Source organism: Brachypodium distachyon, chromosome 5, assembly GCF_000005505.3.
Source record: "Brachypodium distachyon strain Bd21 chromosome 5, Brachypodium_distachyon_v3.0, whole genome shotgun sequence".
NCBI lineage: Eukaryota > Viridiplantae > Streptophyta > Magnoliopsida > Poales > Poaceae > Brachypodium > Brachypodium distachyon.
Genome location: NC_016135.3, coordinates 2,449,976 through 2,513,575, shown reverse-complemented (window position 1 = coordinate 2,513,575; position 63,600 = coordinate 2,449,976). Strand labels below are relative to the sequence as shown.

At 42.5% G+C, this 63,600-nt stretch overlaps 6 protein-coding genes and 1 long non-coding RNA gene across 8 annotated transcripts; 2 read left to right on the top strand and 5 right to left on the bottom strand.

Moving 5' to 3' along the window:
* Positions 1-4,282: 4,282 nt before the first annotated feature.
* On the bottom strand, positions 4,283-10,596 carry LOC100839479 (putative disease resistance protein RGA3). 2 transcript variants are annotated; one of them, XM_003580951.4, is made up of 3 exons: positions 10,186-10,596; positions 9,957-10,013; positions 4,283-8,715 (listed from the first exon to the last, which is right to left on the bottom strand). In XM_003580951.4, the coding sequence occupies exons 1-3, from the start codon at positions 10,471-10,473 to the stop codon at positions 4,582-4,584; spliced, it is 4,479 nt and encodes a 1,492-aa protein (XP_003580999.1). In that variant the 5' UTR covers positions 10,474-10,596; the 3' UTR covers positions 4,283-4,581. The 2 variants fall into 2 exon arrangements, with proteins under 2 accessions (XP_003580999.1, XP_014758889.1); XM_014903403.2 differs by having other exon boundaries at positions 9,957-10,042; positions 10,186-10,322.
* Positions 10,597-16,905: 6,309 nt separating this feature from the next.
* Positions 16,906-22,876, top strand: LOC100843323 (putative disease resistance protein RGA3). The gene is made up of 3 exons (XM_010241366.3): positions 16,906-17,310; positions 19,023-21,593; positions 22,518-22,876. Exons 1-2 carry the CDS (start codon positions 16,999-17,001, stop codon positions 21,543-21,545), a joined length of 2,835 nt encoding a protein of 944 aa, XP_010239668.1. The 5' UTR covers positions 16,906-16,998; the 3' UTR covers positions 21,546-21,593; positions 22,518-22,876.
* A 9,039-nt stretch (positions 22,877-31,915) lies between these two features.
* On the top strand, positions 31,916-35,147 carry LOC100841498 (probable glucuronosyltransferase Os04g0103100). Its single transcript, XM_003580833.4, has 4 exons — positions 31,916-33,068; positions 33,542-33,791; positions 34,109-34,321; positions 34,872-35,147. The coding sequence occupies exons 1-3, from the start codon at positions 32,299-32,301 to the stop codon at positions 34,277-34,279; spliced, it is 1,191 nt and encodes a 396-aa protein (XP_003580881.1). The 5' UTR covers positions 31,916-32,298; the 3' UTR covers positions 34,280-34,321; positions 34,872-35,147.
* Positions 35,148-35,477: 330 nt separating this feature from the next.
* On the bottom strand, positions 35,478-38,708 carry LOC100840385 (eukaryotic translation initiation factor 3 subunit M). The gene is made up of 9 exons (XM_003580829.4): positions 38,372-38,708; positions 38,104-38,242; positions 37,795-38,007; positions 37,547-37,691; positions 36,854-37,004; positions 36,630-36,739; positions 36,458-36,555; positions 36,265-36,334; positions 35,478-35,829 (listed from the first exon to the last, which is right to left on the bottom strand). The coding sequence occupies exons 1-9, from the start codon at positions 38,598-38,600 to the stop codon at positions 35,740-35,742; spliced, it is 1,245 nt and encodes a 414-aa protein (XP_003580877.1). The 5' UTR covers positions 38,601-38,708; the 3' UTR covers positions 35,478-35,739.
* Positions 38,709-39,717: 1,009 nt separating this feature from the next.
* On the bottom strand, positions 39,718-42,619 carry LOC100836417 (rhomboid-like protein 19). The gene is made up of 8 exons (XM_003580816.4): positions 42,344-42,619; positions 41,878-41,996; positions 41,735-41,795; positions 41,237-41,403; positions 40,778-40,892; positions 40,451-40,653; positions 40,249-40,359; positions 39,718-40,108 (listed from the first exon to the last, which is right to left on the bottom strand). Exons 1-8 carry the CDS (start codon positions 42,434-42,436, stop codon positions 40,021-40,023), a joined length of 957 nt encoding a protein of 318 aa, XP_003580864.1. The 5' UTR covers positions 42,437-42,619; the 3' UTR covers positions 39,718-40,020.
* Positions 42,620-45,771: 3,152 nt separating this feature from the next.
* Positions 45,772-50,760, bottom strand: LOC100839167. Its single transcript, XM_024455510.1, has 5 exons — positions 50,318-50,760; positions 49,973-50,188; positions 49,765-49,890; positions 46,411-46,497; positions 45,772-46,218 (listed from the first exon to the last, which is right to left on the bottom strand). Exons 2-5 carry the CDS (start codon positions 50,063-50,065, stop codon positions 46,123-46,125), a joined length of 402 nt encoding a protein of 133 aa, XP_024311278.1. The 5' UTR covers positions 50,066-50,188; positions 50,318-50,760; the 3' UTR covers positions 45,772-46,122.
* Positions 50,761-52,849: 2,089 nt separating this feature from the next.
* Positions 52,850-61,064, bottom strand: LOC112269262. The gene is made up of 3 exons (XR_002960805.1): positions 60,599-61,064; positions 57,383-57,526; positions 52,850-53,229 (listed from the first exon to the last, which is right to left on the bottom strand). It is a non-coding gene; the product is annotated as an uncharacterized LOC112269262 (long non-coding RNA).
* Positions 61,065-63,600: the final 2,536 nt, after the last annotated feature.

Here is a 63,600-nt window from a genome sequence, read left to right as displayed (position 1 = left end):
GATAAAAACTAAAACTCAACCAAACAAAGATACTGCCTCCATCCCAAAATAAATGAGGTGGATTTGTATAAGAACGGAGGGAGTAGTAGATTTGAATGTAACAAGAATTTACGGTGCATACGTAAATGTACCGGCGATTCAATGAAGTTGAGGACCAGATAATAAATTTGTCGCATTGACATAAGCATTAAGAACAAAAAAGACACTTTCAAATCATAAATTATTGTCCAAAGTTCACATTTTCACTTTGTACTCTTCCATTCTTCCTGGAACCGTTTAGTCCTACGATCCAGCTTTCGCCCGTGTGGTGATCTTTGATCATTTTGGACTGAATTCAACATCCTTTTTTGTTCGTGTGGCTAGAAGTTGGCTGCCTTTTCTTTCTCCTATTTTTTGTAATCTCGCTCGCTAGCATTCTGTTCTTTTCATTAATCTTGTTAAAATTGTACTCCCTCCGTCTCACAATAAGTGACGAAATATTACATGTATCTAGACGCTTGTTAGATATAGATACATTCATATTCGGACAAATTTGAGTTACTTAATATGAGACTGAGGGGGTATTATTTTTCCTAGGGAATGTTTTTTTTTTTACATTTCTTAGCGAACGATTGGTAAAAATACCAGGGCACGAAAACATGTTACCACTGGATCGTCCAGGAAAGGGTCCAAAAAAAGCGGACGATATTATTATCAAAACAAGTCCATATCAATCAGATCTCAATAAAAAAAATGGTCTTTGACTAATTGACTCGGTTCATGCCCGCCGGCTCCGGTGACTAATCAAGAAATGCACGCTATATATTTATAGCTATCAAACAGGTATAGAATATGGCCCATGGTTCAGAATATTTGCCCAGAATCTTGGTTACGTGTTCTAGAGGGATTATGATGATGCACAGGGACGTACTGCCGTGTACCGTAGCGTTGGTTGCATCGATGGGGTTTCAGTGAGATGGGAAACGAAAGCGAAAACAGAGGAGTCCCCGGCCGACCGTCGGAGAATGCAAGGCTAGCAGAGACCTTAATACTAACTGTTTAGCCGATTAATTGGACCCTCGTTGATCAGTGGTCTCTACTCCTATTGGTTCATTTCTTTGGGGTCGAGGGATTACAGGGAGTACTGACTGCAATCTTATTTGGCACCTCGGAGTAAAAAAAAAGGTTGCTGACTTGTTGTATGTACGTGCTACGCTCATCGCTTGACAACGTTGCAAAATCCACGGTAGATTGACATTGAAATGGACTGGCTGTGTATGCATTTGCAGCATTGGCCGAGAATGCTTTGTGAATTGATTTTTCTTTTAGAACTGTACACGTGTCTATTGATCAACTGTGGCAAGCTACCCCAAAAAAAGTTTTTATTTTTACCATCTCTGGTAACATCACTTCTGACAAGGCTCCTAATAAGTAGGGGCATGTATATGGTCAATGAAACCGTAATCTCTCATGTGTTCCACGTCATTTAGAAAAGACGACAAAACATATTGTACAATAAGTTATTTTTCATATCTTACAACTAGTGTTTGGATCAATAAAATTAAATAAATAAATATTACTAAAAGTGAAATCTAATACAATGCGAACATTGCCTTATCATTGTCTTATTCTTTTTTTGAAAAGACCATCTCTTAACAAAACATATTTCTTTCTCTTTCACCTCAGCAAATTACCTATGTAGCATCGTCAAGAAAAGTTTGACATCACCTCATTGTGCTCGCCCTAAGAACATATGGCATGTCACAAGTGAACAAAAAGATGAGCTACCTCTGAACACAATACTCATGCACCGTTTCTAGTATAAAAAAACAATGGTAAAATATGGAAACCAACCAAACACCTTAAATTTTCAAAGATTAATAGATCGCAAAGTCATGACTTAGCATATTTTGCTAGTTTTAGTCGACAAACTACTTTTTGGTTGCGCTGTAACCCACTTGCTACGGGCGACACCACTGATGCAACCATTATTTTGATCAATACTAGCTAAATGCATGTGCAACGGAATTATAAGTATATATTACATGCATGAGTTGTTTTAAATACCTATGTGCTCATATTTTTCAATTTTATGCCAAATAAGAATTGTCTCCAAATATTCATTTGAGAAAACAATTATCTCAAAAGTATACATCAAACCAGATCAAGTACAATAAAAGATCTTGATACATATGTACATCACATTGAATGGGTGATAATCAACTGATTATATAACAAACTAGTGTGCAGTCTCCATAGATGAATTGACGACCACCAAATCGAATATGTATAAGTATAAAGGTAATTTTCCTTACTCGCAAAAAAAAAACCCTAAGCACCTTCTTAAGAACTTCCATAAGACCCCATAAGACCCCATAGTCTGTCAACAAATAATAAAACATCAAGATTGTTTCAAGAAGCTTACACTCCTTCAAAACAAAACTTACACATCTATAAATATTCAATTCTTCCTATACTTGTTAATTTTCATAAAACGGGAACCTAGCTACCAAACGACGGATAAAGTTTTGGTTCCCTAAAACGATAAAATTTCGCACTAATCTTGGTTTTTTTACACGGTGCAAGAACCTGTTTTTTCTACGAGGTTTGATATTCTCCCATCCAACAGTAAGAATTACGGCGTTAGATTGTTTAGGCCTTGTTTGTGGCTAGTGTAGTTTTTAGTCATTGGTGTTTGGGTGTTCACTCAAAACTCTTAAAAAAAATCCATCTCAAGACACTTTTAAAAACACTAGTATGAGAAGTTTTTTTAATTGGTACAAAAATGAGGTGTTTTCTGGAAGAACCTAGGGATAATCCCCTCTAATCTTTCTTTACCAAACAATCATTTGAGATTTCTATTGTTTTAGTAGATAATACACTATAAAACATTAAAAAAAAACCAGTGCCGAGAACAAGGTTCTTTGACCGCCAGCTCTCTTCCAACATGCCCGTTTACTCTTTTGCAACTGGAACTTCTCTTCTTCCAAGGCCTTCAAGTTAAGCACTGCTGTAATGAGACGAACATCTCTATCAAAAACAATAATGCCAAGTCAGTTGCCATTAATTCAAGCAACAACAGCTAGTAGACAACTCCGTCAGTCATCTCAAGTCCCAATAGCCTAATCCCTATCCGCGTTTGCTCCTTTTCGTCTGATCCTGGATTCATCTGTCCTTCTAGAACGAGGCACGCACATCAACGTTGAAGCTGACACTTGACAGCATCATCACGTTATTGAGTACATATGGGCGGCCTTACACGACAAACGAGCTTTGCACGTTCTTTGTAACATCCGTGGATGGAAGCTAGCTAGGTAACGTGATAAATTTTCCGGTCTACCTTGACTATCCATTTCGATCCCTTCTAGAAGAGCGGATATTATTTTTTTCGGCCACGATTGGACCATGCTATACTATGCATGCATGATAACACTAACTAGCTAGTACTAGCAGTACCATTTTTTTCCAGAAAAGAATATTAACAAAGGCGGCCGTTGCCATTTTTGGTTCTAGAAGGAGTAGTACGGAGTCACGGTTTTTTTTAGAGGTTCAGTCACGGTTGTGCCATCTACCATGACCATAGCGTCCATACGATTTCTTGTGGAAGCAGCATATGAATTCCTGCAAGGCCGTGCATGACATTGCTGGCCCAGGTTCCCAACTTTTTGTTTAGGTTACCGGCCCAGGTTTCAAAAGAATTGAGGCCCAATTTTCCAGGCCCAGTAAAGACTGCCATTCTTGGATTTGGGAGTACCGGCCCGTTATGTCTCATCTAACGATTGCTGTAGGATGGATGATGGTGCAGCAGCAGAAACTTGCAAATAACTTAGATCAACCGGATTGATGACAGTAGACATGCATGGATAAATGAACAACAAAGATAGGCGTCGGACAGAAATTAAGACTCATCTTAATTCAAGCCGGATTAATTTCAAGAGCCAATTCAAGCTGTGAGAGCATCACCAGTTCACCATTCACCAACCAGCACCACTTCGTCGTCATCAGAGCCAGCAAACTGTCGGATTCGATGCCTGGGGCGGCGGCGGATTCGGTCCCGGGGCGGTACTCCGCCAGGAACCTGTCGGCCGCCCAATCCAGCTCCGATCGCGCCTTCTCCTCTTTTTTTAATTACATACTCACTCCGATGCATAACAAGTATCAGGGTTTTATGTACAAATCTATCTACTCCGTGTATTATATGGTTATATAGATTCCTTTTAGCTATTGGCAGATGAGGAGGAGATCACTATGAAAGCACAAACGTCACAAATATAGTTACAATTATATATAAAACAAACTTTTCTTTGACGAGAAACCGCATGCGTCTGCCAATTTCATTAAGATACAGAAAAGGAAAAACAAAGTACACCGATATTTACATCTTGACTAGGAGCGAAAGGGAAAGAAAAAAGAAACAAACAACCTACAAACTAGAGTTGCGAGCCAACCGACTTTTGGGCAATATCTTCCTTCGCAAGATAGGCAACCTCAAGGTCAAGGATCATGGAGGAAAGGGTAGCTGACACTCAATGTCTGAAGCTCTCAAACCCGAAAATCAGAATCAGGAACTAAGGCACACAGAAGCACGCGTGGCAAGCAACTTCATTCCACATCAGTCCCATCAATTCTTACATGTATCTTCCGAAATCGGCGCATCTTTCTGCATGACGCATTTAGCTGGTGGCTGCAATGATTAACATCCATGTCCTTGAGCGAAGCTGGGAGACCCCCCACCGGTAGGGAAGAGATACGTCCACATTTATCAAGAGTCAGTCTTTTCAGTGAGGTAAGGGATTGAAATTCTGCTGGCAGAGATTTGAGATGCTCAAACTTGTCAAATTCAAGATGTCTCAGTGAGTTGAGTCGTACCAGTGCTTTCTCATGGTCATCTGTCAATACCTTCAGATGACCAAGTGGTGACTCAAGATTTCCATGAACAATCAGTGTCTTAAGAGAAGATAACTGACTGCATATGGGCATACATAGGAAACCAATGTCATCAGTATCAAGCACCTGCAGTGTTTGTGGGAAGTAGTTATGTTGGCTGCATCCTTCTGCCGCTGCTGATAACCATGACATTGTGAAGCCTGGAGAATTTACAACTTTCAAGTCCTCGAGACCAACAAGGGATTTAAGACCTTCGCACGATGCCATTTTAGTGCAGTTTTCGATGCATAGTTTCTGCAGTGCCGTACAGGAATGCAGGTTCAGATCTTCCAAATTTGGATTCCTCTCTATGCTCAGTTCTGTGAGAGTGTTGAGCGATACATTGAGTGAACAGAGAACAGTACAACCTTGTATGCTCAACTTGCTCAATGCTTTACATAACTGCAAACCTTCAAGTGACGATAACAATTCACATCCTACAATCTGTAGCTCTTGTAATGAAGTGCAAAAATCAAGGTTGACACACGTCAAAGCTGGGCAATTAGAGATGAGTAATTCAACAAGTGAAGAGATTTCTGAGAGTTGCAGAAAGCTGTCTTTGATTCCCTGCACATGCAGTTTTATTAGAGAAGACCGATGTATGTCAGATGTACCTCCTGAAACCATTGTGGACAGGAGAATCGGGCAATTTTCAATGACAACTTTCTTAAGAGATACAAATCTTCCAAGACCTTTCTTGCTCGAAAAATGCATCGTTGGACCTTCAATCCCAAAAGAGATATGCAAGCTTTCCAAAGTGGTAACACAGTTGGGAGGGATGAGCCAAGAGCCTTCTGCCAATTGGTTCTGTTCATCTGTAAACAACTCTACAGGCAAGGATGTCACTTCTTCACAATTAATTAGTTTGAGGTTCTTTAGTGACTTAAGATTCACCAGGAATTGTGATACTTGTGTCCCCGTAATGTTGCAGAAACTGAACTCGAGTTCTTCGACTGATGGTGGCAGAGACAGCTCAACACTTCCCAAAAAAAGTTTAGAGCATCTGATCATCTTCAACTTCTTCAGTGATGCCAACTGTTGAAAGCCTTCCCATGGTAAGGACGTCAGAAGTGGATAATTGCTGATCTCAAGCTCCACTAGACTCCTGAGTTTGCCAAAAGGGAACAATCTTCCCTCTATTCTCAAAGCGTCTCGACTTCCATTCATTTTCATGCACAACCTATTTGGCAGGCCTACTTGTTGAAGCCGAAATTCCCCAAGATTAGAATGCAAGGACAAGTGTATATCCGTCAAAGAATCTATGAGCAAAAGGTGGCAAATGTTAGTGTGATCGAAGCTCTTCTCATTCTTATATGCCTGAAGCCTGCGAAGACGAGTGAACTGACATTCACTTTGCAGATCATTCGAGATGAATAGCTCCTCAGGGAACTCACCCAATCTATCGCAGTACTCTACTTCAAGAACCCTCAGATTCACAGCTAACTGCTCCTTGTCCACAAATCTGCACTGCGTCAATCTTTGCAAATTGCGCAATTCAAGTATCTCCAGACAGCCAATCTCAATTTTCAGAAGACAAACCATGTTAATCAAATGCAACTCCCGAAGTAGAGGCAGCTGATGGGGTTTTGGAATTGTGCGCCACCTGGAGCAGTTATTCAGATGAAGTGACCGCAGTGAGGTGAGATGAACATTGGTGCTGAGCCATGACGGAACAGAATTTCTACATGCCTCGATTCTCAGATTCACAAGGCCAGCATGTGGTCTAAGATCCTCAAGGATTGGAAGTTCACTTGAAAAACCAGCTCTCTGCCCAGACACAGGATACCATGATAACTGCAAAGTAGTGAGGTGGACCTTGTCACAGATGCTTGCTTCAATGGCCTCCTGTTGGCTTCCTACATGACCAAGATTGTAAATGCTAATTGATCCTCTGAGATGATTCAACCTTTTCAGCTGTGATATGCTGAACTCACCCACCCTTCTGACACCAAATGCCTTGAGCTCTTGAAGGGAAACCATCTTCCCTATCCCAGGTACTTTTGCAACTAACTCTTCAATAGCAATAAAATGGCGCAAGTTAACAAGCTTGTTCATGCCTCTCGGAATAACTGTGCTAGATCCCCAGTTCTTCTTTATATCCAGGACTTGCAGATGATACAGCTTACATATAAACTCTGGCAATTCCAGCCTGGGTCCCTTATAAATGCATCCCAACTCCAGATAACGAAGATTGACAAATTCTGAGATGTTACCTATTAGTGAATCCAAATCAAAGACTGCCATCTCCAATTTCAACACGCGGATTGACTTCACTTCAGTCAGTTCTTGACAAAATGTGTGTGCAAAGTCCAAGTCATGTGGCCCAAATAACATCACTGTGCTTAGCTTCTTTTGTTGCAACTCGCCGAAGAAACTGGAAAAACCTTGCAGAAAATCCTCATTAGGACCCACGCTGCCATCTGTTTGTGTCATGTACTGCCATTCTGTGACTATACTGACATGACGAATAAGCTGTGGTGCTTCTCCAGACTCATTGTCCACTATAGTGAAGTTCTCATGAGATGAGACCTTCTGTGCCAAATCATGAATGAGATCATGCATGATAAGTAAGCTTCCAAATTCAAATTCTTTTTGGAGAAATCCCCATTCGACTAAGTCATTGAAAAATTCACTTCCAATGTCCTCCAATCGTTTATGCATGTCGGTGGAACATATCAAACCGAGGGCTATCCACATATTGACCAAACATTCTTTATCATACCTATGATACTTTGGGAACACAGCACAGTACGAGAAACAGGGCTTGAGGTCATCAGGCAGATATTTGTAGCTGATCATCAAGGCCGGCATTATATCATAGTCATCTTCCCCGTGCTTCCATTCATTATGAGTTAGAACTGTTGTCCAGAAATCAACGTCAAGTTTATTTCTCAATACTGTGCCCACACTTTTTGCTGCTAAAGGATTTCCTTTTAACTGAACAACTATCTTCTTCCCAACTTCCTGCAATATCCTCTCTCCTGTGAAGTTCTCATTTCCGAAGACCCATTCTTTAAACAATTTCCAAAAGTCATCTGGCTTTAAACCGTCCAGATTAATGTGATCTGTAGCTCTCGTGAATTTTGCAACAGATGGCTTCCGAGTGGTGACCAGAACCCTATTTCCCTGGACATCATTGGAAAGCAGTGGAGTTAGCAGATCACGCCATCTTTCCTCTTGTGTGTCTTCCCACATGTCGTCCAGTACAAGTAGCACCCGTTTCGATTTCAGTGCATATTTTAGGTTGTCCTGGAGTTCCTTCAAGCTAGTGAGTTTTTCGTGCTTGTCCCCAATCAAGGACTCCAACAATTTGTGCATAATCTTGGCTTGATCAAAATATACAGAAACATAAACCCATAATCGTTCTTCAAAATGTTTTGACACACGAGAGTCATTGAATACCGCATTAGCCAAAGTAGTCTTTCCAACACCTCCATAACCGACGATGGCAAGGACGGAGAGGTTTTCCCCAGCGGATTTCTCACTCGTTAACTTGTTTATTATCAGGTCCTGCTCTTGGTCCCTACCATAAACTTTGGGTTCAGTAGGACATGATGACGTCTCCCGGGGATCAGTCCCTGTGCTCTGTTTTTTCATCTCAATACGGATAAGGTCATTCCATTCTTCAATCTCTAAAGCCTCCGGTAGATCCTTGATCATATTGTGGCATGACTCAATGTGATCATTTATCTCACTTGAGATGGCAAGAAGATGCCCCGGGCTAATGTTACCGGCAGGGACCACAATTGGAGAGGCCGGTGATGAATCTTCTGTGCAAAAAGTAGAACTCTCTGTGGTGTCTTCCTCAGCCTGAGATATGACGCAATTGGAGAGGTTAATTTCTTCTCCTGGGAAGCATAGTATAACGCTATTCCTTTGGCTACAATGCACAAGTCAAATAAACCAACTAAAGATAACCTTGCTAGGAGAAGTTTGACATGTAGCTTGAAATGTAGTGTCTACAATAACAGTTAAGCAATCCAACACTTACACTTTTACTTTCATGTCGAGAGATTGGTATGGCAAACTATTCAAATAGCAACAAGCCTACTGATGCCAAATAATATTGGTTATATGTTTGGCAATTTGCAAGGGGGGCGGACTAAATTCTCCTGAGATAGAATAATTATGGAAGCTCCTGCCATTTGTTGGTTTATTTGGTTACGCAAAAATTATATATTTCTTTAAAATGAGAAAGAAACTCTCTATCTCTTTGCAGTACATGTGTATATCATGGCTGTGATCTTGCAGTTGTTGCAGCATGTGAAGGAAGGACTGCTAGTGGGGAAGACATGCAAGGGTTACAAGCTTGTAGCATGAGACATGTTCTCAGGAGTCAGGACATGTGTCCAGGTCTAGTGCACGAATTCGTATACCGTGACTGTCATTTACTACTTTAAAGTTTAAAACGTGAGTTGTCTTATCGTTAATCCTTTAGTGACCAGCCAGTCCTCTGCATGATCATGGGGCTCTTTGCTTTTTTCTGTTGTCATGTAGATCTGATTAAGAATTTGGACTACATGGATCTTCAAAAGCAGAAACTAGATGAGTTCAGTTTCCTATTATCTAAAGAAAAGCACAGCACCAAAAACAGATATCTCACAACACCAACATCATTTGTAGGAAGATCTCTATACCACTGGAGAAATTTTCCTCTTCCTATCGTCGGCCATGGCAGACTAATCCCTATTTCTATCTTGTTTCTGGATTGTTTACCTCATTAAATTAGCATATTCTAAGACATTCGATGCACAATGTGGGACGCTAGGGACACGTACATTTGTAGAGCAAGACAAACAAATTTTAGGCCTCCACGGCATCTAGATATGATAATGAAAACCAATTATACAATGGGTTATCTGTTGGTGTCATCCATCTCCAACAATAAATGGTAACTTAATTAATTTAGTACAAGGGGGAACAGGTCTTGTCTTTCCCACATTTTCTTTCTTTTTCAATCTCAGCAAAATTCCTATATATTATTGTCCAGAAAAGTTTAAGGTGACTCTTCTGTACACCACCAATCAATAACAGGAAAATTAGCACCTCACCTGAAACAGGTATGTCAGTTCCTGCAACACCATGTCCTGTTCATCGATCAGACCATCCTGTAGCACGAGAAAGTGATATTTATTTTCTGAAAATGGCAGCAGAAGAAAGTAAATTAAGAGTGCACCAGCCAAATCGAAATTCCCCACACCGTGCCCCGCAGATTAGGAAATCTCTAGCACGTTTCTGTACAAAAAAGAAGAAGATGGTGATATTTGAAGCAGCACTTACCATGCAGTCATGCTCCTCCCTCTCTACCTTCTCCTGGATGCGGTAGTACTCCAGCTCGCCCCGGAGGTCCTCGGCCTGCGAAGCCGCATGATGGGCTTCCTTGAGAGATCGCACCAGCTGCACGTTCTGGATCTCCTTCCGCTCCACATCGGCAAGCACCGATTTCATTTGCCTCAGGGCGGAGTTCAGAAGCCCCACTTCCTCCCCAATGCCGCTGCCGGACGCCCAGATCTGCAGATCGCCTTCGCGGCCGCCGGCGCTCGTAGCAGGAACCACCTCATTTTCCATCGTACAGGGTGAAGTGAACGGACGGAAGAAGACTGACAATGGAGGGAGCTAATTGCTTTCTGGCATTCAACGGTGACCCCGGCACCAAAGTCAATGATCAGTTCTAAAGGAGTGCCATCAGATTTCACTTTTAAAAAGTTAGGGATTAGGAAAAGGATAAGATGTTCTATTTCAGTACCAGGTCAATCTTTTTCTTAAAATAGAAAATATATACTCCCTCCACGTTTCAAAATAAGTGACACGTGGATTTGTATAAAAATATACTTACTCAGTTTCAAAATAACTAGCATGGATTTGTATAGATTTTTATACGAATCCACGTCATTTATTTTGGAACGAGGGAGTATACAAATCCATCCGAACTCAGTTTTTTGGCACCCAAGCTTCAATCGACACTGTAGATCAAACATCATGAAAATCATATTTTGGAGTTTTTTTTTGTATTTTTACATCCTAGATTTGGTATTTTTACACATACCACAAATCAATCTATCTTTACACGAAAATGTACATATATGTAGTATACATCTATACTAACACTAAAAAAAATATAGATTTTTTGAAACTCCAAAAAATATGATTTTCATGATATTTGAACTATGGTATCCACTGGAGCTCGGGTGCCAAAGTCACTTATTTTGGAACAAAGGGAGTACCAATATCAACAAGTATAAAAAATATATTACGAAAACATACTCCCTCCGTCTCTTATTAAGTGATGAAATATTATTGTAACTAAACATTTTTGGGATATCAATAATACATATTTGGACAAATTTGAGTCTTAATATGAGACGGAAGAAATATATGCAACGGGTTTGTAAAAGGTAATTTAAAGTACTCTACGCAGTTTTTTCTATAACTTGGTCAAACATGTGCATGACGGGCGTTTTGTGACTAGCAATGTTTCCGGTGTGGAAGGTGCAATATTTCAACACTGTAGTTGATTATTGGTAGAGTCAATCAGCGGTACTTCTTCCGTCCAACAAAGGATGTCTCAACTTTAACTAAATTTAAATGCATCTATACACTAAGTCATGTCTATATCCATCTAAATTTTGACAAACTTGAGACATATTTTATTGGACGGAGGGAGTACGATTTTATTTGCAGGTTTCCGAGCAACATCTGCTTCCTCTTGAGGCCTTAGTTTGATGTAATTGTATTTTTTTAGTCACTGTTGTTTCGGTATTTGAGGGGTTTGCGTGTTCATCCATAAACTCTCAAAAACCCAAAACACTCGTATTTTTTTTAAAACACTAGTATGAGAAGTGTTTTAATTTGGTAAAAAAATAGAGTGTTTTGTAGGATAATCTTCTCTAATCCCTTCCAACCAATCAAGCATTCGGGGTTTCTAGTGTTTTCGAATTTGGAGTGAATAATGTCCTATAAAACACCACAAAAACACATCAACACACCGAAAAGTTGGCTACATGACACCATTATTTTACGTCCTTTGCCGAAACACACAACCGGATTGCGTCTTTGCCCGGTACCATTACAATTATGTGGTCATTTGCCATAACACAATGTCTAGCCCAAAACGGAACTTTCGAAACTTTTTTTTGCGATGACGTTTTTTGCTTGGGAGAATGACGGTTGAACATTGTCTTTCTCAAATTGAAATTTTAGCCCCAAAGGGCTGTAGTACGCGACAATGTTGGGAATTATTTGGTTACAAAATTGGTCAGCATTTAGCCTCAAGTCAAACCATAACAATCCATAAAATCATAGGTTTGAAATGCACGCATATATTCCAGATTGAACACATGTTTAACTCATAAAAGACATAACATAATAATCCACAAAATGACATGTTTAAAATGCAGGTTTAACACACAAGTTCATCTATCAAGTATTGCATAACACATTCTGCATACCCTATTACATGTGGCATCAATTAGAGTCAATTGGAGTATAGGTAGAACTATTATCCATTCTATACAAATTAGGGAATAGTGGCATCCTACCCAAACTTTTCGTTTTAATCCAGGCGGTGTTCAAATGACCATGGAATTGTGATGGTACTGGACAAAGACACAATCTGACGGTGTGTTTTGACAAAGACCGTAAAATAACGGTGTTCTGCGGCCAATTTCCCCAAAACCCAAGTGTCAAACAAGGCCTGAAAGTATGTCAAATGAATTTCCCATTTCCATATTGTCTTGACGACACAAGTCCAAAATCTTATTTCCATGGATGTCCATTATATTTTCCAGTTACATATTTGCTTTTTTTTCTTACATAGAATAAATTGTGGAATACATGTTTTTCAGCAACAATAGCGAACAATTTAGGACAGTAAAACTGAATCCTTTTTCTGCCCTCTCACATCATCAGCCTTTATAGCCGTCCGATTGTGCACTCAGGCGAATTCTGATTGTTCGATCGTCGCTGCGCCAGTCAATTTCGACGATACAATGACAGGAACCACGCAACTGTTTGTAGGCACGAAGACTGAAAGTTACATTTGCATTAAATAAAATTTGTTAGTATTGTAAGCAACATCATTTAAAGAAAATCATTTTTGGGTCGAGCGGAACTTCTTTCAGCCCCTTCAACCCTCCAAACCCAATAGCTTGTCAGGTCAAGCAAAACATCTAAAATTTGACCACCCAAAAAAGGAATTCAAATTATTATTTATTTTTGCAGCAAATTGATGGAGATTTCAAAAGTGCAGTCAATAGGAAATGACATATACTTCAAAATCTAAGAAATTATAGTTCCATACACACGTCTTGAGAACTAAATAAGATAAAGTCTGAAATGGAAAACATACACTATCTTTTTTAAGAAACACAGTACGGACGCATACGCTCACAAACACGCGTGAACACTCACCCCTATGAACGCACACACGCACACGCTACCCCTATGAGCACCTCCGAGAGACTGAATCGGGTCGGCGGGTCTTGAGAGATTGACGAAGTCGCCACAGACATCTCGCCGTTAACAGGTACATCATCTACCACACTACTGAAAGCAAAGCGCCGGTTAAATTTTGGATTAAATCCAGGAAATGTGAGCACCCATGTCAACTTTAGGACTTGAATCTGAGTGGGTTGGTTCCACCACAAAAAACCATACCACCTGAGCTAGGTTCAGTTCACGAAAACATACATACACTATCTTGTGTCTCTGGAAGGAGAATATTAACAGCAATTACCTGACTATAAAGTAAGACTTTCAGTGAATCAACGGCCAAATACCGTCTGAGAAAGAACAATTGAGAACATATACCACACTTACTTGAACATCTAGAAAAACATGTGCAATGAGCTCTTGGAAGATCACCTCAACGTCTGCAATTGTTCTGTCCAAAAGGACTACAAAACAAAGGCTATAGGAGAACGACCTGTATTGATAAACAATAATAATAATTTGAGCACAAGAAATCAGGGTCATATATTACGATTTGAGATTAAGAAAACAACAGGGACAGCAAGTTTCCTTTTACGCTAAAACAACTCAAGACTTAGGTGCAAAAAACACAAGCCTCATGTTGAGCGAAAAACTGGTATGTACCGGCAAAAATGCATGAACATTTGTACTAAATGCAAGAGCTGCAACTATAGTGATTTCACTTAGCAAAGACACGATTATTTTCGTGTGAAACTTCTAACAGCTGCAAGTGTGATGTTGGCTTATGTAAAATGGGTTAGCCTTGGATAAAGGATATATTTAGATATATACAACTACAAAGGCTTCAATGACCAATTAAGAAATTTGATAATAATAAATTCCTACAAAAAAGGAAGAAATTTGATAACAAAGTACCGTGGCAATATAAAACTGCCAAACATAGTACTCACTCCGTCCAACAAAAGATGTCTCAACTTTGTCAAAATTTAGATGTATCTAGACATAACTTAGTGTATAGATGCATTTAAATTTAGTTAAAGTTGAGACATCCTTTGTTTGACGGAGGAAGTAATAGAATTTCAATTTTCAACAAAATTTTCTATCTTTCCATTTTCTTATATGCAGCCGTGGATCTGTCAAAGTACTCTATTGCCGATGCGTTTGCTCTTCGAATTCAACATGATCTGCTAGTTATTTAGTTATCTTGTCCATAAATTTAAATTTCTTTCTAGTAGGAGAAATGACATCATTTGATATTGTGCAGCGAACTTTTTTCCTTAAGAAACATCTTGCTGATGTAGATATATACTTTTGTCCTGTGTAAATCCGCTGCATGAAGGAAGAAAATATACACATTAGTAACCATAATCAGCTTAATTTTACATTCGTACAAAAGATTCTGATTATTGAATGATCTGAATAAGATCATATCTGAAATATCCTCCATTTGCCGACTAATCATCTAGGTTAACACTGGGAATAGTCAATCCTACGGGACGCCTACATACCTCGGCTAGAGCATTTTATGTACCCCTCCCCCCGATGCGCGTCGTTCGTAGTGGTGCCTACCTTCCACCCTTGTCATCTTATTTAACCCAAACAATTGTTTCTGGAGTCGTGTTTCTCCATGCAGGACAGCAAACGGCTAGAGACCCGCAGGTGTTTCTCCATGCAGTTCGTCGACCCTTGTCATCTTATTTAACCCAACCAATTGGTTCCTGCGAAATCGACGAACTGTGGACTGATGGTGATGGGGCCGCCGGAACCGTGAATCCAACACATGTCGACCCCACGGTCGGTGCCAATGACGAGACCTCGGCAATGCCCTTGTTGAGGGGCTTTGTGTTTAGGAAGAGTGACATGCGTTGTGTTGGCGATTCCGTCAGCTAACAAAGATGCAGGGGACACAATTTACTCAGGTTCGCGCCAAGCGAAGGTGTAATACCCTACGTCCTGCTCTATATATTGGTATTGATAAAAGATTACAGGGTTGCCGCGGAGGCTACGGCGCGCAGATTGGATCTGGTGTGTGTGAGAGATTAAAATCTGTCTCGAGAGAGAGAATCTTTCCTGCCCGGCTCCCCCTCCTAGTCCTTTATACAGGAGGCCAGGTCTCGGGCATAAAGTCCGGATCGGTTACAATTTAGCGATAAACCCTGATTTGGTTTCCTTATCTGTTCTTGTCTTGAGCCGCAACCAAGGTACTTGGGTTTCACGGATTTGTAGTGGGCCTCCGAGTGGGCTTTATGCTGGGCCGCAGTGGGTATACCGAAGGTGAGGACTTGGTGGGTCATTCCCACGTGGCAAGGGCTACAGGGCAGCAGCGGCTGCGGAACCCTAGTGGGAGAGAGCATTGCAGAGCGACGGAGAGATGTGAGAGAGACGAGATACGGGGAAGGGGTCGGGGCTGGGGGTCTGTTTTTTTTCCATCAAACTCGCGAGCGGTGGCATTTTCCTTGTAATAACAGTTTGTCGTGGGGTTAACTTGGATTTAGCTATCGGAGAAGGTCGGGAAGCTGGTCTGGACTAGTTTCTCCCCACAGCCCACTTTGCACTGTAATTTGGAGGGGCTTCCAAGAAGAGCCGGTTGGCTTCCAAGAAAGAACCGGGTAGAAGTTTTTCCTTCTTTTGGGCTTCAGCTGCCTGGGACCTGAAAGCTGGCCTAGAAGCCCAAAAGAAGGGGGCCTCTATCTGTTCGCCATCCCAGAAACGAGGTGGGCCCCATGGGCGCCGAGCGGGGAAGTGGGCACCACCCGAGAGGATGCTGCATATTTCCGGTTGGCATGGTCGACTGAATGGCCGCCAGTTGATCTGATGCGTACGAGAGGCCGTGAGATCTAGCAAAACCTTTAAGTACATCACACCGAAAAAATGGTGATGCCAAGTTGAGATGCCAAAAGTACAAAGAAAATTTGACAGATGTGAAATACAAATAAGTTCATGATGGAGCTAGAAAAGGAATTAAGATTGGTAAAAAAATCATCCAGAAAGATAGGGATTTATGATGAGCTCTCTTGGCCATCGGATCGGAAAGACTATGGCTGTGATCGTGACACGTGTGGGTTCACAACTCTAGGTCTGTGGGGTGGCAACTTTAGTTATGTAGTGTGACAGCTTTAGTCTGTGAAAGTGCAACTTTAGTTATGAAAAGTGACAGATTTAGGCAACGTTTTAGTTCCATATGGATGACAACTTTATCCCGTCGCGCTAGAAGGCTAGGGAGCGAACGTTTAGTTCAGTGAAGGCCGTAACTTTAGTTCTGTGCGGCTGGCAACTTTAGGGCAACTCCAGCAGGGCGACCGTTTGGGTCGCGGTCCGGACATGCCAAAAGATTTTGGTCCGTTTGGGTCTGCCAGTGGCCCAACGAGGCCACCATTTGGCCCGTTTTATTGGTTATAGACATGCGGGTCACAGGAGGAAAAAAAGCAAACGGAGAACAAACGAAGTGTAAAGACGATGTCGGCCCCGACACACTTCTAACCAAATTTAGGTTGAAAATGGGCAGCAACTTGCCGAAATCTGAACGGGAGCGGAAATGAGTCGCCCCACGACCAAATGGGTCTCCCGTTGGAGTTTGACCTTACCCGTCGAGCCGAAAGGCTGGTCAGCGAACGAGCTCCGTATTCCATCCAAAAGTCTCCTCGCCGTCTCCTTCCTTTCTCCATGGACCCCATTTTCCTTGCATCCGCGGCGGCGACATGGGCGCTGAACAAGCTGCTCGACCACCTCAAGGAAACTGCCATCAATGCGCTTCTGAGATCGAAAGGTCTCGACAAGGAGGTGAAACCTCTCATCCACGCGCTGAATCGCGCCAACCTCGTCCTTGGGGGCGTCAACGCCGGAGCCACAGGCACCGCCGGCGTCGAGATCAAGAACGACAAGAGCCTGGCGGCGCAGATCAGGCTGGTGCACGATCAGGCCGTGAAGCTGGCCAAGTATCTGGATGTGCTCGAGTACTACGAAATCAAGGAAAAGGTACGTACGTAACTAGGCCTGGGAAGGGGGCGGGATTAAATGGATCTCAAGGTTTGGTTTTGCATTTGAATTCCTATAGGTTGGGTTGAAATGGATCTCAATAGTCAATACTGCTGAGATGTTTTGGATTGGTGCGGGTTCACATTGCAGCATCTAATTAAAAGTTTTAAACCATCTCAAACCCATGGGGCGAGTTGAACCAGTGGATCCCCTACTCTGCCTCTCCCAATCTTTCTTCTGAAATGTCGCTTTTCTCTTGGGGTCACAAGTTGTTGGTTCTTTCGTTCAGTGCTTCGATGATCCTGCATTCCTGCTTACCCGGACCGGAGTCACCGGACGAGGCCGTCTGGCCGTGGTGTAGTTCAGACCTAAGAAATGTTCAATTCTTCAGTGTAGTTCAGGCTTCAGAAATGTGTAGTGCTAACAGACTACGATTTGGAAGTATTAGTCAGCCTGTTCAATGTTGATTGGGAATGTTGATGCCCTTCTTTTTTTCTTGTTTGCAGTTAATTGCTCTAAAATAGACTTTCCAGTTGGTATATCTGTCTGAGCTAGTAACACATAATCGAGCTACCAAATCATAGTAGGACCTAGTACATGCATAGTTGTTCTAGACTTGTAGCTGACGCATCGGGCGCTTGAATCATTATAGGATGCTATGATAAATTCCTTGTCATACATGTTGCGAATAGATGATCCAAGAAGAGAGAAATCAGAGTAGTGAAAAACTGGCAAGATCAAGAACGCAATAAACCAACACACATACAGATACAATACCAGGTCACAAGTTCTTTTTAATTAATGGATCGAGTCCTCAGACTCCGTTTTTTGCCCGGTTTTCCGTTAATTAATTGGGCAACTCTATTCTTCTTAATTAATGGATTGAGTCCTCGGACTCCGGTTCAGGTCACAAGTTCTTTTTTACATGGAAAACCCAGACGGGAAAAACTATGGGCGCACGGCGGTACCAACTTCACCATGATGAAGTCCTAACACACAGGGCAGGGGATACACAATGTTGGTCGTGACCCTCGGTGACTACCTGACTAACTGAGGTGGGATTCAAAACGCAGCTGGAACTCACCTGAGACACAGGTGGGAAGCACCTGTGACTCAGGTGACTGAACCTTAAACTACCTGTGACACAGCTGGCTAACTCAGGTGAACGCTTAAGCTCAAAAAAAAAAAACTCAGGTGAACGCAACTGTGACTCCGGTGAACGCAGGATGTTTTCTGCAACTTGAAGTCAGGAAAATGGAGCATGATCCAACAGTTTATCTTTGAATCCATGCTCCCTTTGGAACTAGTCACCAAGATCATCACCTATATAGCTGGACCAGCCTGTACAGATATATTTGCTGTTTTGCTCCCCTTGTGGCTGGATCTGCACCAGCCGTTGCCACCGTCACTGGAGTTGGAATGCATCGGACTCGGACCTCAACGCTGCACCCTCTCAAAGATCTACAAAGACCAGTGAAACCTGTACAGATATATTTGCTGTCGTTTTCGTTTCCCTTTGTTCTGGTTGGTCCCAGCTACAGCTGAATTTTTTCTATACTGATGCTGGGAGGATCTGAAACCTAAAGTTTTCACGTTTGCTCATTATGATATCATTTTAGTTCTGTCTTGTGACATTGATTTCATATGCATCACTGTACATGGACTGGAAGACAAGAATTTTAATTCTAGCACTTCCCAATTTTGATGAACAGATAAAAAAGATGAAGCTGAAGGAAGGCAACAAAATTACATCCAAAGTAAAATCTTCTATAACTCAACTTGCACACCCAAAGACAAATATCAAAATATCTGATATACAAAGCATAGCAGCTACTGCGAAAGATCTGCATATGATTTGTGACAGTCTTCACGATGCCCTTGTGATTCAGAAACTTACAGAACTGCGTATTGTGACGCAAAACAAAAGCACAGACACCCGTGAGACAGCAGAGAACTTTGCTGGAACTAAGGATTTCGAGAGGGATGAGAAGGCTGATATTCTAAAACAAATTAGTGCAAGTGCATCAAGTGGTCAGAAGCTTTTCGTTCTTCCAATAGTTGGTGATGGAGGTGTTGGAAAAACAACACTTGCTCAACAAGTGTACAGTGACCCATCTTTGAAAGATTTCAACATCAAGATCTGGATCTATGTTTCTGCTAACTTCGATGAAATCAAGCTTGCCCAAGGGATCTTGGAACAAATACCTGGATGGGAGCATAAAAACACAAAAAATCTCAATGTACTTCAGAGTGAGATGAAGAAATACTTGTTGACCAGAAGATTTCTACTTGTTCTGGATGACATGTGGGAAGAGAGCCAGGGTCGCTGGGACAAGCTGTTGGCTCCACTTACATGTACACCAATAAAGGGTAATGTGATTTTGGTGACAACTCGAAAGTTATCTGTGGCCAAGATAACAAACAGAATGGGGGCACATATCATACTGAAAGGTATGGAGAAAGATTTGTTTTGGAGATTCTTCAAACGATGTATATTTGGTGATGAGAATTATCAAGGCGACAAGATGCTTCTGGATATTGGCAAGGACATAGCCACCAAGCTGAATGGGAATCCATTAGCAGCTAAAAGTGTCGGCACTCTTTTGAGAAGAAAACCGCATATGGATTGCTGGCGAATAATTAAAGATAGTGATGAATGGAGGGCTGAAAATGAGGGGGATGACATCATACCGGCACTAAGGCTCAGTTACAATCACCTGTCCTATCAGCTTCAGCTGCTCTTCTCATGTTGTGCTCTCTTTCCAAAAGGTTACAAATTTGACAAGGACAAGTTGGTACGTATGTGGATAGCTCTTGGCTTTGTCATGCATGAAAGAAAGAAATTGGAGAATGCAGGAAGTGACTATTTTGATGATTTGGTAATCCGAAGCTTCTTTCAAAAAGATGAGCAGTATTTCATTGTGCACGACTTAATGCATGATGTAGCACAAGAAGTCTCAGTCCTTGAATACCTTAGTGTTGATGGCTCAGATCCTCGGAAAGTCTTCTCATCCATCCGTCATATTGGAATCTGGACTGGCATAGAACCTAGTGAAACCGTTGAAGAGGATGGAATTCAGTATGATAATATTCTGGAAAGCTTGGAGGGTTTAATGCTTGTAGGTGAAAACGATGAGAATAATGATATGCTGAAATGTTTGGAGAGTTTAATGCTTGTAGGTGCATATGGTAAGAACTTCTCTGAAGAGTTTGTGAAGATTTTGGCACAAGTACAGTATGTTCGGATACTTCGGTTATCAGTATCAGCAACGGACATTAATGCTGACGTTTTGCTCTCTAGTGTGAAAAGGTTCATTCATCTTCGCTATTTAGAGCTGAGCTATACATATACTTCTGAGGAGCATAAACGACCTCTGCCTGAGGCTATATGTAAGCTCTACCACCTAATGATACTGGACATCACACATTGGAGCGGTCTAAATGAGCTGCCAAAGGGTATGAGTAATCTCGTGAATCTGCGATATCTGCTTGTTCCAGGGACAGGATCCTTGCACTCACAGATATCAAGAGTTGGTGAACTTAAGTTGCTACAAGAGCTGAATGAATTTCGGGTTCAACAAGAGAGTGGCTTCAATATTTGCCAGCTGAAAGATTTAAAGGAGATCAAAGGGTCGCTTAGTATCCTTGATCTTCAGAATGTCAAAGACAAGGCAGAGGCTAGTCGTGCAAGGATTAAAGATAAAAAACATCTGAAGACACTGTCACTTTCATGGGGGGGCACAAATAAAGGTACTGCTATGCAGAAAGAAGTAATTGAGGGTCTTAAACCACATGAGTACCTTGCACATCTTCATGTCATAAATTATTCCGGTGCAACTACTCCATCATGGTTGGAAGCAGTCCGCTACTTAAAAAGCCTCCAACTCAAAGACTGTACAGAACTGGAGAACCTGCCATCGTTTGAGAAGTTGCGATTCCTGAAGAAACTGTCCTTGATTGGTATGTCCTCTCTGAAGGAAGTCAAGATTGACTTCAACTGCGGTGGTGCAAGTACAGCCTCCAAGTCCTCTGATGAGGAGGAGCTCGAGTTAAGTGAAGTTGAAATTGCAAAATGTTCAGCACTAACATCCGTAAGGCTTCATTCCTGCAAGGTACTGACCGAATTAAACATCAAAGAATGTCGGGCACTATCTTCCTTAGATGGTTTGCCATCCTCTGATCAACTGGTCTGTAAAATAGAAGAATGCCCTCAACTTCCATCTTACGTCGCCTGAAAAGAAAGTTGCTGCTGGTACTGTGCCAAACCACTCCAAAAACAATTTGTAAGTATGGCTTTCTTAAAACTACAATGAGCACTTTTTAACACATGGTATATACATAGCATCTGACGGTCATTTATTCCCCAACTTCATGGAAGACTAAATCGGGATCGCATCATAAGAAGCCAGATAAATATAACTTGTAACCGTTGTTATAACTTAATGACATGTTTTATATAGCAAAACTTATTTCCTCAGATTTATCTCAAGGTCCCTTGGGTAGTTCCGTTTGAGATGTTGTTCAGTTAACTGCCATTCGTCAAAATTATTGAGATGTTGTTCCGTTTGAGATGTTGTTTCTCAGTTCCGTTTGAGATGTTGTTCACATGAGAAACAAAATGTGTCACAAATTAAACAATTGCTCCATTTAATTTGAAAATCTTTTGTTGTTGCCGTAATGATATTTTGCTCGCAATATGAAATATCATGTTTGGCATTGCAAGACTCTGATCAACTTCGGCATATAACTAAACAGTTCAACTGATTCAGAATTTTAGATTTGCTATTGTTATCTATTGTTTCAATTGGCACATTCAATACAAGCACTCTAATATTTGTCTCAGTTGATTTGGTTGAAATGAATATTTCCAGATAATTATTTATTTGGCCATATTTGTCTCTCCTTTTTTCTGATGGTAAATCTTAGAGCTTGATAGGGGATTATCTGCAAACAAACATTTCATACACAGCCTCATTTGATGTTCTCCATGTTCCCTACTTTTGTTTTATAGAAGAGTCTCTTTATAGAAATACTTCCTCCAATTTGTACTAAAACAGTGACAAGAATTTAGGAACGGAGGCTACAGCAGTACTAATTTATTTTCTGTAGCTCTTTCATCCATCATAATGTTGTCCATTTTCTCTTTTCATACTAAAGTTGCCGTCGATGAATTTGGATGCATTATTGATAATCAAGTTTGTTTTCAGGATAAGCAAACAGCCAGAACAATTGGTATGGCATTATGGATTCAAGAGGAACCCAGGAGTGTGCTGCGTGGTTGTGACTTTTGGTTACTCTTCTTGAACATGGGTTGTTATCAGTTCCTTCACAAAATCAAATGTGGTGAAGTTTGTGTCCATTTGAGTTTGGCCATATACTCTGGTCAAACGAACACCAACTTTCATTCTGTTGTCCAAATAAGTACAACCTGAATGGTGGTCAAGAAGTAGAAACAATTCCTATATATTGTTGTAAGTATCTTCGTGATGATCATTCTCTAGGGCCCTTTTTTTTAGATGATCTCTAGGGCCCAGATGATATCAATGAATCTGCGGTCATCTCTTTACCTGCCCCTTTGCAAGGCCGACAAATTGGCCCTTGGGCTCGCGGATGCGTTGATAATCAGCAGCTACGTCCAAGTGAGACCAAAGCAGCTGCTTATCTTAGCCACCGGGCCGGAGTTTCCTCCACCGGCGTGTCTGTTTCCTTCTATCTTTGGGGGCGTTCCCTACAATCTTTTGATCGGATCGCACTGTTAGAAATAACGGAACAGAACAGAACACGCTTCACAGATCTTATCAATAATCTGTAAAGTCTGATCATGGATCTCAACCTACCTAAAATATTTTAATCTTGATTTGCAATTTTTTTTTAAAACCAAACAATTAAAAATAAGGAAAATCGAGCAAACCTTCATGTGTACAGATAAAAGCAAAACTAGACATATGTATAGTGTTGGAGCGTACATAACATGTCTCGCTGGTTTTGTTTTTCTCTTCTTAATTTTCATTTTGTCGGTGCGTGTAATAATATTAATGTATGACGATATGAGTTACTCTCTCTTCTTTTTTCTTGATGAAACGCACTGATAAGTACGTCGCGCTCTCAAGATCGATATGTTGTTGATACGTCGCGTGTGGACGGGATCTATATGTTTTCTCTGTATAATTAACTATATTGCGCATTAACTAACTTAATTTGCTGCTGCTGAGTCACCCTCCAGATCCCTCTGAATACGTACGAATGGAGGAAAAGTTGGCAGAAGAAGAAGAGGAAGGTGCATCGATCTCTGTCTGCATGCCGGTACGTAGCTGTCGATTGAAACCGGAAAAGCGTTGAAGTTTACAGTCCGTTTGTTTCAAGTCCAAGCAAGCGAGACTAAGTAGAATTAGAAAACTCTGATCTAGACATCCAGTTGGCCGACCGACCGGTACAATGCCAAATTTTTGGTATGCGTTCCTTTTTAGGGGCACCATGGTTTGACAGCGTCCTTCGGCGGCCGTGTGGCTTGCATGTTAAACCGTTAAGTGCTTATTCTGTTCAAAGTAAATCAAAACATAAAAAGAGAACAAAATTTTGGATTGTCACAGAGTGGCACCCGCCATCCTAATAAATTGGTCCATCTCCATTCCTATGGAAAAAAGAGGTTGGACTTCCAAAAACAAGGGAATTTCATGAAATTCCTAATTCATTTTGCTCGTTTTCTATGAAACGAATGAATCTATGGTGAAATTTTTCCTATGAAATCCTGAATCCTTTTGAGTTTCTTGTGAAATTTCCTAGCAGCTAATTAAAAGATTGCTTTGTACTCAAATTAATTTGAAGTTGTACCTATATACGGAGTATCATGCATGGATGCTAGCTACCTGCCAAGCTCCCGACCGCCGACTGACACGGCCGTTGACTAGCTATGCTGTGATCGAGTACATGCATGTGAGATGATCAGCCCAATTAAGACTTTAAACAATCTTCGGCTAGCACCTTACTGTTTTTTTTATTTACAGTAGACAGCTGGCGCATGTTGGTTTGATCTGTGGCTACCAACTTATACCATGAATTCCCTTTTTTTTTTACCTCCTACCTGTAAATTTGTGCCAATATTAATCCTATTTTGTTTCAGATTTTATCCTCTATCAGTTATATTCTGTCACATTTTACCCAATTGAACAACATTTGTCGAATCTTACGGCGAGAGCACACATATCAGACCTGGTGTGGCAAATGATTGGATGCCAAAAGTGTTTAAATTGTTCTATTAGGTTCCAAAAGTTGTTATGCGGGCTTGCTCTATTAGGTTCCAAAATTTGTTAAATTGGGTAAAATGTATCACGGTGAAACGATTCGGGCATAAAATATGAGAGAAAAATATTAAATACTCCCTCCGTCCAACAAAGGATCTCTCAGCTTTAACTAAATTTGAATGCATCTATACACTAAGTCATATCTAGATCCATCCAAATTTTGACAAACTTGAGACATTTTTTGTTGGACGGAGGAAGTATGATAAACACTGCAGTTAAAAACTTGAAACAATTAACAAACACATGTCATTATTTATTTGTGGAGAAATTAGGAAACAGATTAGCTGGGTGCATGCATGCGTGAAGCTTATATAGCAACTATGAGTCCATGACTGCCCGAGAAGCAGGGACGAAAGGTATAGAATCCAAGGCCAGCCCGAGGAAGGAAGAGAACTCAGTTCTTTGCTTTATTCGGAACAGTTTGTGTTTGTGAATACAAAATCTATGTCGACCGTCAAAGCACCTTCGTCCTTACCCTAGAATTAATATGCCTGGCACAGGCACACGGTAATATTTCTTCATATTGTTATATTTTATACGAATCGTGCTGTTTTAAACCAATATCATCCTTTATAGGGTGGGAGAACACGAAGAATTATTAAAAGCCTATTCTAAGTAGAGAAATCCTGCCAGGATCTTTCGAGCATGGTATCACTGATCTACGAAATTCCATAGGATGGAATAAACAAAGTTCCTATCTTATAGATGTGATTTCCTCCATACAGTACAGTACATTTTATTTATCTCCTTGGGTTTCGGGCTTTCTTGGATCCTGTCCAGGTCGACTGGGCCACCTTTTGTGCACCAGTGGCCACTTCAATTGGGCCCACCGGTCATTTTCCTCTTTTTTTCCCTTCTTCTTTTCTTGGTTCCTGGTGATGTGTCACTCCCTCTGTTGCTCTCGTTGGTTGGTTGTCCTCCCAAAAGAAAGAAACGAAAATCCACTCTTGTTGCTACGCCTCAAGGACTGATTTGTGCGTAGTCTAATCATGTGCGTGCATTTGCCGCTGATGGGTCACTGATCACTGATGCATTCCGTTCATTCATTCTGTGGTCGGTAGTATGAAACAAGAAGAAGAAAAGAGAGTTGGCAAAGCTGAGGGAGAAAGGGGCGGAGAACGGTCCATCTCTGTCAACTCAAACCGGAAAAGCGTTCAAGAAGTTGTCCCATATGTGTATGTATGTATGTCTGTAAGCAACGTGTGCGCTTTGCTTAATTTGATGTTGTTTCGATCGATCGATGGGCTAGCTAGCTGCATATATTCCTTTGGGCTATGGTTGACAATGCATCATTGGCATGGCATTCACATGGATGCATGCGTGCGTGCTCTCAGTCGCCTTGACTAGGCCGTGATTCGCATGCATGTCGATCGATCCGCGCCTAGCTAGCTAGTACTCGTAGTAGTAAAAGAATATAATTAACTTTGGAGTAACTTAATATAGTAGACAGGCGTATGCATATTTGTTTGGGCTTTGTATATGTTTACATCGATCTCTGACGGGAGTAATAATTCATCCGTCCCATAGACGAAATATTATATTTATCTAAACGTTTTTTGGCATAGATAATACTTATTTTGGCAAATTTGTGTCACTTAATACAGGACGGAGGAAATATATCCTTTGAGATGGTAATTTTTATATCAGGAATATGTATAATTCTCATCAATTTCGCTCCGTCTCCATACTCTCCATACTGAATAAAATTGGAACTTTCCTTTGAAAGTAAAATAAAAAAACTTCCTCCGTCCAACAAAGGATGTCTCAACTTTAACTAAATTTGAATCCATCTATACACTAAGTCATGTCTAGATGTATCCAAATTTTGGCAAACTTGAGACATCTTTTGTTAAACGGAGGGAGTATGATTATTGAGCAGGTCAATGTTGACTTGGTCAATTCCCCCGAAAAAAATGTTGCCTTGGTCAAGGGGAATGCTATTAATTCAACATCTTTTATTTATTTATGTATATTGCCAGTGACTCAAAATAAACACAGTGTTTTTTTTTGAAAGCCGGGTAGGTGGGGCTTCCGTTTTCATTCATGGAAGGAGAAAAATACAGTACAGGCGCTCGAGGGGAGCAATTACAAAACGAAGAAGGCAGAAAGGAGAGAGAAGAAAAAGAAAAAGCGCCGAGCAGGCCGGAGGAGCCTACTCTTGCAGCATCCGGGAACTTCCAAAGGCCAGATTCCAGAGTCCCACCGTTTCCTAGATACGGGAGACGAGCTGGCCAGGCGAGAGCTCAGCGCCTTGGAAAATCCTGCGGTTTCGCTCTAGCCAGATCTCCCACAGAGTGGTCAGAGCAATCGTCCTGGCCTTAGGGCGATCGGTGGCCCGACACCTGGACAGTCCCTTGAACCACTCGAATGGGGTGCGACACGACGACCAATTTTCGTGGCAGAGGCTTGGCAGCTGGAAACGCACCCCGACCAGGTCCCAGACCGTGTTTGCCCAAGGGCACTCGAAGCACAGGTGAGAGCTTGTCTCAAGGCCTTCGCCGGCAAAGCTGGCAAAAATAGCAGTTCGGCCACCCACGCCTCAAGAACACATCTGCCATGAGCAGCCGGTCCTTCGCGAGAAGCCAGAGGAAGAACTTGCTCTTGGACGTGGCCTTGACCTGCCAGATGTCTGCCACAAACCGCGTGGACACGGCACCGAGGAACTAAATCCGGTACGCGGATCTGGAGGAGTATTGGCCGGAAGGGGAGAAACGCCAAGGTGAAGAGGTCGCGCTCCCCTGTTAGCTTAATCTCATTGACACGCGCCCACAGTTCCACGTATTCGCCCAATTCCTTAGCAGAGATTCTGCCCTATAGGTCTAAAACCCACCTGCCTCCACGGATGGCATCGGCAACTAACCGGTTCTTCCTAGAGGAGAGCCTGAAGAGCGAAGGCATGGCCAGCCTCGGCGCGACGCCAAGCCAGCTATCGTGCCAGAAGGAGGCGGTTTTGCCATCGTCGAGGGTCACCCGCGTGGCCACCGCAAAGAACTCATGATCCTCGTCCGAGCAAGGCACCGGGAGGCCAAGCCAGGGCTTGTCGGTGGCCACCCGCTCGTGCCACAGCCAGCGGAGGCGCAAGGCACGGCTGAGCAAAGCCGGGTCGGGCACCCCAAGACCGCCTAGGCGTTGCGGCCGGCAAACCGCGCGCCAGGCCACCTTGCATTGGCCTCCAGTGGCAGAGTCCTTCGCTGCCCACATCCAGCCACGGCGGAGACGATCGCAATCCTTAATGAACCATGCCGAGAGTTGAAGCGTGGTCATGGTGTAAATTTGCATGGCCGAGAGAACGGATCGCAGGAGCACCAGGCGCCCCGCCGCTGAGAGCAGGCCATGCTTCCAGGAGGCCAGCCTCTTGCCGATCTTGTCCAGGAGCGGCTGCAGCTCCGCCTTCTTAGGCCGCCGGAGGGAAAGCGGCATGCCGAGGTAGGTACAGGGGAGCGCGGCAATCGGCACCGCTAGCGGCTGGAGGATGTCCGCCAAGTCCAAGCCATCACAACGCACCGGGTAGGCCGCGCACTTTGAGAAATTAACCTGCAGCCCCGAGACCTTGCCAAACACCTCAAGAATCTCCTTAATCACGAGCATCTCGCTCTTGATGGGGTTGAGGAAAACAACAACGTCATTGGCATAAAAGGGAGGTGCGCGAGTACTCCGGCCTACCGGACAGCCGGGATATGGCACCAGCATCAGCAGCCAGCTTGATGAGCCGCTGGAGAGGCTCCATGGCGAGAATGAAGGGGAAGGGGGAGAGCGGATCTCCCTGCCGCAAGCCGCGCCTATGACGTATAGATGGCCTAGCCACCCCATTGAGAGGAACGCGAGAGGAGGACATGGAGAGGAGAATGGAGATCCAATCCGTCCAGCGGCGACTAAAACCCCGTGCCCTAAGCATATCAATGAGATAGGGCCAAGACACGGAGTCGAACGCCTTAGCAATGTCGAGCTTGAGGAGCACAACCGGCTTCTTCCTATGCAGATCCGTCAGAAGGTTTTGCACGAACAGAAAATTGTCCTGAATACACCGGCCTTTTATGTAGGCGCTTTGCGAGGCAGAGACAAGCAGGTCAATCTTTTTGGTCAGATGGGACATCAAGACCTTCATGAACAGCTTGGCCACGCTATGCATGAGGCTTATTGGGCGGTAATCCTTGACCTCCGAGGCATCAGCCCGCTTGGCGAGCAACACAATGGTCCACCTGCGGCAGCCCAAGAGCGGCCCAGTCGTGTGTAGTAAATCAGGGAATCATTTTCGACCACCAACAAGCTGGAAAGGATATCCACTTCGTATATACTCCTCCTCTTGGTACGTGCAGATCGATAAGAAGGGTCAGGAGATGGGGGAAGGTATGGGCTGCAAGGAAGAAGCAAATTCCTTTCATCCCTTGCTTCCTGCACGTATATACGTTGCTAGCTAGGCTGGGATCGGAAGAAAAGGAGGAATCAAGCTAGCTAGCTAGAACCAAACTTGCCTAGCTTCTACTCCACCGTACATATATACATGCATGTGTGTGTTGCCATCAGTACACCCTGGCACGAATTGTTAAGAAAATTTGCGCCGTGTTAAGAAAATCCAGCTATGTAATGTATTTCCTGTTTCTTGACGAACATAATACGTTCGTACCTACATGCTTTTAAAATTTGGTAAGTATAAATGGATGTGATGTGGATGGTGGGTAAATTATTCTGTACGGAGTACATTGTATGCACCAGTACAGCCTCAGCTCATTTCGAAAAACAAAGTATGCATGCACCACTACAGCTAGTCAGCCGTGTAGGCTTTTGGCTCCCGGGTACGTACCACACCAGGGATATGCTGGTTCGGAGTTTCAAGCAAATTTGGAAACAAAACCAGATATATACACATACCTGTACAATTCCGTTAATAAATATGTTTGCTGAAGTATAAGATGCATTGTCCTCATTTCTCCATTAGCTTGACCTTTTGGATGAACTAGTTCGGTGCATGAAACTCTTCGTCGTATCATCACCCCAAGAGGTCTCGAGGTTGGCACAACTAAATTGCGGTTTATTTTTGGTCCACGTTTAGTCTGAGGAAGCCACATGTGAGCTCATTTCTCCCATCGGCTTGAGTTTAAACAAACAAATGAGTGGACCGATAATTGTTAAATGTTTGTCGTGTTAAGTAGATCCACATATTTATCTTTCTGCGTAGGCAGCGAATATAAATATCTTTTCGTAAGATAAGGTCTAGTGAGAGCACCTACATGCACATGCGAAGAAAAAAAATCACATACTCCAGAAAACGTGTTTTTCGAATTAAGAAAATGAATAGGCCACGGTAACCGAGACCCAAAAAAGCAAGTTTCCGGCACCAGAGCTTGCTAGTAAGGGAAAAATAGAGTAGAATAAATAGTATATAGCACCGTCTTTTGTTACTCCCTCTGATCAAAATTGAGACATCCTTGGTTGGACGGAAGGAGTATTTCTTTTTATGTATTTCCATGTTTAATGTCATATATTTCCTTCCCATGTGGTTTTTGACGGAATTCCATTTTTGACTAACTCGATTGTACCCCCAAAGTAGTTACGAGTCATTAGATCATGCCATATGAAACAGCTCGTATTAAAATCACGTCGCGTCTTAAAGTTTTCTTTGTCCATAATAAAAAATAAAAAATAGAATCAGAATTGAGTAATAGTACTAACGGGAACTGTGATGCTCGGCCATCGGGCACGCCCGGTCGAGTACTAGCTAGCTTTCTGACTCTGAGCGTCGTCCAAAAGTGTTTCTACTTTGTACACTCATCGTTTGACATGTAAAAAAGAAAAAAGAATTCATCGCACAATTCCTCTCGTTCGTGGAAGAACCGTTCTCCGTTGGTTCCGGTGTCAGTCGGTGGGCCCACGGATCGGTCCAGCACGCGGCGAGAAAACGCGCTCCAGCTGACGCTTTCTTTCTTTCACTCGTTGTTGCTGCTCAGCTCAGCCCCCCAGTTCAGACCCAACGCAAACACGTTACTCCTTGAATCGATGTACTCCGTATTTTTAGACGACGACCTGCTCCTTGAATCCATCCAATTTGCGTGTCACGACTCGCCACGGTGCGGTCAAAACTCACGAAGCTTCTCTGGCACAAGGTATAAAACCTTCTCTCTCTTTTTTTTACGGGATACGGAGTAAAGTATAAAACCTTTGTGGCAATAAGATGTTGGTAGTTAAATCCTGCCGCTACTGCTCATCTGTGTGCGTGAGCAAATCGAATGTCCACTGCGAGCAGGTCCCGCCGTCCCGGTCGATCGACCAATAAGGCAGGGAGCAGGTACAAGAGAATAGTTAATTAATGAGGACGGAATGGGAAAGCTGTGCATTACCAATAATCACCTAGTGATAAGAGATGCACTGTCTCGTGTACTTGACTTTTTTAGTAAACAAGCAAGTTAAACATACACCTCTAGTTTGACAGCTAATTAAAAGACACAAGTTCAAGATTTGTTAGATAAAAGATTTGCAGTACGTACCATTGGATTTGTCTTGACTCTTGAAAGGATTTTGTGATAAAGTTCGTAACATATACAATTATGTACTCCATTTGCTTACACAAAGATAATAGTCAACGTTGTTCGTAGGAGAGATTAGAAAAAATTAATCCAAAACGCTAGTACTATACTCCACTATTTTAGAAGGAAGCAAAGTTAGATGTTCCTAGGTATAGCTAAACATGTCCATGTGTGTACAGTGCAAATTGACCTGAGCATGTCGAATGTCTTGGACTATGAACATGCCAACCGCAAATTGTAGCGGAAGGAGAGTGTAGGGATGGAATAATTAATTAATTAATTAATTAATAGCCACAAAATAGTATGCATTAATAGCCACAAAACAGTCAATCCTTTTCTTTTCGAGCTCTAAAATGGCCCGTCTCATGAATTCAATATGCAGGTAGATATTTCTCTCTTTGCACACTAATTAATGATGATCCCTTAATATCTGCTAGATAAACATGTATCCTTTGACTTATCGTGAAAAATATTTATAATACATTTTTAATCATTTCCTTACTTATAACTCTTACACAAATTAATGTCGTATTTGTTGATTGGACAAATCTAAAATGGCATCTATTTAGAATGGAGAGAGAGAGTAAGTAGTTATGAACCATTTAGGCCCCTCTTTGGATTGAATGTATTCAGTGATGTGAGTAACAAGAGAAACTAATAATCACTGCTAGTAGTACGAGTGACAAGTAATTGCTGACTGAATGAAGAGAGAATTGATCGAAAAATAAAACCAGTCAAATCTTTCTTTTTCGACTTCTAAAATTGATCGAAGCTGCTCCACCCCATTTTGTTCCACACCAAATCTGACTGCTTGCCCATTGCGTCGTCTTCCTCTCGCCTTCCCTTTCCAGCCTCCGCCTAATCCCCCTCCTTGTAGTTCTTCTTCTTCTTCTTCTTCTGGTCCACGGCGACCTCGGACTCGCTCCCACCAAACCGCACCAAACTTCTCTTCCTCATCCATCCCCACCCAGCGCCCGCAACCCCCGCCATTCGCGCCATGATTCCTTCCTCCTCCTAGTTCCTTTCTTTCTTTCCTGTTCGATCCCCGCCAGCATCTGCCCAACTCTCTCTCCCTTTTATCCCCGCACCTGAGCTCCAAGTTCTAACCAAACCAGGAAGAAGAAGAAGCAGGAGGAGTTTGGAGTTTGGAGGTTGGTTGAGAACTAATGGCGTCGATCCGGCGGCCGCACTCGCCGGCGAAGCAGCAGCACCTGCTGCGGCACCACCACCCCTTCGCATCCTCCTCCCCGCCCTCCTCGCCGCTCCGCCACGCCTCCTCCGCCGCCACCACCTCCTCGTCGCCGAGGCACCACCACGGCGGAAGCTACCCGCACCCGTTCCTCTTCTTCACCCGCCGCCCGCTGCCGCGCTTCGCCGCCTTCTTCCTCCTCGGCTCCTTCCTCGGCCTCCTCCACTTCCTCTCCCACCTCCCCCTCCTCCCCCACCTCCCCGTCCCCACAAACGCGTCCTCCTCTTCCCCCCAATTCAACCACCTACAGCAGCAGCCAGCTCTTGACCAGCAGCAGCAAGCTACGACTCTCGGCCTCGGCGGCGGCGGCGAGAACAACGGCGACAAGCTGCTCATCGTGGTCACGCCCACGCGCGCCAGGGCGTCGCAGGCCTACTACCTCAGCCGGATGGGCCAGACGCTGCGCCTCGCGCGCCCGCCCGTGCTCTGGGTCGTCGTCGAGGCCGGCAAGCCCACCCCGGAGGCCGCCCACGCGCTGCGCCGCACCGCCGTCATGCACCGCTACGTCGGCTGCTGCGACAAGCTCGCCGCCGCCGCCAACGCCAACGCCTCCATCGACTACCGCCCGCACCAGATGAATGCCGGACTGGAGGTCGTGGAGAACCACCGCCTCGACGGCATCGTCTACTTCGCCGACGAGGAGGGCGTCTACTCCCTGCAGCTCTTCGACCGCCTCCGCCAAATCAGGTACCTCATCTGCCCAATTCTCGCGCTCAGATTCAGCCATTCGTTCGTATGCTGTAAATATGTGTTGATGGATCGGTCAATCTTGCAATTTTCTTGCTGATGTCTGGAGATCCGAGTCCTGGATTCGTGTTCTTCTAGGATGGCAAAAAAGCGTGTTTGCTGAGCTAAGGAACAACAACCATCCTTGTGGTGGTGACATATTCCCTGAATCAGTTAAAGATGGCAACTTTATTAAAGCCTGAGCAGAGGCTTCAAAATTCTTACAGTAGCATTTTCCTTCTCCCTAGATTCAGTTTTGTCAGTAATTTGCTTTCGAGGTTATCACCTTTTCATTGCCTGCATTATCTGCTTATCCGGCAAGCAAACATTCAGCAGGGCGCATTGATACCTTATGGTCTGGGTTACTGGAGAAATTGGATAATGCACAAGTAATGATCGAGTTATTGACTTGCTGCTCTCTCTGTCTTGATTAGGAGGTTTGGCACATGGCCTGTTCCGGTGATCTCTGATGGTGGTAATGGTGTGGTGCTGGATGGCCCCGTTTGTAAACAGAACCAAGTTGTGGGGTGGCATACAAGTGGGGAAGCCAGCAAGCTCCAGAGATTTCATGTTGCTATGTCAGGTTTCGCGTTCAATAGTACCATGCTCTGGGATCCCAAACTGAGGTCCCATCAGGCCTGGAACTCGATCCGGCATCCGGAAATGGTGGAGCAAGGTTTCCAAGTAAGTTCCCTGGTTCTTTTTAAATCTCTTCAGTTAGACATGATAAGTTCCAAATATTCTAGTAGGCTCGTAACATGTCCTTGCTCATGTTGCCAAGAAGCAATGTGGTTAATTGATCTACATTTTGTCTTGTTCCAACTACCAACACCGGATATGTGGAAATTAAAAAACAAACGAAAATACTACAATGGAGTGAGTGAAGACAAAAAAAACAGTTATATGTTGCCAATCTAGTACATGATGATCAAACAAAGTGACTTTGTTTCCAATGGCTTTGTATATGGAGTATAACAGTGGATCTGATTGTTATTTTGCAGGGAACCGCGTTCGTAGAGCAGTTAGTGGAGGATGAAAGCCAGATGGAAGGCATTCCTGCTGACTGCTCCCAAATAATGAACTGGCATGTGCCATTTGGATCTGAGAGCCTGGTCTATCCTAAAGGATGGCGAGTTGCAACGAATCTGGATGTGATTATTCCTCTAAAATAGTATTGCCAGCTCTGTTCATCAAAGCACTAACTCATTTGACAGGTCAGTTTACTTTTTGATCCCTTGAAAACTCTGATTTCGCACCGTACATCTAGATTGAGATTCTTAGTTATTTCTCATTTTTGTGTGTTCTTGGGTCCTTCAACTTGCGCTAGCGTGTATAAATGAGTTGTTCAGTTGTGTTTGTCTTGTCTTTCGTATTGCAGTGATATTTTCTTCCAAAGAATCGCTGGAAGTTGCAATCGTAGGGTTCGCTATATTAAATTAAATTGGCTTCTGATTGTGACTCCTTTGAATGTTCTTCTACCCTGAGTCCTTGATTGACTGGAATATGATTTGTACAGCTGGCTTGTTTATTTACATGGACAGATTTTTTTTATATCACTCATGTATTCAAAGTGTTTGCTAGATTTTTTCCTGAACTTCCAATAATTTGTTGTATTGTTACGAAGTTGAATAATTTGTTATGTGATCAAAGTTGATAAAATAATCTTTCTTAGAAGAAAAAACTAGTTGAATAACACAAATCGGTTGTTTATCATAATTTCATAAGCCATTGCCGCTAATCCCAGTTTCTGGTACTTTGTTTCAGGCATTTACATTAGCAGTTAAGCCCTGAAGCTTGGGCTCAACAAGTGCAGAGGCATTCCAGCTTGATTACCTTCGAGAAGCAGCTCTTGACAAAGGCTTGGGCTTTGCTACATATTTCAGTCCAACCTTTTGGAAAATATTTTGTAGGATGAAGAACTAGTGGGGCATTTCTTTGCCATGTTTATGTACATGTCGTGAATTGTATTCATTTGTTGAGTTGAAAAGGCCAGAAGGCAATATATTCAAATTTCAAATAGTTTTGCATGTTCCAAACTGCTATTTGTCTTTAAAAATTCTCTTTATCTGCATGCACTGAGATTCATGTAGACGATAATACACAAATACCTCATGGCAGGCTAGTTGGAACAACAGTGTTGTGCAGAAAACGGATGGAACTATTCCCAAACGCTACAGATTCAACCACAACATTTAGTAAACACAAAAGGTGTTGATAAAAAGGGTACTCCATCCCATATTAAGTGACTCAAATTTGTCTAAATATAGTATGTACACCAAAAAAAAGTCTAGATAGATGTAATAGTTCGTCACTTAGTCACTTAGTATGGGGCGGAGGGAGTATACAAATTCTCACTCGCAAGGCCAAATATTGGAAAGAGAGAAACTGTATCACGATAAACAAACAGGCATCCAGTATGAACAATCAGGACTTCAAGTAACAAGTAACAACTGACTTCAAGAGTTACAAAATTCATGCAACATGAAACTTTGCTTAGCAATGCCGTTGCAACCAAGATCTCGCCAGTATGTCCATGTGGTCGGAGTAATTGGCATTACAAATTGTCTAATACAAAAAGGTTTGCTCATCTAATCTCTCAGGCTATAATATCAATTTAGGGACTCCCCTCCAATCAGCGGATCATTAATCCTTGCATTCCCTGTCCCCCGTCTTCAGCCACTTTGTTAGCTTGGATTGTGCTGATAGCACCAGCGATGTTTCCCTGTGGCAGAATTGAAGGACATTTAGTCAGTTGCACTTAGTACGTTTACCAACTATCAAGGAATTATGTTTCCCAGCAGCATAACTTTGAAAGGGGATGAATCAGTTTGCACTTGCTAATTTATACAAACAAACTTACAAGAGATTCATATTGTTTTAGGTTAGACCGGGGATTGCTTTCTACTATACTCGAGGGATAGTGACAGATCTAGAGGCTCAACTAAGGGAAGAAGTCTTAAATAATATGCATGGTAATGGACTTGCCTATGTGCCCAAATTCTATCAGTAAGAATTTAAAGTTGGCCGGTGCAGGGGAGGAGTTAGAATATGCATCCAACCATTCGGACATACGAACTAGGAAGCTATGAATGTTCTCATCTCATTCAACTAATAATCAAATTGCAAATTCAAAATGAGAAAATTGTAAGAGGCTTACCCTCCACACTCCAAGCTTTGAACGTAGACTCTGCCATTGTGGCAATCCAAAGATCCTCTCAGTATGTCGACTGATATCACATAACAGACCATGTATTAAGCAAAAGAAGAACATAACGTCACATGAACCACAAAACCTTGATTTGCAGATAAAATATGAAGGTTGGCCAAGAAAATATAGAAGATGTAAATACCTGACATTGACAATTTGATTAAGCTGATCAACTTTGCAGTCCAGGATCTTGCATGAAATAGCTTTGACAATCCAATATTCCACTTCATCATCATTGATCTAATACAGAATTAGAAATGTCAATCAGATGTGACAGCAAGTGAATAACTATAGAGGCAAGATGAGTTAATTACCCCAAGTGCTTTTGTAATTGCAGGATAAGGGATTTCACCAGAGCAATGGCTGCTCAGATCAAGCAAAGACAGCAGTCGCATTTTGGTTATGCACTCCTCATGAACCAGTCCTGTAAATTGTCTTATCATTAAATATCCAAAAGTATGAAGCAACATAATTTGCATACTTGTACTCACAAGTCACAACTACACTAAGTTGTCAGTATTCGTTCAGCAGAACATACCAAAACCTTTCAGCAATGCATAGTTGGCAGTCTGAAACTCTAAATAGGAATCAAGCCTCTGAGTGAGGAATATCTTTAGTAACTCATAAACTGGCTGATACTTTTCATCTTTCTCGAGCTGTGCAACAGCTGGCATATCAAGTAGATCACACTGCAATATACATATTTACATTAATACAGTATAAGGATTTGAAAGCATGCAGCAGGTGCAGTATTAAACCACATGTATAGTTTCTTTAGATTACAACTTCACAAATGACTCATAGTTTCAGATCTACTGTTGCAACTTGGCATATAAAGTGGCAGTAGAGGCAGAAGACAATGGTACACGCACAGGAAATGCAGCGGCATTGGTGGAAACAAATAACCCGTCCATTTAATACAGAGCTTGTAAGGGACATATTCGTCAGCTCCCTCTGGTCGTAACCACACATATTCAGCGGGCAAGCATTCGTAGGCTATGCAAGCAGACATCATTAGTTTATCTTTGTACATTAAACATAGTCATGTTATGGTTAAACTTCATATTTGATGATATGATTCAAGAATGATATGTCACATCGCAGTCCTGATGCAGAGACAATGACGGGTTGCTCACAGGGAAGTAGACTCACAGGCACTATGTCTCCATGAGATTTTTCAGCATTAACAGAAAAGCTACCAACAAAGCTGCGAACAGAAGGACAGAAGTACCTCATAGAGATCAGATGACTTCACAAACTCAATGATTGCTGCAGCAGCTTCTTCCTTTGCATCACCGATTTTATCAGCATCATCGCCTGATCCATCGAATGTGGCTAGGTATTTGTTCAGAGAGTTGAAGTACTCCTTGCTCATGCTGCCAATCACAACAAGAAGATTAAATTGCATCAAAGTAAAGTCTTGATATACATTGATAAATAAATTCAATGAACTTGTAAGTAAATAAGGGTGTGTCTCACCCCTTCTGGTCTTTGAGAATCCTGGCGATGGCAAGGAACAGCTCCCTCTGCTCCAAACTGCCAATACCCCAGTCACTGACCAAGGTGTCGATATTCTTGAAGGTGGGGATGATGGAGTCAGCAGCCTTCCCGGCGGTGGCAAGCTCAAGCGCCTTCTTATAGACAAAGGCTTTCCCGTAGGGGCTCGCCACCAGATTGTACAAGCTGAACAGACTGCATAATAATCCATACATTCGAAGCGAAATCAATCACTGTAAGGAAACGAAGCGATCAAAGATAAGATACGAGTAGCGCGCAGTTGCTGCTTACACTTTGAGGCGCAGCACCGGCTTGTCATCCGGCTGGTGGGTGAGCTTTGCGCAGATTAGCTCGGCGATCTGCAGGGCCTCATCCTCGGATCCGGCCTTGGTGACGAGGTTGCAGATGATGGCTAAGATGCACTCGAGATCTACAGCGACAAACAGCAGGGGACACTAACTAAGGCGCAATTCAACACAAAAGGCAGGAAAGACTAAGTAAGGCGCAATTTAACACAAAAAACAGGGATGGTGTAGCGAGTGGAAACGGGGATGGTGACCTTTGTCCGGGACGCGGGGGGAGACGAGGAGGAGCTCGGCGGTGCCGAGCATGAGGGAGGCCATGTCGAGCCAGCGGCCGGCGAGGATGAGCTGCTGCGCCTCCACGCAGAGGCGGGCCACCTCCGGCTCGGCGACGTCGGGGCCCGCGTCGGCCCAGGCGAGCTCGGCGGTGAAGCGAACCACCGCCAGAATAGGCTCCTCCTCCGTGGTGTTGACGATCGTCGCCATGGTCGGTTCTCCTTCCTGCGCTGGACGCTCGCCGCTGCTGCCGCCGCCGCCGGAGAGGGAGAGGAGACGAGTGGAGACGGGAATTGGAGGCAAGACCAGAGGAGAAAACCCTAACACCCGATGCGGCTGCTTAACACCCGATGCCTTGACCCCACAGGTCAGTCAGCAGATAGCTGAACCAAGATGGCAATGGGCCAATGTCGCGGCTGTGCGCTGCGGTATCCGTCGGATGAACAAGTTTATTCTCAGTTTTCTATCTCGTGTACGTTTATTTTCTTCTTGCATTATTTATTTATCTAAATATAATAAGTTCTAACTTTGTTATATGTCAAATTTCTTAAAGTTTGATCAAGTTACAGAAAATCTACTAACATTATAACTCGTAATATAACATTTATGATATTGTAAATATTGTCTCTTTTTATAGATTACAGTATAAAATATGTCAAATGGTAAAGCCAAAATATCAATCAAGTAGGTCAACCCCGCATACAAATACAGAATTTTCTTTAAGGGCATTGTCCCTTGTGTATTGGAGGAATTGTTTTATATCTTATGTACTCCTTTCTTTCCTAAATATAAGAAGTTTAATATCTTTGATCTAAGTCAAACTTATTATACTTAGATGAAGTTTATAGGAAAATTACCAACATCTACAACTCTAAATTAGTTTTATTAAATCAATCATGATATTATTTTCATAGTATGCTTATTTGATATTGATATATTTTCTATAAACCTGGTCAAATTTTAAGAAGTTTGACTCACGACAAAGTTAGGACATTTTATATTTAGTAACAGAAGTAATAGGATTCTAATTCATATGAATTTCTCCTACCAATGCCCCTAGGTTCATTCGCAACGGCAATATATGACATCCAGCCATCCAGGCAGATGAAGTAGTTTTTGTATTTCCTATTTGGGACAACGAAATAAATTTGATGAGCATATTGGCTCAGAAATATTAATACACCATTTTAATTCAAACACATACAATTATTGCCTCTTTGTTCAGACATATAATTGTATAATCTCCGCTACAAAGCGGAAAGCAACCATGGCCATTTTTTCTCTGATCTCAACCCTATTACTATTATGGTTTGGCAATAAAACCCCATTCAACTGGAAAAAAAAAAACTTAACAAGTTAAAACTGATCATGACAAGTCATTCTTTCTACATTACATCTGGGACTGGGTATGCCACCCTTCTTTTCTTTCTCCACTGTAATCAGGAACTAGAGCACAATTTAACCAATCAACACTCACAAACAAAGAAGCAAAAAAGGGAGTGAAATATATCATATCATCAGTCGACTGTAAATGAATGCGCTCTCCAGAATACAAGCCTGGAGAGTTACAAACCATGGAGGCAACATGCGACCGTGGCTACTATGATGGTGTGGGGAGGACAAAAAGATCTTAATCTTCTGCGGTGTGAGCTGGGGCTTCTGTGTCAGACGTGTGTTCGGCAGCCAGCCTTTCCTCAAGAACCCTCTCACCACGCTCCCTGCGACGATGAGAATGGAGTTGGTGAGCTAAGAAACAATATTGTTTTTCTTTCGAAGAACCCCTAATCTCAACTTTTCAATCTCGCACTACCAACATTCTGTGGATTAACATGTAATTAGTTTTCCTGGTGAACTATACCTTCTTCTTGATGCTTTTGTAGGATCGGAAACTGGGAGGGCCAATTCCGATGGCTTGGACCTTGTGCACAGCATCCGGTCGAACAGATTAGCAACTGGGTCTGTAACTGGACTGCAAGAATACAAAAAGGACATGATGACTTCAAAAGTGAAATCGGTGGAACCAGTCTTTTCCAACATAGTAAGATGGTACTTAAAATTACCGCATGGCATCTGGGAACAAGCTGGGGAAGGAGAAGTCATCACTTGGATCACCCTTGAGTCCTGTTAGTGGGTTCCTCTGGAAGTACCTCAAGTAAATCCAGCTGACGTACATCCCAGACAACAAAGTTGGCAAGAAGTTGATGGAATCCGGCACAATGAAGGCCATGATAGTTGAGAAACACATGACAAAGAATGGCATCCACTGCAGCGTCAAAAATACACAGGGAAGTTGACATCAACAACCTTGTAACTTGTCATGGAAGATGAATGCAATAATACAGTTACAGCATTAGAAATTCTACTGTACTAGTAGTCCACCAATGTACCTTAGCCTTTATTTTCCAGAAAAAGCACATGGGGAGCTCAAGGTTTGGTAGGAGTTGCTTCAGGCCTACAAGAAAGCCAGCAAGGGCACCATGGAAGCCAGATAGCGGCGTCACACTGCACAACATGAGATAACAAGGTTAGCTAGCTAGTGCATATAATGTGCCATATTTTTCATCCAGCAGTGTCATTTTCCCAGACAACATTATTGCATTAGCCCGAACAATCAGAGTAGCAAAGTGATCATCTAAGTATGTACAAGAAATATTATCCAATACTAGAAGAGTAGCAGTGCAAGCACAATACTCTTCTTATTTGTTTCTACCCAACCCAAGTGTGTGGTATTATTCAATACAACAGAAGCAAATGTCAACAAGTTTTATAAGAGCCATGGTGCCTGCTAAGTGGTACTGTAATAAGTAAGATGTACATGTTGGATAGCTTGATGGCTTAAAACTTACAGGAAGCTCTCTTTTCCAGTGACATAGTACAGTGCAACAGCAATGCAGAATGCAAGGATGCCACAGATGGAGTTGACCAAAATAATGAACTTCAGGAACTCCTTACGGCCCCATACTGGTTCAATATCCTTCCCACAGAAGAGAAGCCCAAGAGAACTGCCGATAGCCTACAAAAGCAAAAGCAAAAAAGGAAGTTAAGATTTAGGCACAACACACAAAGGTTGCCCAGCTTATGCCAGTGCCATTTTATTCTGAATTACTTCTTTTTGTTGGAAAATGGAGCATCTATTGTCTCCATATGCAGACAGCCATTTGATTCTGAATTATGCTATTCTAAGGTGATGACTGATGAACGCTTTCAAAATTGGGCGTTTGACTTCAGCTCCAATGAGTAGATTTGGGATGAAAGGATGGATACTTGAGGTGTCATAAGTTTTCATTTCGTAGCCATGGCAAGTAATTGAAATATTCGGAAAGAGATCTGGGCATCTAGCTCACCCCTGGAAGAACTTGCTCAATGTAACCAGCCGTGAAGACCGTCCATACAAACGGAATTGTCCTGCAAGATGCAGATAAACATTTAGAGGCGTACTTCACTTCAGCTACCACTTTTGCCAACAAAAATTGAGGGGTTTACGCACTTGGCGGGGACGATGGCGAGGTAGTTGAGGGACGAAGGGACGAGCTGGAGCAGCACATAACCGCCGATGAGCACGACGACGAGGCCCTTGCAGGTCCGTGTGAACTCCTTCCCTGGAACCTGCGCCATGAAAACACCAGCAGTAAGCATCGGCAACACGCCCAGATCTGAGCAGCCAGAGACGCAACGAGCAGCTAAGGTGTCACTGCCAGATCGCAGCCTCCACTGGTCAACGCCAAGAGATCGAGATCCCAAGCTCACAAACCCTACAAGATCTCTTAAATCCGCAGCCAATGAGCTTTCCAGGAAATGGGTGGAGCAAGCGCAAGATCTCTCGTTACCGAGGCAAGATCCAGTCGCTAGTACACAAACACGGTTGACGAGCAAAACCTCAATTGATCTATACTCGCATCATATGGCGAGCAAGCAAGAACAGTGAGGAAGAGTAGGAGGAGCAGAGCGGTTACCACGGCGGGGGGAGCGGCGGCTCCGGCTTGGTCGGCGGCGGCGGCACCGTGGGCCTCGGCCGTCGGGTCCTGCAGGGGCTGGCTCTCCATCATCAGCAACTGAGTACTCAGATCTCCCTCCTCCTCCTTGCCGAGGTTGTTTACTCTCAGTAGCGCACGGGGAGGTGAGGTTGTTGGGGGTCAAAGGCTCTCAAGCTCAGGTAAGCAAGCAGGACAGGAGGAGAAGTGGCCTTCCCCCCTCCCCAGTCTCCGTCCGACCACCAAACACTAATCACTGGTACACGCTTCTTCGTCTTCCACTCTCTTAATTATCACGTTTAATCTCGCCTAACCTTTTTCTCTTAATTAATTGGGGACCGTTGATCTATCCCTCTCGATATCTCCCCTGCCACCACTACTGTCTAGAGAGCGAGTCTTTAGGTGGAATGGGCTCAAATTTCAATTTAATTTGAATTGAAGATTTCGTTACTTGTCAAATTTCAATTTGATTCTAAATGGATTTCCGTTATTTCGATTCTGGTTTTGGATGATATGGAATTCAAATGCGGAATAGAGCAAATTCGGTTCCAAAAAATTGTTTTGGTTGCAACTTGTAGACCTATAATACGAATCTCATAAGCACCCCCGGCGACCCGCGTGAAGTTAGAGCATGATGATGATTCTATAGCCCGAAGGATGAATGTGGTGGACACAAAAGAAAGACGAAAGTGTTGTAATATATCTAGATCTATGCGCAACAGATGAGGAAGAGCATACCGTGAGAACCAGAAGTAATTAATCATACATCATGTTAGCAATGAGCGTCCCCGTGATGGTTGGCTAGAAATGAGGATGAGGCGGTTGAAGAAATGGAAGAAGAAATGTCCAATGTGAACGCATATATCGAGAGGCGTCTATTGAAGGGATATACCAATGGAAGAGGATATGATGGTTATTTTCAAGGTCATGGACGGTAGAGGATGTGTGGAGCGGATCAATGAGAAGACTGTGACTATGTAGTTTCTTGACGACCTCCGCTAGAAAGTTGTCGGTTTCTGGCCAATGATCTAGTGACAGTTAAGTATGTTAGAGTGGGAGAAGCAGCAAGAGAAGAGCCACAAGAATCTAGAAATCAAAAGGAGGAAACCAATTAATCCGAAGCGCATAAGAGAGGCTGTGCTGTGGAGGCATAGAAGACAAAAAGACAAGCTCGAGAAGTATCACGGTTTTGCGGTGCCTTGCTCGGTATTCAAGAGCATCCATAAACTGACCCCTAATTCCAATTCTCAATCTGAAAGACATACAAGATTATTAGGATTGTATATTTCTGTACGTGATAGTTAGAATGTACTATCTCTCTTTCTGAAAATAAGATGTTCTAATAATTTGTCCTAAGTTAAACCTTTTAACGTTTAACCATATTTATAGAAAATATACTGACCTCTATAATATAAAATAAGTAAACTATGATGATACATATTATTATGGATTTAATAAATTTAATTAGAGTTGTAGACGTCAGTAAATTTTTATATAAATTTGGTCAAACATTAGGAAGTTTGATTAGAAACAGGGGCATACCCACATGTATTTCGGGGGTGTGCACTGGACATAGGATCCCAAATTGTTTTCTTTGTTAAGTTTGAGATGAATATAGTGTGTCGTTCCAATTTCAAACAAGATTTGTGTGTGATTAAGAGGTTGGACGCTGGGACACTTCTACTTTAGGTAAGCCCCTGCTTAAGAACATCTTATTCTAAGAACAAAGTGAGTACAAAAGTATCATTTCTTTTGAGTTTGATCAGTTGCCATGATGTAAGTTGATTCTGGTGTATTATTCTACTCTCTATTACTGAACGTGCTCTGAGTACACACGAGGACTAAGTAGTTGGACATTTTGAAGGCAACAACTCCCCGTTGGTTATCTCTTTTCTTATCTTCCTTTTAATTTTGTTTAGTCAATCACAAGCTATGTATGGTAGTACCAAATAGTACCATCCATTAAAGTGTTTCACAATCAGATCATCCAAAACAAATTAGAGTATTAGTGGATACACAATATTATTTATTTAAAAGTTGTTCAGAAACGTAAGTTGAAACAATTAAGCACTGCAACTTTTAAAAAGGAGATAATTAATCATGGATTAAAAGATCTGAAGGTTCAGTGAGAGTTGGGCAAGTGTTGCTTTCCTAGTCCTAACCATGCACACATTTTCTGTCACATATGTGGTTCGACGAAAAATGCCTCCCACCAAAATAGTATCATTTTCTATGACTTTGTTTAACAAGTTTATTATCCTTCGTTAACGAAACCTTCAGTTCAATGACAAGCCTCTGTCCCAGCCATTGTAATGTACCGTAAATTAAGTTTCAAAAAATATAGTTCTGTTGGCTAGTTTATTACTGCTCCCTCTGTCCAATAAAAGATGTCTCAACTTTGACTAAATTTAAATGTATCTATACACTAAGTTATATCTAGATACATTCAAATTTTGACAAACTTGAGACATCTTTTATTGGACAGAGAAAGTACTTTACATTTTTCTTACCTTGAATGTTGTTGAGCTGGAAGATTTTTTTTTACAATGGACAATTTAAGGGTGAGTTTGGTATTGAGGTGGAATATGATAATAAAAAATAGCGATGGTGGCCGGCGCCCTACTGTTAATTGCCCTTTTTCAGAAGCTAAACTCTCATTTATTTATTTTGACCAAAAGCTAAACTCTCATTTATTGCTTTGTTGAGCCCTTGTTAGCACCTGGTTAACTATTAAATGAGCACATTTACAAAAATTCAGAAGCTTGGACTGTGAGTTAATCATATTGTCAAATGCTATTGCCTTGGTGAGCTGTTTTTTTTTTGACCGGGGCATTGGTGAGCTGTTTCTCAACCATTTTCTGCTGCAATTCAGTATTTATGCTTGTGCTCTGAACCAAATTTGGGGCATAGCATTTTTAGCTGTTGTGAGCTTGATCTGTAATTGTCACTTTTGTGAAAAACTTGGCTTGAACCTGGCAGTTTGTCTCTCTCTATCATACAACGTTTTGAGTATTGAGTGACAATTTTGCTAGGATCTAGTTACAACTCTCTGATTGGATAGGTTGCAAGTGTATTGTGCCCTAAATTTCCTTCATGGTTTGTCTATCACCCTGGATCCATTATGAATACTTCAAGCTAAGTTTCTTGCTGTGAAATTTTAATACCTCTTAGAACAAATTAACCAATGATAATTGTTAAGTTGAACTGGTTATAGGTTTTGGTTTTATTAAAGCAGTTTTCCATCAGCATTGCACTACATAATAAGTGGCTTTGACCACATCTCATAGACTATCTCAATTCAGGCACATCTCATAGACTTTTTCCAAAACGGAAACTTCTGGAAAATTCTGGTGGTAAGATGGCAATTTCGTGTTGAAAAAGTCAAACTTTCTGTTTTGCGATAGACGGTGTGTTGTGGAAAATGACCACGAAACAAAATTGTAATGATATTGGGCAAAAGCGCAATCCGGTGGTGTGTTTCGACAAAAGCTGGAAAATAACAGTGTCTTGTGACTATTTTTTTTAATGATGTCAACATGCTAAGCCGTGTCCTCTCTCTGATTTTTATCGGTCAGCAGCACCTAGAATTGCTCCCCCACTTCCAAACCCAAGCCTCACCGCCCCCGGCAAGCCCCATTCGTGGATCCGTGGGAAGCAGGCAGTGGGAAAACGAACAAGGCTGTGTCCCCTGACAGGGAATTAAGCCAGACACTCGATGACTAAACGATCAACTCCAGGTAAAATTCTCAATTTTTTCCATTTTAGCGATGTTTGTTCTCGCTCTCCGCCTTCTCTGAATTGTTTGAGCCTTCGAATAATCTTCCACCCAAGCCAAGGACGGCGCTGTTGTCCCATAACTGAAGAAAAGAAATCATCAAACTCTTGCAATACATATCACGCAGACACAGGTTAAAAAAATAAAAAGCAAATTCCAGTCGACCCTGCTACTTCTATGATTTCCTACTATATATTGTTTTATTATGCACACTGTACTAAGTCCCCATAACGAAATTCATGGAGGTTGATTGATTAGTTTTCTACACACCTACCTTCTTACATTGATGCTCTCCAAGCTGTCTGGACATGAATACTCTCGTGCAATACTGTTTGCATGGACTACAGTATAAGTCTGCAACCTGAAGAATAGTACAAACTGCTGAAAGGTAAAACTGAAAGCATGAATGTGCGAAAATAAAAAAGTATAATAATATTTCATTGAGTTATATCCTTTTAAGTAGATCATATCTCCCTTGTGATTTCGTATTCACGTTTAACATTGGGCTTACAAAAATCATATGAAATATGTTCAGATTTCTAGTTAGAGTTGGTGGTTACAAATAAATCAGCTAAACTTCTGAGTTTGCAACATAAATATGTTTAGAGGCTAACAGTGTTGCTAACTTATCACATAATTTAGGATCTACATTATACCATTTTTTTGGCAATATCGTTCCAGTTGCAAACATAAATAGAATATCTCGAATTTACAAGAATTCCCACGTGTTAACGAAAATTTAGACTAAATTAAGCAATAAGTGTTCTGGAGCATGGATGTATAAAAACAAATACAAAAAATATTTACTCCTGAGAATTTTGTGTACTTCAAATCTAAAGTTCCATCAAATAACAACAAAATCTATTCGGGGACAATATTATGACTCATCTCGACCTTGAAAATACAAATGAGAACATGCATATCTAACTTAAGCAACACTTCAATTGCTCTTCATGGTAACCTCCCAATATTCAGAAATGCATCTTCATGGCAACTACTTCAGCGTATCAATCAAAATCATCACTGGGAAAATTAATTATTCTAAGGAGTTGTAAGCAATAAAACGATCCAATATGTTCATTTAGGTTAAACATATCCTAAGGAGATGTACTCCCAATAATCTCAGTGTAGCATCTTTAGCTTCCTTTCTTTATTGATTGCATTTACTCTTGGTATATGCAGATGTCAATTCTATAAGGCTTGATAGGTTTAATGAAAGTCAAGATATTTGTTATGGAAGCTACTAGAGCAAATCCACCGGGGGAAAGATAGAAATATTCTAGAAACCTTTTGAAGAGGATAATATTTACCGTGGAAAACACTAGAACAATTATTCATGGTAAAATAGGAACTCCCTCTTTTGTACAAAGGTTGCGAATTTGGTTTCGTTAAGACAAGGCTTTGACCAATCATAATTCTGGTTTTCATATATAAATTTATATCAATAGATTCGTTTTAAAGTTGTTGCTAATAATCATGGTTTCGTACCATATGAGTTACATATTGATAGTGTAATTATTGGTAAACGGCTTGTCTTAACATCCTCAACTTCTTTGATTGGAAAGCAAAGCAGAACGAAATACGGGTCATACAGTGGCGGACCCAGGATAAATTCGAAGGTGTGGCGGAGTTTACAAAAAAAAATCATCTGCTATACAACGATGCAGAAACTTACTAGAATATTAGATATATATTACTTTACATTCGACAAGTATATACAAATTCAAAAATAAAGTATTGGCGCACAAAAATTCCTGAATAGATGAGACTAATATGGATGACCGATCACCAATCTATATTAACTAGATGATGCCCCGCACGTTGTTGCGGAAATTTTTAGTTAACATAGAATATTCAAAATTGAAAACATATAATAAAATTGTATGTTCTTCACTAAGTAACATGCATGCATGTGCAAAAATATGAGTTTTCCACTAAATAGGTGTGAAAAAATTAATTATGTGATGATATGGCATGCTTGCATGTTTAGAGAAATCAAATAGTGGTTGCTTCTACTTAGATATAGAAAATGAGAAGAACATAGAAATGATCTGCAAAACATTAAAACCGTAGAAAAAAAATATGAATCAGTAACTTGTAGTGTCATATGCAAAATAGAATCACGGGGAACACATTATGTAGTTCCACATTCGAGTTCTAGAGTTCTAGCATCTTGGCGATGGAAGACCAATTTCAATCTGCGTCCAGCGTCCTCCTCGCCTAAGCGCTCTCTCTCCCATGTGCGTGCGTTGGCGCCCTGCCCAGCAGGCAGTGGTGGAGTGCCTGGCCGATGGATCGATCAGTTGCGCAACATAAGCAACACGAGCGACGGAGTCGAGGCCTGTGGAAGTCCCTAGGCTTGTGCCATTTTGGCTGAGGCCCAACAGATCAAACAAAACATATACATATACCTATGCTCTAACCCACAAGGTAGGTATGGCGGCGGCCACACCATGCCATACCGGTGCATCCGCCCTTGGGGTCATACATTGTGAAATGTACACCCACTGTGTCACACATCTGGATGAGGGGACCCACTGTGTCACACATCTGGATGAGGTGGTCAGAGGTCGTTAGCATGCAGGTTCACCCATGTTATTTACCAACCTATGGTACTCTAATTTTGTTGGCTACTATAGTTACCGGAGGCCAGATCCATTACTATTTAATGAAATTCGTTCATTTTGTGTTAGTCAATAGACATTGGAAGTTGGTATAACAATTCAATAGCTCGAGAACACACGTGGCATTCCAGAGAGGTGATACGTTTGTGATATACTCCGTCCACATTATTGACCGTTTGCTGAAAGATGTCCATGATCTAATAATCTCCACTTCATTATATGAAGAACTGTAAAACATAAGGCAATCTATGTGCAACGTTAATTTTAACCGATAATTCTGTCTGGTCTTTCCCAAAACTATTTTACGGGTTAGTGTCATATATACAACAAGCTCGAAGGTCCGTCTAATGCAACCGCGAGGAGCGATTATTCCTCGATTTGCCTTCGATTTCTCACGGTTTGACGTAACATATTTTTCATTAAATCTCTTAACACTTTTGATGCAGCTATAAAACGTGAGATATGAAAGTAAACTTATTGCATTGTGCTACACATCCAGTGTTCTTTGTTCAGCTGCATAGGGAGCATCCACATGAATACAACAGGTATGTATATATGAAAACCTTAATTTCTTTTTTTTAATACTCATCTCAATGCACTTTCTCCCTAATATTTTCCCTACAGGATGTCAATCAATTCAGAGAGGCAAGTTCAGAAGAAATTTACTCAAGCAATTCAAGAGATAAGGGACACTAAATCGCCACCGGTGTATCTAACTTTCAAAAGCATATCTTCTCATACCACAACCCCAAAGTTTGATCATCCATCCGTCAACATTGAGTTCATGAAAAATGGGACATTACGTTTCCAGATTTTTCCTATGGAAGAACCAACTCAGAGGAACATCATCTTACATAAGTACTTCTCTTTGATATCCTATAATATTTATTTGACTCAACTGCAATCCAGTTGTCTTTTTGGCATGGACATAAGCATTCAATTTTATATGAATCAAAATTTTATAAGACAAAAGGATAACACAAAAAAGGATCTTGAGTACATACTGTCAGGAGAGAGTTCGCTGATATAGATGAAATCAATTCGCACAAAAATCCGACATAATTCCGCTTGCTGCTGCTGCGCTCGAACTTCAGAAAACAAATAAATATGAGAAAGCGGCCTGCAAATCCCTGACGAAAATAACCAATTCAACACCCCGCCAGCACACAATCTGGACACCTACACAGAAACCTAAGATGCGAAGTCCCAAACCTTGGAATGGCTCCTGGAATCCGGCAAGACGCAGGGGTGAGGAAGAACCGTGTGGAAGAAGGGACTAAATAGAGCGCGCCCCATGGCCGCCATTAATACCGACCCGAAGTCCCTGCAAATTCAGGTGTAGTGGCTGCCATTTCTGATGCAAATGAGAGGGGAATGAAAGCAGCGGTTACTTAGCGAGGGCGGAGGTGCAGCGACGGCCGAATTTGACTGCAAATCACAAAGCAAAAATCAAAAAGCAGAAAAATGAGAACATTTTTTACGTGTCAACACCAACCGGAACAATTGCGCCAAGATTGTGTACCTTCGAGTTTCAGAAGAAGAAAAAAGACCGTGTACCTTCGCAGACGGCGCTCGGCGGCAGCTGGGGCTAAGCCCGAGCCCGTCGGTGCAGGGATGCGGTGGTCAGGTATGAGCCTGGGGGCGGCGGGGACGGCGCCCGGCGGCAGCCGGAGACGCGATAGTCGGGGCGGAGCCAGTGGGCAGCGCGACGACAGGGGACGGGACGTTCGGGGGCGGAGTTAGTGGGGTCGGGGCTGATACGGGGGCGGCGGGGACAGCGGTCGGCGGCGGCGGGGACTGAGCTAGGCGGTTGCAACCCGCAGCGTTGGGCCGGGGGTGCAGCAGCCGGGGCGGAGCAGTGGGCGCCAGGGACACGGCAGTCGGGGCGGAGCCGGGGGCGGCGAGGTCAGCGGCGGCCGGGCTGAGGGGATTGAGCTCAGCAGTTGCAGAGCGCATCGATGGTAGGGGCAGCGGGCAGGCTAATTAGAAGCAGTGGCCAGTTTGAGCGGTCAGGCTAATTAGAAGGGGCCGGCAGGTTGACGTGGTAGGGATTAGAAGATGGAATTATGAGATGCTCACGTGGACGGCTTGCATGTGCAGCTTGCAAAAATTACTGCAGTTAGTGGGATTCAACTTTATAGAGTTTATAAATTCATTAATTTGTCAAAATATTCTTAGGAGTAATTATCAAACCACTATCTCCAAGGAAAATATCCAGGTCGAGTAAAGGTGATCGATGTTCCTCAGTGACGGGCTCATAGTGTGGGTTCTCATGTTGTACACGTCGCCCGTGTCGATAAAATAAATAACATCGCTCTCTTCCTCTTTGTGGGCAGGAATTGACTTGCTGAAGCGTCTAGTGTCCGACCGCCTATCCCACCAGTAACCGGCCTCCACGTGCCTGCACATACGTCCGCCTCGAAAATCTCCACCTTACGAGTGAACTGTGTGATATATGCTGGAAATTGCAATTGTCGCTTCACCATGAGTAGCTTTCGGCTTGACTCAACAAGGTGCCAGTTCACGGTGATGAGATTGCATCGTCGTACCAATAGTGTAAGGGCTCGTGAATCATGTCATCACGGGTGCTTATCATGAGTTCGTGCACGGCACACTTGTCATCCATTTGGCTCACTATGTAGTAGTCCTCGAACTCATCATCATCATTATGTCCATCCTCGTTCTCATCCTCGTCATCATCTTCGTCATCGCTGCTCCACACATAAAATTTATAATCCATTGGCGGATGCCTGATGACACGGTCGATGCTGTGTGACACCATAAAGCTTGTCCCCAAGGAACGCGACGTCGATGATGTAAACATACTGAGCCGTCCGCGGCTTGGGTAACCACACGCCCTTTCCCGGCCGGACCAAGATGACCGGGTAATTCCAGTTGTTGGTCACGAGGGCGACGACGTCGTCAGGCGTCGACCGCATGAGCACCTTGCGGACCTGGAAAAGCCTGGAGACCTTGCCGATGACGGCGTCCAGCTCGCGGAGCGGCACGGTCGCGGCGGAGAAAGGGTTATGCAAGGAGTAGGCGTGCGCGTTGTTGTTGGCGTCGACGCTGTCGAGGGCGAGCCATCCGTCGGTGGAGCCGATGCATCTCGCGTTCTGGGGGAACGACGGCAGCCGGTACAAGGGCTGGACGCCGTTGAGCGTCAGGAAGGAGCCGTCCGCCAAGACGATCCAAGGCGTCTGCCGCGGCGGAACGGCTGACGCGTGCTCGGTAACCGCCGATTTCCATGAGCGGCACACGGCGCGGAACCGGGCGCGGTCGAGCGAGGGCGAGTGCCCGGAACGGCAGAGCTCCCGGAAGTGAGCGTGGCGAGCGGACGACGACAAAGGGAGGAGGATATGTAGCTGCAGAAGTCGAAGCCAATGGCCGCGGTCGTCAACGGAGGATGGCGAGAGGAGGCGGTCGATTACGAGGCCTAGGAGCTCCGGCGGGAGATCAGACCACGGCGGCGGCGCCATGGGCGCACGCCGTGCTTGGCTTGTGTATACTCTGGGAACGACAGAATACTGGATACGGCGACCGAGATGCTGCACGGGCTGGCAGTCCGGCCCCGCTGGATATATAGACCTGGGCTTTGATGGGTTCGCAGTCACCGGAAAGGGCGTCCTGGCCCGGCCCACCTCCAAAAAGCGTGACGCTTCAGCGAAACGTGACTGGATCGGACTCCAATTCGCATGTCCCACGCGACTTGGGCTGATCCGCTATCTATCTACTGACGGGCACCCGGACGGAGGGTTTCAGATTCTCATGGGTGGCTTGCTGGGCCACATTTGCTGGATCCGATTGATCCACCTACATTATTGAGTAGCTCCCTCGAGAACAAAATAAAACGACTCCTACATCATGGAGGCTACAAATTCCATGGATTCTAAAAAAAAAAACAAATTCCATGGAATCGGATACTAATTACTAAGGCTAAAATGAGTTGCTCTACACAGTGGGGTGTGTAGGAGAGATGGAGAAGAAAAATCATAAATAAGTGCCACCTGTCCTCACCAATCCTTTTTTCAAAGGAGCCTCGCCCCTGATTTCATTAGCGAAATCACAGCATCCGACAAGGTTCAATTCTAGAGGCTCAGTAGAAAATAAAGCAGTACAACATATTTAGACTGAACATTACAGAAAACCAAGGTCGACAACAGAAAACCAAGGTCGTCACCAATCTCAAAGCATCCCCTTCTTCTTCTTTGAGCCGCTCCGATTCCCATTTATCACAATCTGGTTCTGTCGGGTTTTTTCCGCACAACCAATGTTGCAACAAATTGTACACCAAGGCAAGCAATTCTCTGTTCCCCATGGAAGTAGATGCGTTCGTTTTTTTGCAGGCGTCAAACACACTGGCGAGTTCTTTAGCAGTTCGAGAGACTCTACTTGCTACTGCTCTAGGTTACTTACCATAGAAAAAAAGGGAAACTGATTAATTCCTTGTACAAAAAGTTATTACCCACCTGCAGAAGAAGATATCTGGTGTGAGATGATGGATCCATGGAGTTACAAGTTTATGATACTCTTTTCTTTTTACAAAATTGTTCCTTTTATTTAGGTAGCCCTGGGTGATGGATGACATTGCACGGTAGCAGATCAGTTGGGCTCCAAATCACTCCAATTTATCTGCTTGCAGCAATTTGATATTTCTGACGTTTTCACATGATACTGTACTATATGGAAGTTCAGTTTTGTTCTGTGATTTATTTCAGTAATCTTTTCATAAGGTAACTTTTGTTTCTGTACCTCTCTGTCCTCTAAGACCTCAGTAAATCTTCGAGTGTTACTGAAGAAGTTGAAGATGGCGTGCAGCAGCTGGCAAAGCAGCGGTGATATCTCGCCAGGCACTGGAGTATGAACTGATTACAGGATGTGTTCTTTAGCATTCCATCATGGTTTCGTTTAATATAAATTGCATTATGTGGGCCTGTATTGAGATAGTGAGCTAACTATTCAGTTTAGTACTCAGGTCGTATCACATATGCAAAGCCGTAGCCTGTACGTACCAGCCAAGCAAGCTACTAGTATAGTAGTCACCATTCACAAGGCTTGTATTACCTACCCAAACACCTTGTTACAGGGGAATGAAATCAACCTTGTTTTCAAAGGTATTTGTTGTAACAAGTAAAATACAGGTGTAATTTGTTCACAAAGTACATGTGCCTAATATTTGGTCCTACGTAAATCTTTTCCTGTTCCTGGGCAGATGCTATTGGGATTATGAGATTATCACAACAATTTTAGACTTAATGTTCACTTGCCAGGGCATTCTTCTGACTCTCTTAGTACTCATGTGTGGTGAAGCATGTTTACTTTTCTTTTTTCAGTACAAGTAATTGACTGAATTATAAGCCATGTGAGATATTCTTTTTTAACCGCCATGTTATTTAGTACTCCGTACTGGAACTACAATACAACCCTTCATTTATTATAAACTTGGCAAGGCTAAAAAAAGAATAAGTTGCCACCCAGCAAATTTTCTAAGTAATATCACCGATAGTAATTTGTGCATTCACATTCTTCATTATATATTCTGGTTCCGAGACTGCTTGTTAGTTTTCCCAATGTTGATTCGTACGTGTGCACATGATTGCATCTTCTTTTGCCCAACTCTAGCCTTTTCCACTTAGTTGAATAAAAATCTATTGGTCAAAACTCAATTTAACATAGCAGGTATTCGCCCTTCGGTTCTTTCTTGTATTTACTGTTTGATTCACAGCCAATATTGGCTATTTTTAACTAACGATCATATATTTCTCTGTCATAAAGAATATTTTTCGTCCCCAAAATGTTGAAAAGTACATAAATGGTCCTTCTCTTTTTTTCGTATATTTTTCATCCATCAAATGTTAAAACCAGACACCAGTGGCTCCTCACACAATCCAAAGAGGTATAAGTGCAAACAATTTCATGGTTTTGGCTCTGAAACTACCATGTTAGCCTGCTAAGTTGGCAACAATTCCGTTTTTCGACTTCAAGTCGATTTGTTTTTGCAAAAAACAAAAGAAAAATACTTCAAAGAACAAAACCATGACACACATCAACACTAATACCGCTCTGCACGGGCCAGGGAAAAGGACCATCAGTGTTCGGTTTTGATAGTTGAGAAACGAAAAGTATACGAAAATAAGTTGAGTTGCCATTTGCGTTGGGGGACGAAAAATATACTTTTCTCTAACGAAATCGTCTCGATCGAGTGCAGGAAGATACAACAGGCAAGGTTTAGCTTGAAACTCTTGATAATGCAAGAGAGAACCCAAACAAAGATCAGTTTAATTACTTTTGTTGAAGAGGCATGCTTAAGGCTCGATACTTACCACTGTTGAGTGAGCAGATCCGTATGTGAACCGTACCGTTCTGCACCAGACCATATTGTATTTATGTCGTAAGCTCGCCATTGTTCACCGGCCAGAAGAAATGTTAACCCGTCCATTTTGATTTCTCCTAGTCCATTAAGTTGTTGCATGAATCCATTTTGATTTTTTGGAAGGATGTGGGTTTTTTGCTGCATAAGAGGAGGTCCTTTTTTTTGCATGAACTGATTAATTTGCCTATTAGTGCAATCAGTAGTTGTTCTCGCATCTGAAGACATGTTTTGATTCATTGAATTGTGGCTGTTCCGTTTGGCTAAAATTTACAGAGATCGATTTTGGATGTTTATGGAACATTGTTTATGTATAAAATCGGTTGCTTCTCCAACTATCTACTCCAGTACTACAATTCAAGGACAGGCAAACGAAGCGAGAGTAATTAGAGCAGTACAAGATTTCCTGGACGACCAGCCGGTCCAAGCTAGCCCAACCAGACGTCTCGACGTTCTCAGGGTCCGCACACGCATGAATTCACCGTCCACAGCTAGAGAGACACCATTCAGCATATACTCCTTCCGTTCCATAATTCTCCAATCAATTAATGGTTCAATTAATCCCCTTTTCCTCGCAGCAAGCTGCGTATTGCACTTGCACCCGGACGGACGCGCCGGCGCGACGAGTCCATGAAAATGGCTTCTTGTTGCTGCTACGTACAACTACTGATATACTGGCGCCTAGCTAGCTAGGCACTTGATTTTGATGGTGCTCCAGTTCGTCCAGGACGATAGCTAGCTAACTAAATCCTGGGGCCACGGACCAAATTAACAATCTCGAACCATGTTAATTTCCCGGAAAACTCCAGGTCCATGCCAGGCAGAGACGCAGAGTAGTAACTTACCCAACTTTTGGCGTTGGAAAAACACGGCTCTTTCTCCACCGCCTTCCTGTTGAAGGAAATTAACCCTATCTCTCCTTAATTTGCTTGGAGATCTGTACAAGCTTCCTCGTTCTCGATCTCCGCCCACACACGCTGCTCCTTAAAATCGCGCGCGCGCCGTGAAGGCAACCGCACCATCCTCATCCAGTCATCCTCCTCATCGTCTACTAGGGTTTACGAACCACTCCTCCTCTTCTTCCCCCTCCCCGCGTCGTCCGCCGCCGCCGCCAACCTCATCGGACGCCATTTAATTCGTCCGTTCATCGATCTCCGCCGCGCAACTTCTCTCGATTACTTGCCGCCGCTAGCTTTGTGTTGATCTGCTAGGGTTTAGGATCCCTAGCTCTATGGCGTCGCCAACGACGCTTTCCGGCCATGATTCGGACCTGGATCCGCCGCCTAGGGCTCCTGGCCATGGTACGGATGTCGATCCTCCGCCTGCGCCTCCAGAAGACTATGACTCGGACGGCGATACGCCGCCTAGTAGTGTTGTGGTTGTCAAGCCCAACGGAGACATGTATATACGTAGAAAGTGAAGCCACGTTAACAGGTTCTATTCCGATCTCTCTTTTTCAGTTCCTTTATTATTTCATTTCTGTTGTTGTACACCACTATGCTTTTGATATAGTACCCGGAAAGACGACTATTCCCTGTAATGTTTCGAAGACAGATCTGCTAGCAATTGTCTGAAGATTTTATGATGAGTTTTCAATAGACAAAATTACATTCTTGTTTTTTGTTCTATTCACGCTGTGTTTTCTGCTGACTGAGTTCGATGTCAAAATGTCACTACTGAGCTAGCTAGTTCGACACTTGGGCTGGGTTAAGGTTTAGCTTGTCAATTGTCAAGCTGCCATGCAGAGCGCTGCTTGGGCGAAGTTGCCCCACGTTGGCAGCAACTAATACCGCTTCCAGCCGGATGAAGGATCAAAATTGTCTGTTTTTGCGAATTGAGTGACTAAACGTCTACTTGAAAAAACGTTTAGCGAGCATTATATATACTTCCGTGCAAATTTATGGACGAAAAATAGTGTTCTCTTGTCTTTTCCCCCTTAATTAATCTTTGTTCATCTTGACCAAGACATGGTTTAGTTTGCTGCTAGCTACAATTATAAACGCTAACCATGGTTCTCGTGTTATGACAGGGAGGCTGTATTTTCTTCTCGAACGACAAGGAGTTTGCATGACAAGGCCACAGGGGAGGCATTAAAGTACAGTACTATACGTGTGACAAAACGTTGAGTTTCTTGTGGTATATACTATGTCTGAGTGAGAAACCAAATAAAATTCAGTTGCTGGCGAGCTTGGTATATAATGTTTATTGGTGTGCTGTACATTTCCTTATAAAATAAAGGGACAAGGCCTTACCAGCGTTTTGATGTACGTATACCTCCTTTTGTTCCAGTCGTTGTTTGTTTAATTCACTGAACTGCTTGCACAAAGCTGTCCTGCAGCATTGTGTGTACGCGTTCTTTGGCTACTTCATGATCAATATCTTTAGCTTTACCTGCGCTGTAGCAAGGAAAATTATTAGTTGCATAATTTTGGAAGCAGAATGGAGATATTGACCTTGTCCATATTATGGTTCATATCTTTAGTCTGCTTCGATATATGTAACCAAATATTAGCAGTAAGGAAATCAAATGCATATAGCTATATATATACTTTGCAAGCTTCTCCTGAGCTAGCCCTTCAGCTTTGACATATAGCTCTAATGGAGATCACAGGTTCTAGCTATGTAGCTAGTGAGCTACCCACTCCGTTTCATAATTCTTATCGAAATATTACATGTATCTAGACACTTTTTAGAAATAGATACATCCATTTTGGGACAAATTTGAGACAAGAATTATGGAACGGAGTGAGTAGTTTTTGTTTAGAAAAATATGCATATAATAAAACATTAACTGTTCGAGACAAATCTACATATACGCGTACATGGATGTATAGTACGTGGAGTACTAAAGATATACATAGAAGTATACATATACATATACATAGAAGTATACATATATATCCATAATTTTGTGGAGACAAATCTTTAATATTAACTGTTGGACGGAGGGAGTAACCATTTTGTTTTCCTGTATACATAGAAGTATCTTTAATATAGGTCCCAATGGTACACATTACACATGAGAAGAAAATATAAGAGATATTAGCTTCAAATCTGTTTCAAAATATAAATATAACACATGTTTTTTTTCTACAATACAACCCGACAGATGTATCATCATTTATAGAAGAAAAAACTGCAGAGCAGTTGATACATATTGCTTTAATATGTAATATAACACATGTGGAATATGTAATATATAACACATGCTGTAATATACACGAACAGTTGACATGCATTTGCGTCTCCTAATATCTTCTCTCCTCTTTAATAGTTAGTACTCCCTCCATCCAATAAAGGATGTCTCAATTTTGAATAAATTTGAATGCATTTATACACTAAGTCATGTATACATCTAAATTTTGACAAACTTGAGACATCTTTTGTTGGACGGAGGAAGTATTGCTTTTTATATGGGCTTAAACATGATAAAAGTAGCTTTGCTGATTAGACTCCAAAGCAACAACCTCTTTCTCCACGTATGTACTAAGGCCGCGTTTCTCATTGAGGTGGATTATGATAATCCAGCTTTTTTGTGTTTGGCGGCTAACTAACTTTTTATGTTTTCAATTCTTTTACTTTTTTCAATAGAAGATTGCAAAATAAGTTCAGCGCAACACCCAGCCAATACCAAACTAAGGCTAAGCCAATAAATGTACTCACTTCGGCCGGAATTACTTATCAAAAATTACATGTATCTAAATGCTTTTTAAACATAGATACATCCATATTTGAACAAATTTGAGACAAGTAATATGGATGGGGGAGTATAGTATATTTACTTATGTGAATGCATGCATGCAACTCAAATACACAAAGTGACACGCGTGCGAATTGGTAGCAAGGTTGACAGGACACAGACCAACACTGTGCAAAACAGCAGTTACGACCAGGCTGATCAGCGCCCACATCGTGACAACTGGGCGTCATCTCTGAGATCAATTTTGAAAAACCATACGTCACAGCTAGATTGAAATCCTGCTTTAAGACACGTATGCCTGAGAAAAAAAGATTTATCTTCAATCAATTGGTCAAGTTGTTACTTGAACCAATTTAAATGATGGTCATGTCCAGTGCTTCGTGGTGCTGCAGTACGTGCAAAATTGATGAATTGTCCTATGAGTGGAAAATTCTGCCGAAAATTGAAGAAACGAAAAATCTATAGATGAAAACAATTGGTACCTCCCCACAAGAAAAAACAAGAAAGAAGATAACTGAATTTGCATTGGGTATAAGAAACATACCCATTTATTGTTTCGAGGATCTATAAAACACAGGAATATGAAAAGCATAGTATTGGAGTGGCATGTGCTCTTGAATTAATCCTATAGAATTAAAAAACAACGGGAAGCATGATTTCTAGAGTACTTTTAAAGGATTTCAACTCTTATGAAATTTTTCTATGTGTAGCATTTGTTTCACATTAATAGAGATGCTAAATTCCTAAAATGATGTCCAAATTGACCTAAATGTGAGACCTAATGGAAATTTCCTAAGGATTGGAGCCTCTTTGATTTGTAGGATTTCAAAAACACAGAAATAGAAAAAACATAGGAATCGAATGTCATGTTGAATCTTACAGGTATTCAAAACATGGGAATTTGCAATAAAAATTGTTTGATTGCACCATAAGAAAAAAAATACACAAGCTTACTTGAAGGATTAGATGCAACTCCAAGCCATGATTGTCATAGAAACAAATGAATTTTTTAATGAGGTTGGATGTTACGGAAATTTTCCTTTCAAATTGCATGCAAAGTATACGTAGTTCACATGAAAAATTACTATGTTTTCAAATCCTACAAATCAAACGAGTAGTATAGGAAAAATTCTTTAGAAACAGAATCCTCCAAAATTCCTTGAAATTCTTTTGAAGCAAAGAGTCCCTTGAAGTGTGACATTCTAGTCCTCTATTTTTCCTGCTCCTATGAGCTGTAATTTTAAAATCTTGCAAACTGAATAGACACACCGAGTGTTTGACACCGTTTAAAAAGAAGGAAATTTTAGCAAGAGGTTTGAGTAGATGAAAAAAAAACTCCAAAACAGAGTGCAAAATAACCCATATATAGGAGAATTTCCGTAAGGATATGGCCTATTCTTGAGAATCAAATGCCCAACACAAAGGAATTTTTCCTAAAGATTCAAATCCTCCAAAAGTCCTATGAAATTCCTTTGAACAAATCCGGAGCCCTGATCCCAAAGTAGCAAACGCTCTACAATTTGTTTGCTGTACGAGAGGAGAAGAGAATTTGTTTGCTGTACGTACTAAAGACCGGAGAACAACATCAATAATTAAGAACCTCCCATCGATCAGCAGCTTGGTAAGCTAGTTGGCAGAGAGGTACAAACCTTGCAACAGTCCGTAATCTAGTCGAGCGGCAACATAAACATGTTTTTGCATTTGAGATAGACAGAGAGTCAAATGAAAGAAATCATATAGAAATATGAAATGAAGTACTTGTACGTACTTGTATGCTAATCGAGCTGAGAAGAATCAAAGTCAACGCCTGCAGGCCTTCCTGGTTTGCATTATATCGGCGAAGGATGCATCGGGAAGGCCTCAATGTCAACGCCTCGAAGCACCTCCCGATCCCCGAAGCTACAGCTTCTCGATCGTGATGTGTGAGGGAAGAAGCCGGCGAAGCCGCCGCCGGCCGGCCGGCCACCGTAACGACCCACAGCATATATGCCTAGGTACACGTACGATCATGCATGTTGAGCTAATGCCATTCCACAAACAAGCAGGGGGTTGCTGGTGCAGTTGTGAACAGCGAGTGAAAGAAAGAAAAGGAGACAACTCTTGCTGGCGGTAGGGAGGAGTTTGAGAGAAGAGAAACACATCGAATGTGCTCTACAGCTCTTATAGTCGCTGAGGAATTGGTTGGATGGAGGGCGGCATTTTTCAGGAAGCAACAAGATGCAGAAATCCTGCGGGTCAACTCAACGGACCACGTGGGGGGCTGCGGGTTGAGCGGGAAAGAAATTCTATGTCGATGCGACGGGCCGGCCTGACGCGATCTCTTCTTGCGGGAATTTTAGTACTCCCTCTCGATCCCTCCCTGTTCAATTTGGATTTCATTAATGCTTAATTTTGAGTTTACTAGAGTTTCACTCTATTCAATTTTGAGTTTAGTTGCTGGCCCTCCCTCTCCCTCCCTGGTCGTGGAGTACTTTTTTAGAAACGAATCACCGATCCTAGGATCAAATTTTTTTTTTTGAGAAAATCCTGGGATCAATTTTTCCTTCACGTAGACTTGTATCTCTCGTAGCAAACGAACAAATTACTCTAAAAAAAAGAAGCAAACGAACAAATGTTTTGGGCCCCTAAATGGGCAGGCCCCGGGCCGTCGCCCCTTTTGCCTGGCCCAGGCTGACCCTGGTCACCGATGCTGTTAGAAAATCGAGAAAAGTCTATTTTCAACCCTGAACTTGATAAAGTCTGAATCAGACCTTAAACTTTGAATTCCTGAATTTCAGACCCTGCCTTTACTGATCCCGGTCAATTAAACCCCTTAATCCCGAAAATGGTGTTTGCCGCACTGGTTTTGTTGACGTAATACTGGGATTGCTGGCTAAGACTAGAGGAAGGACACAAATGATGCTCTCGTATCTCTTATTTTCTTAATTTTGATATTTTTAACTATGTTTAGGACATAACTAACGAGAATAACCGTTACTAATTTTCTTATACCGTCTTCTAATATATTTTTAACTATGTTGGCTAAGGTCTTTTGATATACTTTCTTAGGCGGGGACGGCTTGGCTCGCCGTCGCCGGAACCGGTGCTCCCTGCGTGTATGCTCCGCTACTGCTGCCCAGGTCGCCGCTCGCCAGGTCGGGAGGGCTCGCTTCGAGGGAAGAATGCCGATGTCCTCACCAGATGCCTGGTAGTTTTTTTAACAATATTGTGGGTAATTTTTTCCAGGTAATTTTCCATAAGAATAAGTAGTCAGGACCCACATACAGTGCTCACTCACCAGATCCTAAGACATATCATTATCCCAACCTAGCCAGATAGGAAATTTCGGGCTAAGGTTTAAATTGACCGGGATTAGATAGGTCAGGGGCTGAAAACCCGGGATTAGAAGGTTAGGGTTTGATTCAGACAAGTTCTACAAGTTTAGGGTTCAAAATGGACTTTTCTCTAGAAAATCGGGGAGACAAGATCATCGCTCAAAAAAAATAAAATATTTACAATTTCGTTGCTGAAGACATTGGAGCCTCAAGATGCGGAGTATGGATCTACGGATGTTAATTTTTGAAGGCTATGATGGAGCTTTTAGGTGTATAGCGAACTCTGCTGCTTATGTTCGTTTCGTTTGTATCGATCTATTGTATTTTTCTTTTAGATTAAATTTCGCAAAACCACAATTCTCGGGGCTAGGATTACATCGGGTCATAATTATCACTAATAATCTTACAGAACCACGGTTTTTTGGGGCAAACTGTCTCAAAGAACCCAAATCGGGTAGATTAGGAAATTTGATGGCATTTCTGATCGCTGGACCATTACACTTGCCACGTCAGCATGAGACCTGAGCCATTAACTCACTCTATCTTGTGATATCTTTCTTCAAAACAGCGAAGGGCTGGGAGAGGGACGGGTGCCTGTTGGTGTGGCTTGGCGTTTCCGGAGGTTGCAGGCCAGTTGACCCCGTGAGACATGTGCAAAACAGCGAAAGGGCTGGGAGCACCAAGAGGCGTGCACAGTTTTCTGTCTTCGGCCGAGAACGGCGCCCCGACGTGTATTCATGACATCAAGGTCGGCGGCCTCCCCGTAGCTTCGAGCGGTTGCGTAAGCGAGCTCCTGGCAGCGGTGCATCAGTACCATCAAGCAGCACGTCTGGCGAAGGAGGCACCCGAACGCTTCCCAGCGTTAGCCACCACGCGGCGCCGTGGCCACAAACGTCCGCAGTGTGTCGGAACCTGCTCTTGAGAGCTAGGAGTTCTACGTGGGGGCTTCAGTGAAAGGGAAAGCTCCAGAAGTCCAGATCTCACCTTTCCTCGTATTTCTTTTTAAACAAACAAGGCATGCAGCCAATGCAGATGAAGCAAATATGACAGCACGTAGTTTCTGCCTGGTCCAAGACATCACTAACTTTTTTCCAAACTATTCGATAAAAATATCATTGCAACATTATACCAGAATTTGGACTAATAGACAATTTTCTAGGAATAAAAGAAGAATATTTCCTTTTTATGAGGTGATTTTTAATCAGAAACTGAAAAAGGTACTACAAAACAAAATCCGCTAAAAAATTCTAAAACAAACTAGAGGTAATTTGTGATCTAATGTCACTAGTTTCTCATTTTCCGGATTATTTCAAAAGTTATGAATTTTGCAACCCAGGGGTATTATGTATTTCTGTTTTTGGAAAAATGGTTCAGCGCTGACGTTTTTTTAGGGCAACTGGGCTAAAGGACCAAAGGTCGGCGGCTGGGATGCCGTCATGCCGAGCCGACAGCACTG

What these genes read in the sequence shown, in the direction of transcription:
- LOC100839479 (XM_003580951.4), bottom strand. Translation starts at nt 10,473, where the DNA reads ATGGAAAATGAGGTGGTTCCTGCTACGAGCGCCGGCGGCCGCGAAGGC. An exon ending in GGGAGGAGCATGACTGCATG is followed by an intron (nt 10,014 to 10,185) that starts GTAAGTGCTGCT and finishes CTCGTGCTACAG; the next exon opens with GATGGTCTGATCGATGAACA. An exon ending in AACTGACATACCTGTTTCAG is followed by an intron (nt 8,716 to 9,956) that starts GTGAGGTGCTAA and finishes GTCATATCTCAG; the next exon opens with GCTGAGGAAGACACCACAGA.
- LOC100843323 (XM_010241366.3), top strand. Translation starts at nt 16,999, where the DNA reads ATGGACCCCATTTTCCTTGCATCCGCGGCGGCGACATGGGCGCTGAAC. An exon ending in ACTACGAAATCAAGGAAAAG is followed by an intron (nt 17,311 to 19,022) that starts GTACGTACGTAA and finishes TTTGATGAACAG; the next exon opens with ATAAAAAAGATGAAGCTGAA.
- LOC100841498 (XM_003580833.4), top strand. Translation starts at nt 32,299, where the DNA reads ATGGCGTCGATCCGGCGGCCGCACTCGCCGGCGAAGCAGCAGCACCTG. An exon ending in GACCGCCTCCGCCAAATCAG is followed by an intron (nt 33,069 to 33,541) that starts GTACCTCATCTG and finishes TGTCTTGATTAG; the next exon opens with GAGGTTTGGCACATGGCCTG. An exon ending in TGGTGGAGCAAGGTTTCCAA is followed by an intron (nt 33,792 to 34,108) that starts GTAAGTTCCCTG and finishes GTTATTTTGCAG; the next exon opens with GGAACCGCGTTCGTAGAGCA.
- LOC100840385 (XM_003580829.4), bottom strand. Translation starts at nt 38,600, where the DNA reads ATGGCGACGATCGTCAACACCACGGAGGAGGAGCCTATTCTGGCGGTG. An exon ending in AGTCATCTGATCTCTATGAG is followed by an intron (nt 37,005 to 37,546) that starts GTACTTCTGTCC and finishes TGTATATTGCAG; the next exon opens with TGTGATCTACTTGATATGCC. An exon ending in CAATTACAAAAGCACTTGGG is followed by an intron (nt 36,556 to 36,629) that starts GTAATTAACTCA and finishes ATTCTGTATTAG; the next exon opens with ATCAATGATGATGAAGTGGA.
- LOC100836417 (XM_003580816.4), bottom strand. Translation starts at nt 42,436, where the DNA reads ATGATGGAGAGCCAGCCCCTGCAGGACCCGACGGCCGAGGCCCACGGT. An exon ending in TTGAGCAAGTTCTTCCAGGG is followed by an intron (nt 41,404 to 41,734) that starts GTGAGCTAGATG and finishes TTGCTTTTGTAG; the next exon opens with GCTATCGGCAGTTCTCTTGG. An exon ending in ACTGGAAAAGAGAGCTTCCT is followed by an intron (nt 40,893 to 41,236) that starts GTAAGTTTTAAG and finishes CATGTTGTGCAG; the next exon opens with TGTGACGCCGCTATCTGGCT.
- LOC100839167 (XM_024455510.1), bottom strand. Translation starts at nt 50,065, where the DNA reads ATGGCGGCCATGGGGCGCGCTCTATTTAGTCCCTTCTTCCACACGGTT. An exon ending in ATTCCAGGAGCCATTCCAAG is followed by an intron (nt 49,891 to 49,972) that starts GTTTGGGACTTC and finishes TATTTTCGTCAG; the next exon opens with GGATTTGCAGGCCGCTTTCT. An exon ending in GAGAGCATCAATGTAAGAAG is followed by an intron (nt 46,219 to 46,410) that starts GTAGGTGTGTAG and finishes TCTTTTCTTCAG; the next exon opens with TTATGGGACAACAGCGCCGT.